This window comes from Mirounga angustirostris, unplaced genomic scaffold (assembly GCF_029215605.1).
Source record: "Mirounga angustirostris isolate CCGP_5_RB_7025 unplaced genomic scaffold, mMirAng1.0.hap1 SCAF_4, whole genome shotgun sequence".
Taxonomy (NCBI): Eukaryota; Metazoa; Chordata; class Mammalia; order Carnivora; family Phocidae; genus Mirounga; species Mirounga angustirostris.
Window position 1 is genome coordinate 34291180 of NW_026991712.1, and position 71593 is coordinate 34362772.

The window sequence follows — 71593 nt, forward strand, 5'->3', positions numbered from 1 at the left end:
AACCAATAGGTGTCCGCTACTTCTGCACTAACACTGGGTTCTGGCCAGGGGTGTCTCCTCCCTAAGTCTCATTCACGATTCATTCCAACTCTTTTCTTTGTAATTCCAGGCCCTCCTCTTCTCTGCGCAGGGTGTCTGTTGTTTAGCCTGCCTAGCCAGCAGTTTGCCTCCCTTGCTTTTCTGCCAAATGGCCCCTCCTCTTTTCCTTTAAGGAACTAGTCCCTTCCAGTGAGCTGCCAATCACAGGCCACGCCTCCTGGGGGTGGGTTCCTAGTCAAGGTAAGCCAACCAGTTCTCTCTGAAAATTCGAGTCCGGGTCCCCAGGGAGAGAGCCAAGCTGCCACCTCCAGAGTGCCCACCCTGCTCCCCAGAGTGTCTGGTCCTATCCTTCCTGAGTGCAGTCATTCCTTCTTGTTTGTGAACTTCCTTCAGGATGTGGTTCTGGATCCCCCAACCAGATGTGGCCCATTCCTGCCTTCTAGCATTTTCTTCAGACGTTCTTTTAGTATATGTCGCTTTCCGACTTGCCTATCGACTTGCCTATCGTTTTTTGACATTTCGTCTCCATTGATTCAACCTTTATTCACACACTGATTATAAGTGCCCAATAAATTCGTCTGTTAGCCCAAGTTAGAATTATATTTTATAGTTTGGAACCCAAACCACCTGAGCTGATAAAGCCGCCCTACACCCAACGAGCGGGGAGGGGTCTGGTGCTGCCCCAGGTGTGGCCACTCACCGCTCCTCCCTCCCAGCAAAGCTGGGTTACGGAGAGCGGGTACTGGGGCCCTGCACCGCTCACCCCCGCCCCTGCTTGCTGTCTTGCCCCTCAGCTCCAGTGTGAGCCGTGGAGTGCGGGCACCATAGCGTTTACTCACAGCACGGGGTGGGGGGTGGGGGTGGGGGGACTGGCCCCATGCCTTGCAATCCATTAATATGGGTGGAACAGTTTCCTTCAGCCTGACTCTGTTTCTCGAGGTGGGCTACCATGACCTTTCCACCCAGAGAATCCTCTACTTTTGTTGGGTAGGACAGAGGGACAGATAGCTGACTGGGATCATTCCTGCCCAGAAGCCAACGCTGAATTCCTGTTGCCTGGCAAGGTCCAAATCCCCAGCTGGCCCTTGGAGGGCCTCCCAAGCTGTATTCGTTTTCTGGGGGCTGCCACAACGAAGTACCACAAACTGGGTGGTTTAAACAACTGGAATTTATTCTCCTGGTTCTAGAGACTAGAAGTCTGAGATCAAGGTGTGGACAGGGTGGTTCATTCTAGCAGCTGTGAGGGAGAATCTGTTCCATGCCTTTTATTTTCTTTCTTTGAACGATTTTATTTATTTATTTGAGAGAGAGAGAGAGACTGAGCACCTGCAACCTGCTCCAGAGCAGGGTGAGGGGCAGAGCGGGAGGAAGGGAGAACCTGGAGCAGAGTCTATACTGAGTGCAGAGCCTACAACTGGGAGATGGTGACCCGAGAGGAAACCAAGGGTCCGATGCTCAACTGACCGAGCCACCCAGGCGCCTGGTGTTCCCTGCCTTTTCGCCTAGCTTCTGGTGGTTTGCTGGCAACCGTTGGTGTTTCTTGGCTTGCAGACACAATACAATCATTCCAATCTCTACCTTCATCCTCACATGTTATTCTTTCGGTGTGCAGGTCTCTCCCCACAGCACCCCAGCATGCTGTTCCATTCCCCTAATCCATAGCTGTTTGCACACTTGGCATTTAAGCTCCGAGGCCTATGCTCTTCCCATGGCTGACGTCCTCCCACACTCCTCCCTATGCTTTGTGCTAAAACCCAGCCAGGCCCAAGGTTCAAACCAGATGCCGCCTCCTCTTTCCTCAGAAAAGCTTTCCTGATTCCCCACCCAGGTGTGACCACTTCGTGCTCCAAACTTCTTGTTTTATTGTTGTTGTCCAGATCCTTCTTCTGGTATTTGCCATAGTCTCTCCATGTATTGTTACTTGCCTATTTATCTTTATTCATTCATTCAACATTTTACTCAATATTAGTCAACATTTCTTATGCTCTGTGTACCAGGCACCCTGCCAGGCCCTGGGCAATATACAGAGATCAAATGGAACACCTACCCTGGAGAAGTTCCTACATAGAGCAAGAGTCATGAGCAGTAGTTACACTGGAATGAGGTATGGACAATAAGGGAACTCTGTTTTGTTTTGTTTTGTTTTAAAGATTTTATTTATTTGATAGAGAAAGACACAGAGAGGGAACACAAGCAGGGGGAGTGGGAGAGGGAGAAGCAGGCTTCCCACTGAGCAGGGAGCCCGATGCGGGGCTCGATCCCAGGACCCTGGGATCACGACCTGAGCCAAAGGCAGACGCTTAACGACTAAGCCACCCAGGCGCCCCTGAGGGAATTCTATTTTTGAGTCCGTTAATTAATTGCATCTTGGGGTGCAGTGAGTCTTTCACTTCCTGGGGGACGTTAGAGACTGTTTGGTCTTGACACAGGTATGGAGTCAAGCAGCCCCGGTTTTGAACCCGGTTTTGGCACCGAGTTTCCTGTGAGTAGGTGTGCCAATTACTTTGTCTTTAGGATGGGTGCTCACAGGGCCAACCGCACGCGGCTGCTCTCAACACTCAAGGAGCAGTGATATAAAACGCTCAGCAGAGTGTCTGGTACTTAGTAAGTCCTCAAGAAACGTGAATTCATTGTGCTGCTTCATCCTGCAGGTTGGATGCCTTCGGAGGTGGGGGCAGAGAGGGAAGAAGAGCCTCTCCGCAGCAGGAATAGCATGTGCCGAGACATCAGGGCAGGGGGCAGTGCAGCCTCCTTGGTGGGGGGGGCGGAGTACACAGAAGATGGGAAGAGGGCAAGGGAAGGTAGAGAGCCTGGTCTTGGTGCAGAGGTGGAGTGTTTCTCACTCTGTATCCTTCCCTGAGCAAGCTTATAATCCTAATCCCTCAATCAGTGTTTTTTTTTGTTTCGTTTTGTTTTTTTAAAGATTTTATTTATTTATTTGACAGAGAGAGAGATAGCGAGAGCAGGAACACAAGCAAGGGGAGTGGGAGAGGGAGAAACAGGCTTCCTGCTGAGCAGGGAGCCGGATGCAGGCTTGATGCAGGGCTCGATCCCGGGATCATGACCTGAGCCGAAGGCAGATGCTTAATGACTGAGCCACCCAGGCGCCCCTCAATCAGTGTTTATTAAAGTGAGTTCAATGGTGGGATTCAGTTTCCTCCAGGGACATACTCTTATGCTGGGAAATATGAACCAGCAAAAAAAAAAAATCTTCAACAAACTTAAGCCAGAGAGATGTGGTACAGGGCATCTCAGGGCTCGTGAGGCCCTAAAACCTTCCAGAAGTGGGCAAGGCTTCAGCCCATCGTCTGGGCCCCCTGGTGGCCTAGACCCTCCTCCTGCCCTCAGGCCCCTATCTTCCTCTCCTGCTCTCGGGGCATGCAAGCAGCTATGCCCAGGATTAGGGCTGCTTTAGGGGCCAACTGTGCTACTGTACCTCTGCTGGCCTTCAGAGCAGCTCTGGCTGGCTCAGCCGAGGACACGCAGTGGCCCGTGCCATCTCCCTGCACTGTCCGAGGGAGGAAAGGCTTCGGGAACTGCCTCTGATATCCTGGGAATCGGTCTCCCGCGTTTCCAGTTCTGCCCTCTTTTCCTTTCTCTCAGGCTTCTTAACAATTCCATTTGACCAAGACAGGGGAGTCAAAAAGTCCCCAGGACTTGTGGCGAGCAGAAGGTATCGCCCGAGTCGTGGGCTGCCCAACACCCGGCCCACCCACCTGTCTCACCCTGGCAAACCCAAACCCAGGCTGCTTTCCAACCACACCCCTTCCAACAGGACAGACTCGACTTGCCAAGGTCACAGGACTTGCCAAAGGTCAGAGAACACATTCCCTGTCAGGCAGGAAGACACTGAGATCATGCTGCTGGGGCCTTGCTCTTTTTTTTTTTTTTTTTCAACTTTTTACTGAAATTCAGTTAGCCAACATACAGTACGTCATTAAGGGGCCCTGCTCTTGGTGGCCCGATGATGACGGCTAGAGAGGGTTGTTTCGAAACTGACAGTTCTCCAATTCAATCTTGATTTCAAAAAAGACTTTTTTCCCCACCATGATTTGAACTTGCCAGATAGCATTTCTTGATTTTTCGTTTGGAAAGGCACACAACACTTTTGTGCAACATAATAATCATAACCCACACTTTTGTAAACACTTGCACATCGGCATTTTTCTAAGTGCTCTATGCCCTTAAAGGACTGCTCTGTCCCAGACCGGGCTAAGCCGGGTGGCCTGCTCTGTCACCAATTATGGTTTAGCAATGCCAGGTGGTCCAACTCTGATTCAAGAATGAGGCAGAAAGAAAAGTGCTGGTCTTAGAGATAGAAGAGCTGGGATTCAAGTCCCCCCTGGGCCAGTTAATTAGCTCAGTGACCTCGGGCAAATTGCTTAGCCTCTCAGAGCTTCAGTTCCATCCACTGTGAAGTGGACTTGATCATTCCTTCAGGCTCACCTCCTGGTGCAGGTGTGAAGACCAAATGGGATAACGCGTGGGAAAACTCTGTAGACGCTTGGAGCTGTGCAAATGGAGCTTTGTCATAAATAGCAAGAACTCTCACTGGTCTCCCTGGCTGAGGAGGGGAGTGTGCCTCTCACAGGAGTGTGGACCGGGGGAATAAGGAAGCCAGGGCCATCCCAGCCAGGGCGCATCCCAAATGGGTGGGCTTTTGTGTGTTGGGTAGAGAAAGCTGGGTTTTGAAGTCAGATCTGAATTCCCATCACACCTCTGCCCCTTAGCAGTGACAACTCTAGAGCGATCTAACTGTTGAGTCCCTTAATGTCCCAGCAGCTCGGTTTGTCACCTGTAGCGTGGGCCTAAGGATACCTTGTGGGGCAGTGGGCAGTGGGCTGCACATGGTAGGGGCTTGAGAAATGTTAGTTTTCTCCTCCTTCCCCCTTAGTGGTAGGTCGGGTCCACAGTGGTTCCCAACATGTATCTTAGAGCCGCCTGGGGGGACTTTTAATAAATTCTGCCCACTGAGGCGCCTGGGTGGCTCAGTCGGTTGAGTGTCTGCCTTCGGCTCAGGTCATGATCCCGGACTCCTGGGATCGAGCCCTGCATCTGGCTCCCTGCTCAGCAGGAAGTCTGCTTCTCCCTCTGTCCCTCACACCACTCGTGCGCTTTCTCTCAAATAAATAAATAAAATCTTAAAAACAAAATAAATTCTGCCCAGGACCCCTCCCAGACCAATGAACGCAGAATGTCTGCGGGTAGGGCCCAAGCTGCAGGTGTTTTCAAAATTCCCCAGGTGATTGCTGAGGGCAGTCAGCTTGGGGAGAGGCCTAGGGCTGCAGGGTAGAATGCATCTGCGCCACAGCTGGGTCTGGCACCCGGGCTGGCCCCCTCCCTCTCTCCCATTTCCTCACCGTGCTTCCCTTGAATGCAGCCCGCATCAGAGCTGAGCAGGGCAAGAGTAAGTAAGCCCACCGTCGAGGCCACATGCACAGTTTCTCCCACCCAGCCTGGTGGTGGCCAAAGAATGGTCCCCTTAGCGATGGGGTTCCTGTCTCGGTCACCTCTGCTTTCCTCTCCTCCCCTCCCCACCTGCACCCACACCCTCTCTTCTGTCATTCATGGCACATCTATCCAGGCACAGGCCCCAGGACAGGCATCAGGAGTTTCAGACCCAGGTGAGAGACCAGGATCCCTGCCACAAAGGCACTCACCTCCACGCCAGTGCAGGCAGCGTGGGGAGGGGTGGGGGTGGGGGCGCGAGCAAGTGCCCTGCAGTCAGGCAGAACTGGCTCCAGGTCTGGATCTACTGCGTAACTTTGTCCATGTAATTGAACCTGAGCTATTCCATCTACGAATGGGGTTAATCATACTTCCGGTTTGTTGTGAAAGTCAAAGTCAATGATGGGAGTGAAGCATGTGCGTATAATAGGTCCTCAGTTATAAGAAAGGCCAGTCAGTGGTGACCGAAGCATGAGCAAAGCTCTGTGGGCTCCCTCCTTCCTCTCACTTGATCTCACCTTATTGCCACTGCATCTCTTCCTCCTCCTTCCTTTTTCTCTCCTGGGAGTCTCTCCTCTCTTTCCTTTAACCAGGTGGGAAAGGACCGCTGCCTCTATCCTGTAGCCCTTGGCCATGCAATTGACAAACCTTTACTGAATAGCTGTTCTATCCCTGCTTTCAATTTTAAAAGCACGTGACTAGAATGTATTACCCTCAACTAAGTTTCCCGTGTGCACCTGCGGGCACGTGCTTGCGTGCTGGGCGTCTCCCCTCTCCCAGGGCTGCTGCCGGCGAGACATCACAGTTTCCTTTCCTGCAGGCCAAGCAGCCACTGGGCAGACCGAGTTGGAGACTCTTCTGACCCTTTTGGCTGCTGGTCCCCTCGTGGGTGGTGTCAGACTGAGAGTTTCCTTGAGTGAAGGAGTCAGATAGGCCTGGTACTGGCTCCTTTCTGAGGGCCCCCCACCAGCCCCTTCTTCCTGACCACAGGGGAGCTGGTCCTCAGGGCTGAAGGTTGGGGCCTGCTTCCAATGACTCTATGGAGTATAGACTGTTCCTTGGAGTGCTCCCACGTGGGCCTCACTCTGTGTCACTCCCGTAGCTGCTGTCCCCTCACTAGCCACCTGACCGCTCCCTCCTGGCCTCACTGAAACCACCCACACCCCGCGTGCCTAACTAAAGGCCTACTTCCATGCCTACTTCTTCCCTCTCCCCACCCGAGGCTCAGATTTCTGTGGAAGAGAAAAGTGGCACCACTGCCCGCCAGGAAACCACAAGGGGAGCCTTACCTGCAGCCCCCCGGCTCCCCGTAACTATCCAGAATGGGCAGAAGCTGATCCCTGTACAGGGATTCAAACTCAAAGGCTGGGCTGACAAAATTGTACTGTAGTAACTTTGTATAGTGACAGAGGGTAACTGCACCTATGGAGGTGAGCATTTCGTAAAGTATAAAAATACTGAATCGCGGTGTTGTACACCTGAGAATAATATAGTGTATGTCAATTATAATTCAGTTTAAAAATTGTTATGCACAAGAAGTCCCCCATAGCTGGCAGCTCGCTCCTGAACTGCTGACTGGTCAGACAGAGTTTTGCTCGTGGAACATTTAAACTGCTAATTCTTCCATAAAATATACCACTACCTTATTTACTCCCTTGTTAAATTGGAGAACTGCAAAAGCAAATACAGTAACTCTGGGAAGTGACAATGTGCAGGCCTTGGGACTTAGCTTATCAGTAGGAGGCTCCCAGACAAATCCATCTCTGAATGATAAAGCCGATCAGTTTCCAGAAACTTCTAAGACCTGCTGTGCTGCATGAAGAGGCACAAAGAGAAAGGGGTCCAGCTCACAGTTCTGATTTAGCCTCTTGGCAAGTGGGCCCTGAGTTGTTCGATCATAAAAAACATACCTTTTTAGTAAGAACATAATGGAGTCTTTTTGTTAATAGCTAAAGTCAGAGCTCTTTCTTTTTAAAACACGTTTTGAAAATAATCATCTTGGAGTAAAACCAAAGAGTTGTGAGGAAGTCCATGTGTCAGATTTTTAGGACACGGGACACAGATTCTTAGGACTGCTCTGGGCATAGTCATGGCATGCGTGGTCAGAGTGGGTCATATTAAACATGCAGATAGCCTCCTTGTGTTGGCAAGACTCTAGCCAATTCCTTCTTGATCTCCCCAAACTCCCAGAAGTCCAGGGCCCATCCCAGCTCCAGAGCTAGCTCCATATCCCCTGTGTCAAACTTGCTAGTGACTTTGGCCAGGCAATCTTTTCCTTCCTTCCTTTCATCTCTCTGGCATTACGTATCAGCTGCATGATTCTCTCTCTGGCTAAGACTTCCCCACACAGGCTGCAAGCTTCAGGAGGGCAGGCGCCAGTTGGCTTGCTTACCTCTGTACCTCTCGTGCGGAGCTCTCGTGTGGCAAACAGTCGGTGCTCCATTGCTGGCTGCTGGATGAATGAGCTGAATGGTAGCAGCTCTGTGTCCCAGCTCTAGATTTTTGGGATATTCTGCTTCCCCAGCCACCCCAATTCCAGTTGCTTTAGATGAGGCTCTTCATTAAGGAGAGGGCGGAATTCAGGGAGAAGCTAGCAAATGGGTAAGCAGCAGTCCTTCCCCGTCTCAAAGGGCGATCGTGAGGATTCCATGTGGTTGTATCTGGCATATTAGTACTGAAAGGACTTTAGAAGATTGTATCTGTTTGTTACTTCTGCACATCTCTCCGACCTTAAATCTCTGCAACAGCCTTACTTACTGTGAGGACAGGATGCTCCAAGAATTTCCTAAGACACCAGGTGCAGAATGGGTGCAGTCGGAGGCCCACTGGGATCTGTTCTCACTGCCCCTCTCAGTAGTAGGATCCAGGCAAATACAGCGGCGTGGACAAGACAAGAGTTTATTTGCCTGCACGTCAGTGGTCCAGAGTTTTTAGGGGAGACCCTACCATTCTCCTTGCATCGACCTCTAGCTCCAAAGTTGCTTTAGTTCTTGTGATCTCCCAGAGCTGACAGAAGGGGGAAAGAGAGACAGGGGAGCCCTCACCTAATCAGGACAACAGAAATCACTTCTGCCTTTATCCCGTTGGCCAGCACTCGGTCACATGACCACATCTTGCTTCAAGGGAGGCTGGGAAATATAGTCCTTAGCTGGGCAACCACGTTCCCCCCCAAAACTCTAGTATTATGAAAGAAAGGGAGAGTGGCTACTGGAGGGCAACTAGGCGGGTTCTGCCACCACTGCATTATGACATCTGGTGAGATCAGGACATCCGTGAGCTAGGCACTGCCCTGCTCGATACATTTCAGGGTTTCCTCATTACCCTCGGGATAAAGCCCACATTCTTTAAAGCCTCCCCTGTGTACAGCTCTCCAGCGGTCCATCATTCTGGAACTCTCTTACCCACCCTAACCTGTCCCCGCTTCATGGAACGACTTTTGGTTTCCCAAGTGTGTCTTGCTTTATCTCAGCCGAGCTGGGCGTGAACATGCCAGCCCTTCTGCCTATCTTTCCCCCCAGAGTCTCCCCCTTATCTTGAGCTTCACAGCCCAGATATTTGCACCCATGTGCTCCCTTAGGCCTGTTCCCCACGTGGTCTCCTGAGCGCCAGACTCTTGTATGTATCTGTCCCCTGGATTGCCTCCACTTGAGGCCCCACAGCACCTTACACTCAGGTCCCACATGAGATCATCATTTCCCTTCTGTCCAAGCCTGCTCTCCTCTTGGATCCCTGAGAATAACCCCACCATCCATCTACCCAGAAGCCCAAGACAGAAGTCTGGGAGTTCTCTTCTCTCCTTGATCCTGCATCCTCTCATCCATGTTGGTTCACCTGCACTTCCAGGTCCTACCCTCATTGCCTTCACCTTGGTTCCAGCCACCGCCACCTGGCACCCAGATTCCTGCAGCAGCCTCCTAATTCTGATTCCAGTCTTGTCCTCCTATCCATTCTTCCTACTGCAGCCAGAGGTTGGTTCCAAAATAATGGTTCAGTCAGGATTCCTCCTTTGTAAAACCCTTCAGTGGTTTCCCATTGACCTGGTTCCTACTCTTCCTCACTGCATCTCTTACTGGCTTGCTCACTGAATTCCTTGCACATCTTTAAAGTGATGCCAAGCTCCCTCTAATAACCTTCTTGCATCATTCTGTGCTTTACCCCAGGGTACTTCCCACGTTTGTCTGGCTGAGCCCTTGGACTTGGCTCAGATGCTACCTCCTTCGAGAAGCCCTCCCTGAGCATCCAGGGGTGGCAGGTCCCCCTCTCATGCAGTCCCACGCGCTCTCTGGACTGTGGGGAGTGGATGGATTTCATGTTTCCTTGGCTGCAGGTCAGGGAGCCAGGCAGCCCATTCTGCGTGAGTCAGCTTGCCCACCTCCCCTGAGCCTTCACCCGTTTCTCAGGATTCATGGCTGCCACACCACGTCCTGACCTTCACTCAGTGATTAAGGTGGCCATGGAGAGGACACTGTGTGCCCAGCACTCTCCTCGGTGTCCCTTTATAACAGAGTCCATCTGACCTCCGTCATCCAGTGCTGCTGGGATGGTGACTGTCCTTCATAGGTGAAGAAACACGCTTCCACACACCTGGGACATGCCGGGTCTGTCTGACCCCACCATGCAGCGCTGCCGATGAGTGCTTCTCTAGCCCCACCCTTCCCCCAGGAACTGGGGCCTCTCACAAAGTCTGGAACCATCTCGTTCCTTGCCTCCTGGAACTCCACAGGCCATTCTCTGTGGCCTTTTGCCAGGGCAAAGGTCCTGTCCAGCTTGTCCTGGGCCAGGACAAGGATGGACAGACTGGCCAGCCCTGGTTGAAGCCCAGGCCGAGGCTACCGGCTCTGTCTCTGTCATCATCCCACGGCTCAGCATGGCTACCGTAGGGTGTCCCCTTCTACCCCAGGACACAGAGCAGTTTCCCTGGAGATTCCAACCTTGCCTTTTTCTGTGAAGCCCATACATTGACCCAGAAGAGCAGGAATGTCTGAAGGGAAGGCTGGTCCTCCTTTTTCCCAGGGAAGAAAGAGGCACTTCATGCTTCGCTCCTGTCCTTATCATTAAGAGGAGGCTTCAACTCTTACTAGTTCACTGGCTCTGTGTCCCTGGACAGGCGCCTCAACCTCTGTGAGCCTCAGTTTGCAGACTTGTAAAGTGAAGTAAATACTGGTGAGGGTTAAAAGGGGCCACTGGCGGAAAGCACCGGAACAGTCCTGACGGTAGGGTAGCTCTCGCCATTATGACTGTTGACTCCGTTCCCTCCGCCCACCTCCTGAGAGCTCTATGCTCCGGGCAGAGGCCTTGGCTCTCTCCTGGGCCTCTCTCTCCCTTCCCTTTTTAAGGGCATTTCTGCTGCTCCAGCTGCTGCGTCAGCTCCAGTTCAGACCTTCTCAGAGTCCTGAGGCCCTGCCAGCAATCACAGCCCCAGCCAACCGGAGTCCTCCACTCACATTCCTGCTCACTGTGGTCAGGGATCTGCCGAGGTCTGTCCGGGTGTGTCTGCGCCTGCCGGGGTGGGGGGGGGGGTGCGGGGAGCGACAACTGCTCTTTTGTCAACCAGTCCCGGCGGGTGAGGCCAGGGCACAGCCTGTCCCGGCCAAGAACAGGAAACAGGTGGACTTTGCAGAGGCCCAGGTGGGGGTGGGATGTGAGGAGGCCCATGTCTGGGCATGAGAGGGTGCGGGGCGGAACAAGAAGGACTCACTTGTGTGTTCCCAGGCCCGGGAGTCTAGAGGCCCTCAGCTGGCTTTCAGGTTGCTTTGGGACAAGGCAAGCAACTGACTCATGCAGCCGTGTACTGAAGATTGCTTAGTCACCGTCCACCTCTGTCTTAGGGTACAGGGTAAGTTGCTATAACAAAAAGACCCCCAAAGACGAACGGATCGATGAGGCAGGACTTTCACTCTGTCTCACGGAGCAGCCAGGCCGCTTCCCCTGGACAGGGTGGCTCTGCCTCATGCAGTCATTCCTGAATGTAGTTTTTTTTTTCCTGGCTCGTGGTTCTGCCATCCCCAAAGACTGATATTCTAAACCTGGGCTCTAAACAGGGTTGGCCAGAATTCACTGGCTCTCTGAACTTGCATGGGAAAACATCACACCTTGATATCCACCAGGGTCTACCTAGAAGTTGGCATTTCCTTCCATTACGACAGCAGGCCACAAACATAGGAGTATTGGCAATACCTGTGACCTCATCTCTGACAGAAATCACAGAGATTTTCATATCCCATTTAGTTGTTGCAGATATTGTGAAATACCACTTATCCTCATTAGCACTACTTTGAAAACAGGGTAGTTATTAATATGAGCTAGGCGATTGTAATCTTTAATATTTCTGTAATATTTCAATATAGTTGTTTTCCTTTGTCATCTTACGATTTTTATTCCGTGAATTTGAGAACATTATTCTGACAAGTATCCATTGGCTCCTCCAGACAGCCCAAGGTGTCCAAGGCCCAAAATCCAAGCAGCCCTGCCTCACGTGTTTCTCCCTCCACTGCTTGAAACTGGGCCCCTGCATGTCAGCATTCCAGAAAGGGAGAAGGGTACAGGTGTGGGGCGAGCAAATTCCTTCTATGCAAGTGATATGGAACTTGCACACTTCACTTCTGTCACCCTCCACCACCAGAACTCAGTCACATGGCTACGCCTAGCTGCAAGGGAGGCTGAGAAATATGCCTTGTCCCTGGGCAGGAGTGTGCACAGTAGGACTCTGTAGTTACAGAAGAAGGGGAAAATGGAATGGGGGCCAACCAGGGGTCTTCCACAATCTCCAGTGATTCTGCTGCCCTCCCAGGACCCAGACCCTCTGAAGCCATCCCCTTCTCACCGTGCCTGCTGCCTGCCTCATGGCCACACCTCACACTCAGCCCTCTTCAGTTACTTCCTACACTCCAACTCCTAGTCCTCCCTCACTTGGTACGAGGGTCAACGGTCCCATCCGTCTTTGTTGCCAGTCTGGGTGCTCCGCTCCGAGGCTCATGCTCACCTGTTGGAGTCTGTCCCTCCTGCACTCTCTGTTCCTCTCCCGTGTCATCTCTTCCCTACTGCATTGTTCCCAGTGACAGGGAAACACACCCTTATTTCCCCATCCTCAGGAAACATCTCTTGACCCCACTTCCCCCACCAGCTTTTGTCCCTTTCTTTGTTCGCCTTCATAGCAAAACTCCTCAGGACAGTGGTCTGTACTTGCTCTCCACACTTCCTCTCTCTGCTTTTCTCTCAGACCACCCCAGTCAGCCTTCCTTCCCCACCACTCTGTGGAAACTTCTACTGACTGGGTCACCAAAATCTTCATGTCATTAATCTGGTGATCATTCCTCTCATCTACCAGACTCAGCAGCAGCACTGGGCCCAGATGATCACTCCCTCCTACTAGAAACACTGTCTTTCCTTGGCTTCTGTGACACTACGCTCTCTGGTTTTCTCTCTGATCTTGGGGTGGCTCCTTCTCCCTGACCTAGCACTGGCAAGCCCCAGAGATCAGACCATGGCCATCTTCTCTGTCTACAGTCCCTTGGTGATCTCATTCAGTCTCATGGCCTTGAATACCAACCATATGTGGATGACTCCCAGTTTTATTTCTTCTCCTGGACATCTCCCCCGATGACAGTCTTGTGCACACAGTTGCCCTCTTGACTTCAAGAAATATCTCAACAGGTGCCTGGGTGGCTCAGTTGGTTAAGCGACTGCCTTCGGCTCAGGTCATGATCCTGGAGTCCCTGGCTCGAGTCCCACGTCGGGCTCCCTGCTCGGCAGGGAGTCTGCTTCTCCCTCTGATCCTCCCCCCCTCTCATGTGCTCTCTCTCTCTCTCTCTCAAATAAATAAATAAAATCTTTAAAAAAAAAAAAAAAAGAAAGAAATATCTCAAGCTTCACATGTCCAAACCTCAAATCGTAATCTTATCCCCAAATGCCTCTTCTCCCCTAGACTTCCCCATCTTTCCAGTGACTCAGGCCAGAGATCTCAGAGTCATCTTTATTCTATCCTTTCCCTCACATCCTACTTCCTGATGGCTTTGTCTTCAAAATACCTGGAAACAGGCCACCTCTTCTCACCCCTCCACAGCCACCAACCCAATCCTCATTGCAACCATCTCCCACCTGAATTCTTGAAATAATCTCTAACTGGTCTCCCTGGTTCAAGTCTGGCTTCCTACAGTTTAATCTCAAGGTGGCAGATGGAGGGATCCTTCTAAGGTAAAAGTCAGGCTCCCATCTCTCTCTGAGTAGAACCCAAATTCTTCATGATTGCCCACAGTACCTCTCTCATCTGGCCCCTGTCCCTTTCCTGATCCTTCTCACACATTTTCCCCTCACTCACAATAGGCCTTGTTACTATTCCTCTCACTCATCAGGCATGCTCCTACCTCGGGGCCTTTGCACTGGCAGTTCCTTCTGCTGGGAAGGCCCTTCCCCAGATAGCCACATGACTCACTCACTGCCTCTTCTTCAGGGCTTTCTCATATGTCACTTTTTGCATGAGATCCTCCTACACACCCCACTTCCCCTAGCAAACCTGATCTCCTTTCCTGCCTTATTTTTCTCCATAGCACTTATCAGCATCTGTCAGGCTATGATATTATTTATTTTGCTATAGTCTATTTCCCCTCAGTAGCATGCAGACTTCTTGGAAGCAGGGATATTTATTTAGAATGGTACCTAATAAACAGTTGTCGAAGGTAGAAATTGATTATCTTCTTCTACAGCCCTGTTAGACCCTATAGGAAGGTTCCTTTCTCCCCTCCCTACCCCCGCCATGCTCCCTAAAAACTCTATCCAAAACATTAAGGTAGGACTGGGAACCCATGAGCATGAAACAGTTTAGTTGGTGGAGACCAAGGGCACAAAACAGACAAGGTGGAGTGTGTGTATTTATTCAACATGCCTTTATTGAGTGCCTTCTATGGCCATCCCCCCCGCAGCCCCTCACCCCCCCACATATGCTGACATTATGGTGGAGAGGAGACAGCTGGGCAACTGGTGTTTACAGCGCCCTATCTTCACAGGGTGAGCCCTGTAATGGAGGGATGAGCCTGATGACAGTCTCTACCCATCAGGGACAGCCGGGAATGCCAATGTAATACAATGGCCGAGGGCACAATCTTAGGCAAATGACTTCTCTCCGAGTCTCGCTGTCTATGTCTGGATGTGGAGATACTTATGGGAACAATACTTACCACTTCGCTTGACTACTATGGGGTTTACAGGAGACCAGAGATGGGTTTACCATGAATCTGACAAAGCTTAAGCATCAAGGCCCTCACTTGCCCAGACTCTTTCCAAGGCCCTACCTATGTGTTCACAAGTTTTTTGTTTTATAAACTTTATAAAACCTTTTTGTTTTATAAACTTTATAAAATCAGGTAGTTTTTCATTCTTTTTTAAAAGAAAGCCTCCTAAACTGTTTAAGTGTCAGGCCCCACAAAACCTGAATCTGTCTCTGCAGGAGACCTATGCAGAGTGCTCAGCATAGATCCTAGCTTAAGGTCGTCACTTAATAATGTAAAAATAATGGGCATGAAATAAATAAATGTATTTATAAAGAGGCATGAAAAGGGGCGCCTTGGTGGCTCAGTCGGTTAAGTGGCCAACTCTTGATTTTAGCTCAGGGCATGATCTCAGGGTTGTGAGATCGAGCCCCACATCAGACTCTGTGCTCAGTGGTGAGTCTGTTCGAGGTTCTCTCTCTCCTTCTCCCTCTGCCCCTCTCCCTGCTCAGTTGGGCTGTCCCTCTCTAAAATAAATAAATAAATCTTAAAAAAAAAAATTGAGCATGAAGAAAGGACCTCACAGAGGAGGGGTCATTTGAACTGGTCTTTACGGACACGCAGAGGTTTAGCAGGTTCCAAACAGGGAAGCGGGAACCCAGGTGACTGCAGGTGTTGTGCAGGGCTATCTCCATGGGCCCGTAGACTGTAGGGGGTGCTTCCGCTCGGATAATAAGAGCCACCATTTTTGGCACTTGGCACGTACCGCTGTGGTGTACTAAGACATCTATTTGCTCTCTGTCCTCGGTACCTAGTACAGAGTTCCTAAAACTCTTCTGCTGTCCCAAGTGATGGGAGTGCTAGAGGCATCTTTTGTTGTAATATTTGGTCTTTGACTCCGGTTCCCGACACGAAGCTCCTAAATCTCTTGTCGTTTCCTGAGTGACAGGGGTTATAGGAGCGTTTGACCCCGAGCTCCGAATCCTTTGGGATTTTCCGGGTTACGGGAATGTCTTTTGCTCTCATGAGGCAACTCTCAGTGGGCTCGTGGGTGGGGGCTGGTCACCAGCAAGACCAAGCATGAATAAAGCTGGGAACTTTCAGTCCCACCCTCCATCCTCTGGGGAGTGGACAGGGGCTGGAGATGGAATGCATAATGATCAAGCCTACGTGATGAAGCCTCCATAAAAATCCCTATAGTACAAGGTTTGGAGAACATCTGGGCGGGTGAACACATGGGGTGCTGGCAAGGTGGTACATCCTGAGAAGGTCTGGAAGCTCCATGCCCCTTCTCTCATACCTCGCCCTATGCACCTCTTCATCGGGCTGTTCATCTGGATCCTTTATTACATAATAAACTGGTAAATGTAAATAAAGAGGTATTTCCCTGAGTTCTGTGCACCAATATAACAGATCATCCAACCCGAGGATGGGTTGTGGGAACCCCCGTTTCTAGGCAGTTGGTCAGAGTCCGGGTGACAACCTGGGACGTATGACTGGCTTCAGAGGTGGGGGTCAATCTTGTGGGACTGCGGCCTCAGCACTAACTCTGAGCAGTTAGGGAATAGGATTAGAGGACACCTAGTTGGTGTCCAAACAGTTGGAAAATCTCCACACGTTTGATGTCAGAAGTATTCCATGAGTTTAGGGGTTTTGTTTTGTTTTGTTTTTCCCTTTTAGCCACTCTAAATGCTTTCCCTGTATTAATTTGTTAATCTTCACAGTAAAGCATGAGGCAGATAGATGCTCAGAGGTACTGAGAGATTTAAGTATCTGCTCAAGTTCTAGCTACCCAAGGGCATAGCTGGGACTCACACCTAGCAGTCTGCCTTCAGAACATGGGCAGAGTCTTCACTTGGGTCTGCCTCCCGTGGGTGGCTCCTGGCTTCCCTCTGTGCCTCCAGGATGGATTGATCCTGCCTCCCTAGGGCCCTAATTCATCCTCATTCGCCTGCCTGCCGTGTCCCAGGCAGCCCCGCAGCTGATTGCAGGGAAGGAGGCAGACGTTGGCCACCACCCCCAGCCTGAGCGCCTGCCACAACCCAGCTCCCAGAGGGCGGGGGCGAGGCAATTACCCGGAAAATGCAGGCAAAACTCCCACGGAGCCACAGGGCCTTTTTTTTTTTTTTTAAAGCTCTGATGTGACAGTGTGGTGGCAGGAATCTTATCCAGCCTCATTTCCCAGCTCCCATAACAGCCCAGCCCCTGAGAACCTGCTGCTGAGCAGCTCAGAGCATCCCTTTGCTCTATGTGAAAATGAGAGTGAGACCCCCGGGAGCCAGCCCCGAACACAGTGTGTGCAAGATGAAGGCCGCCAGCATCCCGGAAGCCTGCAGCGCCTCTCTTTTCCCCTCTTAAATCTACAAAAACACCCAGATTCCAGTGCTGCCACAAAAAACTGAGGTAACTGCCCAATCCCTAGACCCTTCCAGAGTGACTGTTGTTTGAATGAATCAGGCAGTTGCCTTGCCTCGCATTGGTAGGGTCTTGCTTTAGGCATTTAACAGATATTGTCCGTTATGCTACATTTGGGGACAAACATGGCTTCCCTTATTTCTTACATGCTTACCTCACAGGGACCCAGCTGACTAGAGCAGAGAACAAAAAGAAACCAGAACTCCTTGCATGTGGACAGCATCCTGTAACATGGAATGTGCCATTGACCCATTAAACCATTTTGTAGATGAGAGCTTGTAGGCGCTGAGAGAGAGTCACGATTTCTCAAGGTCACCAGGCTGATAAGTGGCAGAGCTAAGACTGAAACTCAGGGCTCCTGGTTCCCATCCAACTCCCTTGGTTGAGCAATTTACATGGAAACAGAGGTCTGGCACTGTCAGCCCCTGGGCTAATGGAGGTAGGGAGGGAAGCAGAACCCATAAGGTGGCATAGTTGACAATTGCTGGTTTGAAGGTGGTAACTTACTATGGATTGGGGCTACTGCCTAGCCCACTTTTAGACCAGAGCTATGGGTTACGTAGGATCCAACAGGCCTCTTATGGAGGACTGTAGACCTGGAGGGTGATGCCCAGGACCCACAAAGAACCGCATCCAGCAGAGATCCCAAATCCAGGGTCTCCACTATGCATCCGGCCAACAGCTGTGTTCTATTTGGCCCCCAAAGTATCCTTTAAAATGTGAATATTTTTGCTAACATTTAAAAATTAGGAGAACTCACATAAAAATTGGTGTTTGCTGTGGTATTTCTTAAAAATGTGAAGAGGGGCAATACTAGGAGCTGAGCAGTATTGCTCGCCCTAGAAGGAGTGTGTGCTCTCCTGGGCACCAAGTCCATGGCCATTCCCTACTGCTTTGTGATGCCACCTGTCTGGCCCCTGCAAGCACTTTTGCTACAGAACAGAAACTCTCAACGTTTTGAAGGTTATGAACAGAATTCAAGGGAGTCCAAGAAGTTGTGTGGGTAAAAATTGTATCTTTATTTTCACTAACCTCTACCTAAAACTGAACATTTCCTTCCATTATGGCTATAGGCAGTGACCACAGTAGTAATGGGATCTGTGACTTTGTGACCAGAAGAAATCACAGACATTTTCCTATCACATTAGAGGGTTTTTTTTTCGCAGATGTCTCCAAATGTCATTTGTGTTTATCACTACTCTTACGTCAGGGCCTATCACTAGATCCTGTTTTTTAATGCATTTGATAAAGAAGAACCAAAATTGTGATATTAGAAGTTTGGTTTTCTTTCTTTTTTTAAATTTTATTTGTTTGACAGAGAGAGAGCACAAGCAGGGGGAGTGGCAGGCAGAGGGAGAGGGAGAAGCAGGCTCCCTGCTCAGCAGGGAGCCTGATGCAGGGCTCAATCCCAGGACCCTGGGATCACGACCTGAGCCAAAGGCAGGCGCCTAACCGACTGAGCCATTCAGGCGCCCCAGAAGTTTGGTTTTCAAAATATAGTGTGATTTTCAATATAATTGGTTTCATTTGTAATCCCATGTGTTTTATTTTATGCATTTTGAGTATTTTGTAATTCAAGTATAATTAACATACAGTGTTATATTAGTTTCAGGTGTACAGTATAATTCAATTCTATGTAGTACTCAGTGCTCACCATGATAAGTGAGCTCTTAATCCCCTTTATCTATTTCACCCATCCCCCCATCCACTTCCCCTCTGGCAACCACTGGTTTGTTCTCTGTATTTAAGAGTCTGTGTTTTTGCTCATCTGTTTTTTCTTTGTTCGTTTGTTTCTTAAATTCCAGTGAGATCATATGGTATTTGTGTTTCTCTGTCTGCTTTCTTTCACTTAGCATTATACCTTCCTAGGTTCATCCTTCTTGTTGTCAATGGCAAAATCTCTCTTTTTTGTGGCTGAGTAATATTCCAGTATATTCCATTATGTGTGTGTATATATATATATATAATATTCCATTATATATATAGATATATCTCATATCTTTATCCATTCATCTATCAATGGACACTTGGGTTGCTTCTATATCTTGGCTATTGTAAATAATGCTGCAGTAAACATAGGGGTGCATATATCTTTTCAAATTAGAGTTTTCATTTTCTTGGGTAGATAGCCAGAATTGGAATTATTAGCATATGGTAATTCTATTTTTAACTTTTTGAGAAAACTCCATACTGTTTTCCACAGTGGTTGCACCGATTTGCATTCCCACCAACAGTGCTCTCAACAACAGTTGGTGAGGTGGATACCCTCACCAACATTTGCCATTTCTTATCTTTTTGATGCTAGCCATTCTGACAGATGTAAAGTGATACTCATTGTGGTTTTGATTTGTATTTCCTTGATGATTAGTGATATCGAGCATCTTTTCATGTGTCTGTTGCCCATTTGTATGTCTTCTTTGGAAAAATGTCTATTCAGGCCCTCAGCCCATTTTCAATAAGATTATTTGGTTTTTTTGGTGTTGAGTTGTATCATTTCTTTGTACATTTTGGAAATTAACCCCTTATGGGATATATCATTTGCATATATCTTCTCCCATTCAACTGGTTGCCTTGTCATTTTGCTGATGGTTTTCCTTGCTGTGCAAAAGCTTTTTATTTTGGTGTAGTCCCAATAGTTTATTTTGCTTGTGTTTCCCTTGCCTGAGGAGCCATATCTAGAAAAATGTTTCTAAGGCCAATGTCAAAGAAATTGCTGCCTGTGTTTTCTTCTAGGATTTTTATGGTTTTAGGTCTCACATTTAGGTCTTTAATCCATTTTGAGTTTATTTTTGTATATGGCATAAGAAAGTGGTCCAGTTTCATTCTTTTGCATGTAGCTGTCCAGTTTTCCCAACACCATTTACTGAAGAGATTACTTTTCCCCATTGTATAGTCTTGCCTTCATTGTCATAGATCAATTGACTGTATAAGCATGGGTTTATTTCTGGGCTTTCTATTCTGTTCCATTGATCTCTGTGTCTAGTTTTGTGCCAGTGCCATACTATTTTGATTACCGTAGTTTTGTAGTATATCTTAAAATCTAGGATTGTGATGCCACCAGCTTTGTTCTTTCTCAGGATTGCTTTGGCTATTCAAGGTCTTTCGTGGTTCCATCCACATTTTAGATTTGTTCTAGTTCTGTGAAAAAGGTTGTTGGTATTTTGATACATTTTATGCATTTATTCTGAGAAAACGTCCATAGGCTTCCCCAACCTGGCAAAGGAATGCCAAGCACAAAACTGGACTCATATCTTCAAAATATGGTTGTCAGATCCCCTGGTGGGGAAGGCAGTTCTAGAACCTTTTGGAGAAGTGGGGCAGGAGAGGCACTCCACACTCCCATCCAGTCTCTCCCACCCCAGGCCATGGGGCCCTTCAAGGTCTCCTAGAGCCTGGGGAGCAGTTGGCCTCTGGGCAGGAGGCTGTGCTGTGCTTCTGCGTTCAGTGGCCTGAGCCCCAGGTCTCAGGTGGGGTGGGGGTGGGGGAGGGTCCTCGCCAAAGCAATCTGAGCGCTCCTTTGAAAGGAGAAAGCTTAGCCCCCCTGCCCCAGGCGCGATGCCCGCGGGAGCTGGGCGGGAGCCCCGAGCTGGTCTGCGGTGCCCGGGCGTCTCCCACCTCACTGACTGCGCGCCGTGGCTGCTGACTCATGCTCGGACTCTCCCTGTCCAGCCGGGTGCACGCCCACGACGTGCCCTCCTTCTGGTTCCTCCACCGCTTCCTCCCAGGCTCTTCCAGGCGCCTGCCAGCCCACACGCGCTCCGGGCCCGCCGCCCCTCCTAGCAACCACCCTGCGCTCCGCCCCCCTCCCGCCCCCCGCCAGATCCGGAAACGGGCGGGCTGGTCTGCAGCCTCCCGGGCCCTGGAAGCCTCCGCCTCGTCCTCCAAGTCCTTGGCACGCTGCTGAAACCACCCTGCGGAAGGTCGACAGAGCCGGCCTTCCCAGCAAGGACAGGTGGCCCTGGGCCTCCCACTCCCGCTCCCGCCCTGCGCCGATGCTCCGACAGCCGCCTCTTCCCGGATGGACCTGCTCGCTTCCCTGGTTTCCATGACACTGCACTTTCCCACGCCGCCTCCGAGTTTCTGACAGCTCGTTTCCTCGCTGCCATCGCCCCCTCCCAGCCTCTCCCCGTGGGCCTGCCCGAGGCGCTGCCCTTGGCTCTCTCTGCCTCCCGCGTGCCCCCCCCGGCCCCCCTGGAGCGCTCCTCCGCCCCTGCCTCTCGCTGCCTCCCACCACTGCCGCCTCTCCAGCCTCTGCCATCCACTGTCCCCAGTCCCGCGTAGCTGGGGTTTACAGTACTCTCCCCCCACCCCCACCCCCACCCCACGTCCGAGATCACTGGATGTCAGACTGGTGCCCCTGCAGGTGTTCAGGCGCCCTCTGGCCAGCCCCCTACATAACCCGGTGGGACGTCCCGGAGCTTAAACAGTAGGGGCTCAGTGCGCCTGAGCACGTCAGGTCTGCGAGAGGCAATCCAGTGTAAGGCCTAGAGCCTGGGATTCTGTAAACCCACTGCCCGCGTGGAAATCCTGCCTCTGCTACTTGCCCCAGGCAAGGTCCTTTATTTGTTCATCCATTTATTTAGCAAATGTTAATTGCGCCTCTACCCTGTGCCAGGCTCTGTTGAAAACACAAATGGAAAAACGAAGTGGCTCCCCATACTCCTGAAGTTAAGAGGCAGGGCATTAATCAAATAATGTCCAAACAGATGCTCAACTATGACTGTGACAAGCCATGTGAGGGACAGACACAGGCTGCTGTGAGACCCCATACCCAGAAGGTCTTATCTGGTTGGTCAGGGAAGGCTTCCTTGAGGACATGATCTCTAAGCTCAGATGTGAAGAATGAGTGTGCGGTTATGAGGTGTGACAGGTTGAATAATGCCCCCCCCAAAGATGTCTACGTACTAATCCCCAGAACCTAGGAATAGGTTACCTTGGTGGCAAGACAGCTGTGATTCGGCTAAGGATTTGAGATGTGAGAGTCTCCCGTATTGTCTGGGTGGCACAATGTAATCACAGGAGTCCTTATAAGAGGAAGGCAGGAGGGTCAGAGTCAGAGAAGATGGGAAGATGGAAGCAAAGGTCGAGTGAAGACTTTGCTGGAAGGGGGCCATGTGCCAGGGAAGCTTCTAGAAGCTGGAAAAGGCAAGGAAATGGATTCTTCCTTGGAGTCTCCAAAAAGAACAAAGGCCAGCTAGCCCATTTTAGACTTCTTTTTTTTTTTTTTTAAGATTTATTTATTTATTTGAGAGAGCGAGAATGAGAGAGAGTACATGAGAGGGGGGAGGGTCAGAGGGAGAAGCAGGCTCCTCGCTGAGCAGGGAGCCCGATGCGGGACTCGATCCTGGGACTCCAGGATCATGACCTGAGCCGAAGGCAGTTGCCCAACCAACTGAGCCACCCAGGCGCCCCCATTTTAGACTTCTGATCCCAGAAGTATAAGATAATAAATGTGTGGTGCTTTAAGCCACTGTTATCATTTGTTACAGCAACAATAAGGGACTAACACACCAGTTGAAGAGTGGAAAAGCATGTGCCAAGGCCAGGGATGCGGGATGGGTACCCTGATTTAAAGAGAAAAGGTATGGTTGGGGTGTTTGTGTGTGTATGGGTGTGTGTGAGGGGGTGTGAGCGAGGAGGCTGCACAGCTGGACAGACGCCAGACTATGATCGGCAAACAGCTATTTCAAGCAGCTGTTGATTGATTGATGTTATTAACCCCTTTGAGGCTCAGATTCCTCATAAAATGATGACTTCACAGGGTCATTGAGAAAACTAAATGAGCTAGCATGCATAATGAGCATAGCTGTTAGTAAGTGCTCATTTAATGTTAAGTCCTATTATGATCCCATAGTGTTCCTACTGGGAATTCTGTGAAGCTCCTCTGGGGCTGTTGAGAACAGGAATGGAAAGGAGGACTGGGCCGGGGGGAGTTGTGCCCTCAGCCAGAGTAGCTGAGCTTGCACTGGTTTGCACATTGGATTGGCCTCTGCTTAAGATCAGATTTTAATAAAAGGTTCCTCAGCTAAAAGAGTTTGAAACCCACTGCTTAGTCTGTCTCTGCTTCTTCCTGTAAAGAGACCCTGGTGTGGAGGTGCCACCATGAGTAGTATTGCTTCAGAGTCAGCTGGAGAACCGAGGTCCCCGACCCTAATGCCTGGATCCTTTGTGGTCCAGTGGCCTGGGCTTTGGGGTCAGACTGGGGGCTTCACCACGTGGAGTCCATTTTCCTTCATGGCACTTCCTGTGTAATGTTTTCTTGCATCTTTCTTCTACGTCCGGCTCCCTCACAGGACTCTAAGGTCCACGGGGGCAGGAATCTCATGTTTTGTTAACCACAGTATCTCCAGGGCCTGACTCTGTGTCTGACGATGATAATAACAGGAAACACTCGGAAAATGCTCGCTCAGTCCCAGGCACTGTTCTGTGTCCTCTACACACATTCATGTACTTCATGCTTAACCCTAACTCACATAGTCCGTGTTGAAGGTTTGTGCTGACTGAATGGCTTCACGTCACCCAGGCACCTGGGCGAGCTGCTTAGGCTCTTTGGCCCACAGTGGCCTCGTCTGTGAAGTGGGGAATGACACCATGGGTGGAGGCGGTGGTGAGGGCGAAATGACGTCATGACGCCTGCACGCCTCCCAGGCTGCGGGTCTGGCCACAGCCCGCACTCAGGAGAGGGTTGCCGTTACTGTGACTTCCTTCTGCGGGGTGCCCAATGCTCTGGGTCTGGCCGCACGGTCCGGACAGGGCTACTGTTGTCATCTCGTGCCCGGAGCCACAGGGGAACCGTTCCCTCCGTCGGCCCAGTCACTTCCTGCAAAGTTTCTCCTCCTCACTCCTCCTCCTCTTTCTCCCCTGGGCCCAGACCAGCACACCTGCCTTTCTGGGCTCCAGCTCCCCCCAATCCCGATTCCAATGAACCCTGCCGACAGCTGCTTCCCCCTGCTCTCCGTTTCCACTCCCTCCTTCCCTCTCAGGACCCCAGAAAGGCCCCTAGAGCCCAGACCATCAGGTGTGACCCAGCTGGGATCCCAAGGGCCAGGGGAAGACCACTCCATGCCCAGTGGCTCCCAGGCCACCACTCCCACCTCCCTCTGGCAGGAGCCTCGACCTGTGACCTGGGCCCGGCTGACAGCCTTTGGTGAGCCCTCCCTGTGCCCTCCCTCCGCCATGTCTATCTCCATCACTGGGAATACAATAGGGAATGTTGCCTGTTTGTCCCTCCTTGCCTGTCAGTTCTTTAAGGGCAGGGCCCCTGTCCCCATCACCCGGGAGCCTAAGTGAGCTTCTGGAGTAATATGTACCAGGCATTGTGCTTGGCTCCCGGGTGATGGGGACAGGGGCCCTGCCCTTAAAGAACTGACAGGCAAGTAGGGACAAACAGGCAACATTCCCTATTGTATTCCCTACAATAAAGCAGGAAGGGTATGGGGTCTGTAGGTTTACAGAGGAGGTCATGGGGCCAAGGCTACAGGTAGCCAGAGAGCCCTTTCCCAGGATGGTGTGCATCTCAGCTGAGATCTGGGTTTGAGCAGGAATTAGCCAGCGGGTAGGGGAGGGCTGGACGGGAGAAGAAAGGGAGAGTCTTGAGCAGCAGGAAGAACATTTCAATCATCTGGAAAGTTCAGTCCATTCAAGCCACTACAAGTCAATTCAGTGTGTCTCCATCCAGTTAGATGGGAGAGAGTGAAACTGGTCATGAGGGCTCTGTCTGAGGCCAGTGGAGACTCTAAAAGGGACGGCCACAAACTCATTTGTGCCTTCAAAGGATCACCCTAATGCCCAATGCGAGGGGACAAGGCCAGAGGGGACAAGGCCAGAGGAGACAGGCCATGATATTTTGTGATCATCCAGGTGAGGAACTGGGTCCTCAACTAGGGGGTGGGCATGGTGACAAGGGGACACACTCCAGAATCCCTTAAGAGCAAAAGTGATGGCAGTTCTTTCTGCCCACAGGTCGTGTTCCTGTGCTTTAATAAAAACCACCTTTTCTGGGCGCCTGAGTGGCTCAGTCGTTAAGCATCTGCCTTTGGCTCAGGTCATGATCCCAGGGTCCTGGGATCGAGTCCCATATCAGGCTCCCTCCTCGGGGGGAAGCCTGCTTCTCCCTCTCCCACTCCTGCTGCTTGTGTTCCTGCTCTCGCTATCTCTGTCTCTGTCAAATAAATAAATAAAATCTTTAAAACAAACAAACAAACAAACAAAAAAACCACCTTTTCTGCACTGAAAAAAAAAAAGAAAAGAAAAGAAAAAAAGTGACAGGAGCAAGTCCTTGTCCCCGGGATTCTCACACTTCCACCACACTTGCATCAGGCATGGGAACGACAGACACAGAGCCAAGCACAATGCCTGGTACATACTAGGTGTTTAGTAAACATCCGTCCAGTTGAACTGAACTACTCCAGAAGCTCGCTTAGGCTTCGCAATCTCTATCCCTCTCCAAATCCCACTCACTCTTCCTTATAACAAAAGCAGTGGCTGGTATTTATTTATTTATGTATTTGTTTATTTGTTTATTTATTTATTTTTAAAGATTTTATTTATTTATTTGACAGAGAGAGACATAGTGAGAGTAGGAACACAAGCAGGGGGAGTGGGAGAGGGAGAAGCAGGCTTCCCACGGAGCAGGGAGCCCGATGCGGGACTCGATCCCAGGACCCTGGGATCATGACCTGAGCCGAAGGCAGACACTTAACGACTGAGCCACCCAGGCGCCCCGGTGGCTGGTATTTATTGAGTGCTAATTGTGTGCCTGGCACCGTGTTAAGCGCCTTATGCATACTGTTTACTCCTCAACAACCCCATGAGGTAGGAACTATTTTATAGAAGCTAAGTCTTAGAGAGGTGACATAACTAGCTTAAGGTCACACAGCTAGACAGGGTAGAGCTGGATGGGAACCCAGCTAGTTGACTTCCTTCTCAACCTCAAGGCGATACTGTCCTCCATGCTCACTTGTTCCCCACGTTCTTCGCAAAGCTCTCTCCTTCCTCTGGCCTCCAGGGTCTCTGTCTCGCTAGATCCTGCTGGCCACTTCTTCTACGCTACTGCTTCCTGATGGCACACTGCCCTGAACACCTCTGCAGTGCAGTGGTATTTGCACTGTTAATCTCTCTCACTGTGACAAACTCCCCAAGGGCAAGGACCAAGATCTGTTTATCTAGAACCTCCAGGATACCCAGCACGGTGCCAGACACATGGTTGGCGCCCAGTTAATATCCCCCAGTTCACCAGTAAAACAAAGGCTATGATCTCCAGGCTCCTGTCCACCTAAGGAGGTGGCTCGGGTGGTTCTGATCTCTCGTCTACTCCCAGTTCCATTTAAATAATGAGGAGAAGTGTCAGAGCTCAAGGGCGTTCATGGATGGAGAACTCTGCCATCTTTCTAACCTTGATGTTTCTGAAAATAATGAATTGCAGGGACCCAGAGAATTTGGGGGAAGGGAGTACCAAGGGTCGTTGATGCCAAATTTGTGAGCAGCATCTCTGACTTCATTTTTCTGTCCAGGGAGTCCCATTTTTAACCATAATATGTTCCTGGAAACCATGTCATAAATCAGATTATCGAAAAGGAGGTGATATTTAGTCAGCAAAAATTTCATGCCCTGAGCACTTACTATATGCCAGGCAGTGAGCCAAGTGATGGGAATAAAGTTAAATATGACATGACCTCAGGTGTCTCACTGTCTGGCGAGAGTCATAGAGCAAGTCCTCACAGTAAAAGGCACCTAAGCTTTGCATATTCTTGCTCCCATCTGCTTCTGCAAGTTCGCTCCAAGTGTTTCTAGAAGTTTCCACCTGGGCTCATGCCTAAGTCTGGGCATTGTCGCTAACACATAATTTCCATGATTGCTTTCCCCTCTTCCCTGCTCGGTTCCGGTGCCCTGTGTACCACACCCCTGCTGGGCTGCTACAGCTGATGAAGCAGGTCCTAGACCTGGCGTGATGTCACAGAGCACACCTCTCTCCTGCCAGTGTCATACTCTGCCAGGGAGTTGTAAAGCTGGGCTGTCCGAGCCCCAGTGTCTTACAGCGCTTTTAGGGAAACAGCTCTGCGGTGTCTGACATCGATGCCCAGGAGTTCCCCACCACCACCCACCCCCCGACTGAGATCGATTCCATGGGTTCTGAGCTCAGAGCTGAGCTGGGTTATATCCAGAGGCACTCCTTTAATAATGAAGGCTTACTCATTGAGGCAAAGGCATCTGCCTGACCTTCTCTCCCCATGGGATGAGCGCTCACCTAGAAGGTTCCTCACTCCTGTATCATCAGCCCCTGGCAGCTGCCCCACCATTTCCCTACACAAGCCCAGACACTCCCGGTTTGGCCACAGACACAGCTCTCTACTCCCACCTGTTCCTCTTACATATGCACTGCTGATTTATGCTCGGATTGAGAAAAAAGACAAGAAGGAAATATTCTAAGAGGTTTTGATCCCGGGAAATGTTACTTTCTTTTTTATACTCTGCTGTCTTTTCCAAAATTTAAAAAATAAGCATGGATCACACTTATAACCGCCCCCCATAAAAGCTTTTAGTTGTGGTAGATGTTGTTAAAATACAAAAATAACAACACAAACTGTAGAAGCAAAGAAGAAGAAAAGATAAACTTTAAGGTGTCAAGGAGGAGGAGAAAAGCTTCCAAAAGGAATAATGTTACAATTGCAGGTTCCTGAACAAATAAATGAATCATAGATAGAGCCAAGAATATACCATAAAACCAATGCCATAGTAACTACAAATCTCCACACTTACTCAAAAAAGTAAAACTATTTTCCAGGCCCTACAAAATACACATATCACATTGATTATCTAAAGACCTGCAAGGAACTTTTAAGTGTACGCATCACATGCTAAACAACACACACGACTTCACAACTTTTCGAACACCCCGAGGCGTGGGAGGTCCGCTACAGTAAACAGTACACATTTAATGGACAATAGTTTCGTTCACTTTCCACTTTCAAAGTGGGGCACTGCTTCATCTCATGCCTTCCCTTTCTCTGAAGCAAGGAGGGATGTTCAAGATCACGCTGAGCATGAGGGGTGTGATTTAGTGTCTGCTTTTTTTTTTTTTAATTTTATTTATTTATTTGACAGACAGAGACACAGCGAGAGAGGGAACACAAGCGGAGGGGGAGGGAGAGGGAGAAGCAGGCTTCCCGCCGAGCAGGGAGCCCGATGCGGGGCTCGATCCCAGGACCCTGGGATCATGACCTGAGCCGAAGGCAGATGCTTAATGCCTGAGCCACCCAGGCGCCCCATAAGTGTCTGCTTTTGACAATGATGCTGCCTCTTTGACCGAAAGTTATTTTATTTTATTCGTTTTTGAAAGTCATTTTAAATATCTGGAAGGGCTGACCTGGCCTCCTCTCCGTTCTCTCTGTCTGTGTATTGAGAGCCACAAGGCAGGGATCAGCATCAGGGTTAACCCAGGCTCCAGGAGGGCTGCGGCAGGCCTTCCTGCCTCCCCTTCCTGCGGACCGCCCGGCAGCCCTAAGTAACTAAGTGCCGCGCTCGGTGCACAGAGCACGCTGCTCCTGGGTGGCTCTCTTCATCCGGGATGGTGGTGAGAAAGGGATGGCTGGGAAATGAGGGGCAGGAAAAGATCTTTGCTATGAGCTGCTCCAACTTCCAAGAGCCACCACCACGGACATGGAGGGCACACCCTGTGCCTGGAATTACTGCAGAGATGGATTAATTGTATGTGATTGTTGCAACTGTGAGAGGTAATTTCATGCCCATTCTATAGACCAGAAAGCAGAGAATCAGAATCAGTGAGCCTCCGAAACTTAACAGTGTATTAGTTTGTGGGGGCCGCCATAACGAAGTGTCGCAAACTCGGTGCCTTAACCAGTTGATTGTCTCATGATTCTGGGGGCTGGAGATCTGAGAATACGGTGTCCACAAGGTTGGTGCTGGGGGCTGTGGGGGGGATCTGTTCCATGCATGCCTTTCTCCTAGATTTTGATGTTTGCCAACATCACCCCAATCTCTCCCTTCATCTTTGATGGCATTCTCCTAGGTGTGTGCCTCTGTGTCCAAATTCCCCCTTTTCATAAGGACAGTAGTCATATCGGATTAGGGCCCCCTCTAATGACCTCATTTTAACTCTATTTCATCTGTAAAGACCCTATTTCCAAGTCAGACTACATTCTCTGGTACTGGGGGTTAAGACCTCTCTTGGGGCGGGGGAGGTGGACCGGAAAATCTCACCTCCGAAGAGTTACGGAGCCAATATTCAAAACCTAGACAATCTGACACCAGCTCTTCGCCAAACCCTACGCTGCCTGCTACCTGGCTCTGCCTGGCCACTAGGCTGTCTCCTGGGGGCCACATCTATCATGTGGAGATCAGCAACTAGAGAAGATGGAGCCCACTTACCACTTCTGTGGATTTCCTAAGTATAATCTCGCATTTTCTGTGCTTTCCCCTCGAGGAACATGCTGAGAGCGCAAGTCTTTTTTTTCCATGTAGACACTGATGGACGTTTGCTCTAATAAAGGACTATCCCCCTTTCCACCATCCACCTCTGCAGGAAGCACAGTTCCCGCTGGTGCCCCTCCGACCCATCCAGCCCTTCCTCTGGAGAAGAGAAAGGGCACTGCTGTTTGCATGCTAATGAGCCCGACACACCGCATTTTCCAGTTCTCACAATGACAGCCTACACCTGTCACTCTGTGTGCCAAGCAGGGAAGGCTGCGGATGCCACAGACACAGGGGAGGAGGTGCAGGAGGAAGGAAGGTAGGCAAAGTGCTCAACAATTCATCATGATTTGAGTACCTGCACCTTCCTATTTTTTTTTTTCATTTTAATTTAAAAAGCACCATTAGTATAACTCTCAATTAGACTTTGTCTTGGTTCTCTCACCAGAAGATCATCAACTCTGAACAGCAGTGCGTCAAACCTGACTTGGGTAATATTGGGATCCAGTTCACCCTTTTCCGGGGTCTCGACCCCTCAAGGTGGATGAAGCTGTCACTAGCAGAAACAGCAAGTGCAAAGGCCCTGAGGCAGGAGCTTGCTGTCTGTGTTGAAGGACAAGCAAGGAGGCTGGTATAACAGTGAGAACAGTGAGAACAGTGAGACGTGAAGTCAGAGATCGTGTGTGGGGGGATAATGGGACTGCAGGTATGGAGGCCCTTCTGGGCCACCGTGGGGATTTTGGCTTTGACTCTGAGTGAGACATGAGCCATTGGAAGGCTCTGAGCAGAGGAGAGACGTGATCAAAGAAAACAGCTTAAAGAACCACTCTGGCTGCTCTGTGGAGAATGACCAGGGAGGGTGAAGGCAGAGCAAGAGACCCTTTAGATGGGGATCTCAGTGAATCCAGGTGGGAGGCAGAGGTGGCTCAGCCGCGGGCTGTGCTATAGGTGGTCACATTCTGGAGTGTTTGGAAGGGAGAGCCAATGGGATTTGTTGTTGATCCTTCCAGGGAAGCCAGATGTGTGGCAGGCAGGGTCGCTCGTGTGGGCCCAGCCAGCAGCATCTCTCAATGTGACAAGCACCGTGTCGTGGCTTTGGGATGGACATGCCTGTGTGTGGCTCCTCACTCCATCCACACTAATAGCTCGTCTTGAGTGGGTCACATTGATTCTCTAAGTCTCCCATTTTTTCATTGGCAAACTGGGGACTCCTTATATCACGGGATTATTGTGAAGATTAAGTGAGATACTGTAACATGAAAAGGGCAGCCACAAGGGTAATATGATCATTTAAAATAATGCAGCTTCCCCTGCGCCCTGGAAATTGAGCAGAGGCCCATGGATGGGAAAGCAGACTGTGAGGGCAGAGGGAATGCGCAGGAGGGGCTTGGGCAGAGCCGGGGGAGGTGGGGGGCAGCCCAGACAGCGCTGAGCGCCTGGCTGGGGGGTGAGCAGGTATCCAGAGCACACACTTGCCTTCCCAACTGAGGCTAGGGGAGTCCAGAGCCTGGGCAATTTGGGGTGGGGGCGGCTTTTAGAGAAAAGATGGCTAGAGGGAACTCCTTGGATGAAGGTGGAGCAGTGGAAAATGGGAACACCCCCAGATTCTGGAGAGGATGAGGTCATCCAGCTGAAGCCAATCAAAACTCTCCCCTGGGCAGGCAAAAAAGGGTTTTACTAGGCCAAAAACTGTGGAGATGCCTAGCAGCTGCCAAGAAAGGAGGCGAGGCGAGTTCTGGGCCCAAGGCCATGAGCCCCAGAGGCCCCACCCTGGCTAGAAAAAGAGACTAGGGGAGTGTTGGGGGGCAGCCCAGAAGCCAGGGGAGGGAGGCCTGTCTGAATTGTCTGGTGATGATGGGGTATTCTCCTGGAAAAACCGTTAGCTCCTGGTCAGAGGCTGATAGAGCTCTGTGCACCAGGGCTCTGCAATTTTTTTTTTTCCTTAGGAAAGACAAAAAACAAGATTAGCGTTCTTTCCATCAGAGATGTTCTACTGATTTATACATATGTTTTTTTCCCAGTAAACCAGGACATAGCCAGAGGTTAAACTGGAGATCCCTGCACATCCCTCCTAATTAGAGAAAGCCTTGGTGTTGAACAGAATGTGGGTTCAGATCCTGGTGTGGCTGTTGACCTTGGGCAGGATGCCTGACCTCTGAGACTTGTAAAATGGAGATCACAGTTACTGGTAGGTGTTTGCTGGCGAATCTTCTCCCGTCCCCCACCCCAGAGGTGAGGAGAATGCAGAGACCTAATGAATATGAAGGTAGATGCTCTCAAGTGTACATACAGCTAGGTATTTCCTGTGTCATGAAAGCCATGGGGGCTGGTTTCTAGGGGCCAGAGTGAAGAGGTGGGGTCTGGGACCTCAGGGAGCTGGGTGCACCCCCCCCCCAGTGTCTCTGGAGCAGCACCCCAGTCCCAGGGTGGGGATGTCCTTATTCAATGTCCCCCAGTTCAGATGCCTACTCCCTACACACCACCATCTGTTCCCACTTCCGCAGGGCCCCAGAGAAATGGGACAGAGCACTTGGGAGAGGGACATCCTTTTCCCAGTCGTCCTTTGAGGTAGAAATCCCTCAAACCCAACATCTTCCAGGGGCACTGACGTCAGCCAGAAGCAGGGCTGTGGAGCTTTTCTGGTAATCTTCTCGAAGTGTCCACCTCCGGGAAGGACACCGCTGGGATGAGGCCAAGTCCCACAGCTGTTCAGCACCTGCCTGGCCTGGGGAGGCTTCCTGTGTGCCCACTCTGAATGTCACAATCCTGGGGCCCTGGGGGCAGGTGTGGTGGCTGGCCAATCCCCTCCCTGTCGCCACCCTCTGCAAGAAGCCAAATCAGCCCACCACCAGCTGACTCCTAGAGTCTCTTTCTTCCGGCACGAATGGAAACAGAAGTATCTGTCCTTCCCACTCCCTGTCCCTTGCCTGCCTTCCTCCCTGCCCCCATCCCCTTTAACGCTTCTTTCTTTGGTCATGTCACAGGCTTTGAAAGCCATTTGAATCTTGCGTAACTTGGTAGAAGATGGAAACTCTGACCCCTGGTCCCCAACCAGAGTTTTTCAGGCCAATGTGTCCCAGGATTTTAGTACAGACACAAGGATCTCCCCCACCAGCCCAGAGCCCTTTTAATGAGTGGTTTCTGTGTGCCGGGCACTGCGCCCAGTGCTTCATGGGCATTATTTACTTCTGACAACAATTTTGTGAGGGAGACACAAGGAGCTCTAGTTTACAGATGGGAAAATGGACATAGGCACTTGCCTAAGGTCACACGCAGCACGGCCTGTGCTGGGAGCCAGGTCTTAGGACTTCAAAGCTGAGCTCTTTGCCACCACGTTACACTTCTCAAAGCATGTTCCATGAATCATTCATTCCCCTAGGTCTGCCAGGAATGAAAGAGACCTGGGTCAAGCCTCCTAGGGAGATGCTAGCATCTCCACTTCTGGGAGAGACTCAGACCGTGTTGACAGATGAAAGGCTCTGAGAAGTCCTGCAGGGAGTAAATCTGTTTAACTCTCTCTAACCTAATGTGTCCCGAACTTATTTGCACTTGGATCCCACCCCCTTTTTAAAAGGGACACTGTTACCATCCCAGAGAATGCTTTGGGAAATGCCATACAAGATCATATTACCTGTCATGTTTAGATACTGCCTGGTACATATTGGAGCTCGAAAAATATTGGTTGGCTAAAACGAACATGTTTCTCCCATTTTCAGTCATCCTAAACAAATCCCCACTGTTCCTTGCCCTGAAAAGTCCCTCAGCTGTGGAAGATACCAGATCTACAGATAACCCACTCCTGATGTCACTCCTTGGTGGCTCTTCCAGGGCTGTGTTGGTCGTACGGGAAGAAAATCCCATTCAGGCAGCTCCTGAGGCCTGCCCTCGTTCAGCGCCTCGGAGCTCTCTGCTCTGAGGATGAAGGGAAAGGCCAGAGACAATTCTATTCAGTTTTGGCCACAAGAATATGGGTGTGGAAGACGGTGTGGAACCTCTCCCAGCCCTCCTAGCCCTCCAAGCAGGACAATTCTGACCTTGAGGTGTCCTCCTCCCCCCCCCCCCCCCCATTTCCACCTTCCTTCACTCCCTTCCTCTGCCTTGTACACCTCTTACTCCCTACCCTCCCGGACTCAGCCTGCACTCCGTGCTGGATTGGAATCAGAGCCCCCATTGGGGACTGCGACTAAGCAGAGCTGCACCCCAGTTCCGGAGACTCTGGTGTAATTGCTGTGGGGTGGAGCTCAGCCCTCCCGTGCCTTCAAAGGCACCACCGACTCTCACCAATAGCCACGGCCCTTTCCCTCACCCTTTGGCGGCACCCCCTTGGCAAGCCTCCTACCCTGGTTGGGGGGCCAGTGCGCCCTCTCCTCCCCTCCCCGGAGAAACACAACCCCCACAGCGTTGGCATCACTACAAACTCAGACTCCCAATTCAGCCTCACTTGGCAGCCTGGGGAGCAGCCCTGAGGCTCCTTGACTTCAAGCTGCTCCTCTGCCGGCCCGAGCTCCCTCCCGACCCCAGGTATAGCGCTTAGCTCCTTGTCTGCGACCGCAAAACAAAATTGAGGCCACTGGGAACACATGATCACCATCAAATTCTTGCCCCCTACCGAGTCTGCTACCACCATCCCTCCTGCTTTCCTGTTAATTTTAGAAGCAGGCCAAAATCCAGGTCAGATCCCCCCAGCCTATGAAGTCAGGTCACCAGGGTCCAAATCCCATTTATATCACTTCCTGGCTGTGTGATCTTGACTAGGTCTCCTCATCTCCTCGATGCCTCAGCTTCCCCATCAGTGACATGGGATAGTACTTGCCTTTACCTCATAGAGCTGATGGAAGGATTCAGTGAGATAAACCCCACAGATGGCTCGGCACAGTCTTGGCCCGGAGCAAATGCTAATGACAAGGGCTAGCTCTTGGTCCTTCCCCCTCGGCCCCCTCCAGACCTTGTTCCGTCATTATGAGCCTCTCCCCGCTTCTAGCTCATTGCTCTTGGCCTGTAAAGCTGCACAAGTCCCTCCATCCTAGAAACCTCTTCTTGATCCTATGTTCCAGATTTCTCTTGTTTCTTCTCATCCAAACTTCTCAGAAGCTTGCTTTATCGGCTCACTCATTTCTTTATCTCCCGTTTGTTCCTCAGTCCACCCCGATGTGGCGTCTGGCCCTACCATGATTCTGACATTTATTGCCATCACCAAGGAGCTGGCCGAGGTCAGTGGGCACTTCTCAGTCCCTGACTTCTGCCTACTGCACTTGACTTTGTTGATCCTTTCCTCTTTTGTGGAATAGCTTTACTTCAGTGCCTCCTTAACATACGCTTGCTTCTCCTCGTACTTCCTCTACCTTCCCTGCTCCGTCCCCTCAGGGGTCCCTCATCCTCTGCTGGCCCCAGGAGTGCTGTGGGTACCCTGAGTTTGTCCTTAGTTTATGAGTCTCCTCTGCACTCTCATGCTACCTTCAAGTGATCTTGGCAGTTCTTAGGGTCCCTGCTTCTGCTTGGTGATTGATACCTTTTATGGACTGAATTGTGTGCCCCCCAAATTCATATGTCGAAGCCCAACCTCCAGTGTGACTGTATATGGAGGTGGGGCTGCTAGGAGGTAATTAAGGGTGAATACGGTTATGCGTGCAGGGCCCTAATCTGATAGGACTGATGTCCTTGTAAGAAGAGGGAGAGTCACCAGAGATCTCTGTCCTTTTTGTGGGCTTGCACAGAGTAAACAGCATGTGAAGCCACAGCAAGTCAGGAACACAGGTCTCACCACAAACCAACTCTGCTGGTACCTTGCTCTTGGACTTCTGGCATATTGAGCCATGAGAAAACAAATTTTGGTTGTTTAAGCCGCCCAGCCTGGGGCATCTTGTTACAGCAGCTGAAACTCCTGTATCTAAGTGTATCAGTTAGCTTTCCCTGTATAACAAGCAATTCCAAAACGTAGTGGCTGAAGATAACAGCTTTTTACTTAGCTTACCTTTCTGTAGGTCCGCAGCTTGCTCTGGGCTCGGCTGGGTGGTTCTTCCGGTGTGGGCCAGGTCCACTCACGTGTCGGTGGCCGGCTGCTAGCTTGGCTGGACGCTGTTGGGTTAGGGTGGCCTCTGCTGGGCTGCCTCTTCCCTGCTCCATGCATTCTTGTCCCCCAGCACGTGGGGCTGAACTCGTTTTTACGGCAATGCAGCAAGGTTCCAAGAAAGCGAGCAGAAGAGAGGTTTGGAAGGAAAAGCCTCAAACTAGAGGCAGAGATCTGGGTCTTTCCATTCACAACTGGTACCCTGGTCATTGATTTCTCAATATCAAGACACATTGGACAATGAACTAGGAATATAGAATAATAATTAAATAAGTAAATTCTGGGAAAGCACAGAGCACTTTAAAATGTAGGTGACAGGACTTGATAGGCATAGCATGAGGAAGCATGAGGAAAAAAGGCCTCCTCCTGGGCAGATGGTTTGGCGGACTGGATAGAGGGTGGAAACAATTTGCTGAGCACTTATTTTTTTTTTTTTTTAAGATTTTATTTATTTATTTGAGAGAGAGAGCACAAGTGTGTAGGGTGGGAGGGCAGAGGGAGAGGGAGTAACAGGCTCCCCGCTGAGCAGGGAGCCTGATGCGGGGCTCCATCCCAGGACCCTGGGATCATGACCTGAGCCGAAGGCAGACACTCAACCGACTGAGCCACCCAGGCACCCCCTTCTGGGCACTTATTATATACTGGATACTGTGCTAAGCACTTTGCACACAGAGAACATGAAGGAGTCACCATAAGGACACTTACCCCAGTGCCTGGCTGCCTTAGTCGGTAGAGCATGTGACTCTTGATCTTGGGGTCATGAGTTCAAACCCCACATGGGCCTGGAGCTTATAATAATAAATAATGGCACTTACCTCACTAGGCTGTTGTGCAGATTCAATGAAATAATACATGGGAGCTACACAGAAGTGCCCAGCTCATGTGGTGCCCCCATAAATATCTGCCGTTGGCATTACTGTCTCATTGAATCCCCACAACCAACTTATGAGGTAGATGCCTTTATCTCCATTTTACAGGTAAGGAAACTGAGGCCTGGAAAGGTTAAATAATGGCTCTCGCATCATGGCTGGGATGTGGCTTTGGACCCAGGCAGCCATAACTCTAGAACCTATGCTCTTAACCACCCCTTCCTCCATGCTCCCCCACTTACCATTCATCAACAGCAAGAGAACATGTGTGAGGTTGAAGATAATGAATTTGGTTTGAGATGTCGATGCAGTGTTTCCTCGAGGACATCTAGGTAAGAGACTTCTGGTCCACAGTTGGGTTTGTACATGGAGTATAGGAATCAAGACACTGTAGACAGATGGGGATTGAGTCGTGGGTGATAAGGTCACACAGGGAGTGGGGTAGCATGACAACAGAGGAGGGTCCGGGACACATTTAAAGAGTAGATGGAGGAGAAGGAGTCTGAGGACAGGCCGCCAAGAGAAGGGAAAGGGAGGTCTTGGAAGGAGGGAGACCATACGTCTGAGTTTGCCTGGGAGATTCTTGGTTTATGACAGTTAGCCTGGCATAATAATTCATTAGTGCCCTTTGTCACTTTAAGCAATGGCCCAGTTTGGAAGACAAATGATATATTCACCCTCCTTAGAGGGTCAAGGAGGTGAAAGTATCAGGGAGGAGGAAATGCAGGTGTAAAATATCGCAGAGAGAACAATAACATGTTTGCTAAGTGGTACATTGGAGTTGGATTTGGCAAACTGATGACCTTGAGAGAGGTTTCTGAGGAAAGAGGTGGTGAATAGATTCATGCTGACATCTGAAGAAGCAGTAAGTAGAGATAACACATATGCACAAGTCACTGTTTTTGACCAGGGAGGCAGAGGTAACAAATAGACAACTCTGTCCTGATGGAATTTATTGTGTATGTGTGTGGTTTTGGAAGAATAAAGCAGAGTGACATGATAGAATCACTGGAATTTATTTGAGGCCCATGGTGGGGAGGTGGGAAGCCCTCTCAGAAGCTGTAACACTTGACCTAAGAATTCTGTGAAAAGAGCAAGCCTGCCTGTGAAGCTTGAGGGATGGAAACTTCCAGAGAGAGGCAAGAGTTCATGCAAAGGCACTGAGGTCGGAGTTTGAAAAACAGAAAGAAGGTCATTGAGGGTGGCAGTGGGCACCAGAGGGGAGAAGATGGATTCCAGAGGTAGGAGGAGTGAATTGACAGCCCTTGGTGACAGACTGGCTATGAGGGAGAAAACAGAGGATGGTCTAGGAAGGCTTCCCATGTCAACTTTGGAAATGCGGGTACCTGCTCCTCCCTACCCTCAGACAGATCCGGCAGAAGAAACTGGTTTTGATGGAATGCAATGAATTATGTAGTGAGTTGAATAGTGGGTTATCCACTTGGACATATCCTTTGTCCAACCATAACCTGTGAACCTGTGAATGTAAACTTACTTGGAAGAAGGGTCTTTGCAGATGTAATTAAGGATCTTGAGATAAGATTATCCTAGATTTAGAATGGGCCTTAAATCCAATGGCAGGTGTTCTTATAAGAGAAAGGCAGAGGGAAATCTGAGACATACAGGGGAGGAGAGAAGGCCATGTGAAGATGGAGGCAGAGATTGGATTCCTTATAGTCACAAGCCAAGGAATGCCCGGAGCTACCAGAAGCTGGAAGAGGCAAGGAAGGATCCTCCCCTAGAGCCTTCAGAGTGAGCATGGCCCAGCTGACACCTTGACTTCAGACTTCTGGCCTCCACAGCTGTGAGAGACTAAATTCCTTTGTTTTAAGCCACTAGGTATGCGCTAATCTGTTTTAACAGCCACAGGATACTAATACAAACTATTCCATGTCGAGGGTGGGGAGCTAGACAGAGGTGTTGGCTGGGCGAGTGGCTACATGGAGCACCCCTCAGGAGAGAAGCCAGGCCTGGAGATAAAGCTTTCAAAGGCGGTTGAGCAGGTGGTAGTTTAAATCAGTGTTTTTTTTTTTTTCTTAAGTAGGCTCCATGCTCAGTGTGGAGCCCAACGCGGGGCTTGAACTCATGATCCTGAGATCAAGACTTGAGCTGAGGTCAAGAGTCAGACGCTTAACCAACGGAGCCACCCAGGTATCCCTAAACCAGTGTTGTTTTTGAGGGGAAGCTGGAACACGGCTCCAGAAGCTCTTTCTCAGAAGCACAAAACAAAAAGCTTCCCAGATTTTTAAAACCAGACTTCCCTCAGCAATATAACCAAACACCCACACTATATATATCAATGAAATGTAATGTTCATATCAAAGAATCTGTTTGTATGCATTTTAACATCTCCCAATAAATGAAAGAATATTTTTGTCAGATTATTTTAAGTCAGGAATGCTCGCATTTCCTTGAACTTCTGGGTCTGCTGTGAGGCTAGCCCATTTTACAGCAGGCACTACTGAGAACATGTAAGGAGAAGGGTTTATAGGTTAGAAGGAAGCACCAGAAACAGTAGTTATTAGCTGGTGAAACTGCAGAGCATAAATTCCTCCCGATGCCCCCTGAGGGGTCAGACCAAGTGTTTCCGGGCACACACTGCATTTGTACATCCTCTTTATTGCTCCCCTCAGAACGCTTCCCCTCACAAAGACTGCAGAAGGGACATTCCACTCTCAGTCCCTGGTGTACCTTTAACGTTTGCAGGGCTTGGGCCAAGAGTACAAATGGAGGCCCAGATTGTGCATATGCAAGAATCTACCAACTATTAAACCCATAAACCATTCATTAGTGTATAGTTTGTCTCTCTACACTGACAATTCACTTTCCAGTGGAAAGTCCAGGATTGAAGTCAGAATGGTCAGGTTTTTTGGCGTTTGCACTGGAGTGTGGAACGTGGGCAGGGCTCCCTCCTGGCCCCTTCTCCTCCCACGACCTGCTCAGCACACACCTGGAGGGGCCTTTCAGGATAGAGACTGACACCAGGGCGCAGGGCCAAGCTTCGGCCACATGCACCTGCAATCAGTGCCCCAGGTCACCCTCAGGCCTGAGCACTGCAGTGGCTCCAGAGGATGGCCCAGAAGAGAGGCCCTGCATAGGCCCTAGAGTTGGTTTGGGCCATTTGGAGCAGGAAATTCTGGGATCTGGGGGAAGGGCATGGACTCTGGATAGGTTGGTCCCTTGGCCCTGTGGATTCCTTGGCCAGTGAGAAGGGGCACAGAGAACAGGACCCAGGACAGGGGCTCCTCTTGCCTGGGTAGATCTAAGGGTTCTGGTCAGTAGTCACCCTAGCAAGAGACTCAGAGAAGTAGACCAAGACCTGGCCATGGTCATGCGTGGACTTTCTTGTGTACTTTTTAGGTTCGAGAAAATGCCAGATTAAGAAATGAAATACCATAGCTATTTTGAGCCCTGATTAATAAGCACTATTATCATACCAATATTACCTTGAGTTTTAGAAATCAAAGGTCAAATCCCTAAAAAGTTTTGAATATAGTAAAATAAGACCTTAATGAAGCAGTATCTTGGGTGGTAGTGCTTTCCAGAAGTTTTTTCCCACTTCTTTCTTTCTTCCTGCCTTCCTCCCCTCCCTCCTTTCAATTGCTCTCCCTTTTTCCAAAGCAGGAAGAGCCAAAATGAAAATCATAGGCTTCGATGGAGTCAACTAGGGAAAGTGCAGCTAAAGTACAAAACGAGAGGGCCATGGCAGAATTCCAGGAAATGTCAATATCCAATAATCAAGCCAAGGAAGAGCTTCTACCAAGGAGAGTTCTGGAGTGGGATGGGAGGGAGAGGAGAGACTAGGTCTCCATAGACTGGGGAGGAAAGAGTTCCACAGGAGGGAGTTGTCCAGAAGAGCAAATGCCTCCAGGGGCCACCATCTTCCTGAGACCAAGTGAAGCAAGCCTGGTCCATGCCTCTTCCGCCACAGTCCCTCAGCCTCTCTGGAGAGCACCAGATTTTCCTCATCCCGCATCTGGGCCTGCTCTAGTCCTGCCCTTTCTTTTCTCACCCTACCTTTCCCTGTTTTATCAAGGCTGCCCACATCATTCACTTCCCAACCTCCATCTCCCTGCTCGGTCTCTTCCTTGAACCTCCAGCAGAACAATGGATCCCAAGCATGTACTTTGCTCAGGGGAGATGCTCACCTGATAATGGTTCAGTGAAGTTGTCCAAAATGGAAATGTTCACGAGTATTCCTGATTCCCAAAGCAAGGACAATCTATTTCATCTCTGGAGAGAGAAGTGTGCACACTCAGCCCTTTACCCTGTGGTCCTCCTGTCCCCTCAACACTGGAATAGTCTTGTCCTTTTCCCTCTCCTCAGAAATGCTCTTTCCTTGGCCTAGAATGTTCTCCCCACATCCTATTCTCCCAGATCAAATGTCACCTCTTGGTGACTCCTCAGGTAGGAAGACTTTTCCCAATATTGTGTGTGAGTTAACCTCTTATATTTTTCATTTTATATTTTCATTGTGTCCTCTCCCCCACCAAACTGTAAGGCTGGTAGGGAAAGTTTACTTTACCTAGTTTTATAAACCAAATCTAAGTGCCCCAAATTTGTAGAACATAGTACTACTCTCTCATAGAAGTTTATTTAAAAGGTCAAATTTAATGAAGCAATCAGAGAAGATTTTGTTCAAGAATTCTCCAATCTTTGTTAATCTGCTTTTTTTTTTTTTTTTTTTAAATCCCCAGTCTTCCAGGGGTCAGCCGCACTGGATAGATCCAGGTTTTAAAAGGGCAACCTACTATTTCCTACTCTGGATGGAATATGAGCCTACATATCTGTTGTACATATTTTGACTTCATTATAGGAGATAAGCTCTCGGACGTTCTGCAAGTATCTGGAATTTAAAATTTTTTAAACTGAGCCCCTTCCTCAATGTCTGTGGGCTTGTTCCCTCATCTCTAAATTTCATTCAAATGTAACCTTCTCAGGAAAGCCTTCCTTAGTCATTCTATTGAAATCTGCAGCCACCTCCTCCCTGGTCATGTCATAACCATTTTTCTCCATAGCACATATCACTGCCTGATATATTACATATTTATTAATATTCTGTTAATTACCTATCAGCCCCCAATAAAAGATAAGTTCCATGAGGGTGGGGCTTGTTCACTGCTGCAGATATTGCCTAGAGCACTATCTAGCACATAGTAGGTCTTTATTTATTGAATGGCAAATGAGTGGCTTATCGGATACCTACTCTCGGCTCCCACCTCAAACTCACCCTTTCTAGAAACAAATTCTGACACCTTTTTATACCAACACCCAGGTTAAAAAAATTGGCATCATTTTTCTTCCGCCTTTCTTCAGTCTCAGCTACCAGTTTCCCAAGTCCTGGCAGCTCTTGTGTTATGTCTCTCGCTGATGCTATGCCCTTAATAGATGCTCAATAGAATGCTGTAGCAAGGTTACTTCTGGCAGTTGGCATGGAGGAAAGAGAGGAAGATTTATTTTTCCTCCTTACCCTCTGAACTATTTGGTATTTAAAAAAATCAGGAGAGTTGTAGTAGACAGCGTTGGCTTCCTATCACCCATTTCCACCCCCACTTCCTTACTTAAGGTGTCCATCAGCCTCCATGGCCCACTACATGTTCAGGAGATGCTGACTCAAACTGTTCAACTTAGCTGTCAGGGAAAGGATGGGTTCGGATTAGTTTAAGCCATTGTCTGCATGTGTGTCATCACCCCCCACTGGGAGCACAGGACCCACTTAAATGTTTTCTCTATCCTCATAGATGTGGACAAGATAATGCTGACTGACTCTGGCAGCCATCTTGTGACCACAAAGGGAACCAGCCAAGGACAAAGCTGTCATTGAGCATGGCAGGGCTGAGAGATAGTTTGGGTCTTTGATGCTCGTGGGAGCCCACCCTCTGTCTGCACTGCTGGTCCATTCGTCCCCTTATTCTACAAATACTACAAATACTGACTGAGTATCTACTATGTAGCAAGCACTGTTTTAGCTGGGGAGACAGCTGTAAATCAAAACAGACAAAAATCCCTATGTCATGGAGCTTCCATTCCTGGGGGGAGGGGAGACAGTAGTGACAGATCATAAAAATAACTACAATACACAAGTAAATAATATATTAGAAAGTTATAAGTGCTATGTTAAATAAAAAAAAACCAGAGCAATTTGCTAGAATAGATTCTCCAACACTGAACTCCTGTATGTGTTGTGTGTTCTTTTCAGTAATAAATCAAAACACCCCTTTTGGAAGCTGACAGTTTTTTTAGTTTGCAATAGGTAAGAATACATCATTGTGCACTGGAGTTGGGATTCTGATCTGATTTTTTTCTAATCCAATTGAACCCATTGTGCATCAGTGGTTGAAGACAGGTGGAAATTATGAAGGACATGGGAGCATTCCTGGGTATTGGGATTTAAAAAGGCATTTGTCTTTGGGCAAGGGTAATTCGCACATGAATAAATCTCAGAACTGCCTATTAGTGTTGCAAAGGTATCAGATGCAAACAAAGCAAATGACAACAAAACAATAAAATACATACAAATGTGGTGGTTATTATTTGAAATCTGGATTACCGATGGACTGGCAATGAAAGTGAACCAATGCCATCATGCACCACATATTTTAGAGATGCTCCTAAATTCTGGCATAAACTTACCCAACATCAGGCATCATTTTGAAATGTACATAGAATACCATCTTAAAAACTGTCAAAGTAACTTAATGTTATGACTAGAACACAGTGTATCAGGAGATAAAATTGTAAACTCTGTGGAAGCCAAATGTGTAGGATTGTATTTAATTGCAATGCCTAGAACTGCTAAGTTTATTGACAAATTTTCAGTCCTGACACCAAAAAAGAAAAAAAAAAAAAGGGTAGAGAATGATGATCAAAGAAAACACAATGATTGACAAGATATCTCTGTCCCACAGAGTAAATTACAGAATGGCGGCCGATAGAAGGCAGCCATTTTTATTAGCACAACCAAGTGAAATGAGTTATTGCAAACTGGCAAACCCACTGATATTCTGAATCCTAATGTTCTTTTAGGGTTGTCAGTATGACAACCTATGAACTAGGTAAAGAAGCCCATGAAAATATTTTTAGGCTGCCAACCTTAACCGACTTGCACAGACAACTGACGAATGCCTCGTGATACAGCCCGGAAGTGAGAATCTGGGATAGGCACGCACAGGCTGAAGGTCTGGTTGGCAACACCAGAAGACCATCTCCACCTTCACGCTGTTACAAAGAAACAGTTGCCCTTCAGAATATGTATGAAGACTTAAGACAGGTACTTAATGAAGCTAATAAAATTGTCAACCACGTCCCAAGCAGGCCGTTAAATAAATACCTGGCCTTTTTTCTTGGCTGTATGAAGAGACGGGTCATGACTGCAAAGCACCATTTCAAACGAAAGCTCATTGTCTTTTGATTAGAAAAGTTTTTGTTCTTTCAAGTTGTAAAAGGAACTTTATTTTTTTCATTGAAAACTCTCCCTGGGGGAGATATTGTGCGTGGATGGGCCTGGCTTTACAAGTTAATCTCTGCGTTCATGTCAACTCCGGTGCGTGCTGTTACCAGGCAAGTGTAGGAGTGAGTGGTCCACCATGGAGACCCAGGAGTCGCAGCGCTGGAAACCTGGCCCCATCTGGCAGAGACCTTGGTCTGGGGAGTTGAGATTTTTGCCCTTGCCTGAAAGATCTGGTTAGTAACCCACCTGAAAATAGGAAGAGACACTTAGACGACTTAATAAAAGGGCTCTATAAGTCAAACTGGAAGTGGCTTGGTGGACAAGGAAACTCTTACGGCACCACTTTAGGACATCACCAAATAACTTTGGACCTTTTTAAGAAGAGCGGGTTCTAGAGATAGCTTCAGATGGTTTCTTGAAACTGCTTTTTTTGGGTTCGTTTGGGTTTTTTTTGTTTTTGAATACAGTCATTTATATCGTTTTGTTCCACTTATGTCATTTTAAGTGGGAATTATTTCTCAGCATCTGATCCAGTCAGAGAAGACCATTAAACAGAGGAGTAGTCAACATTTACTAGCACTTTCCTTGTGCAAGGTGCCGTTGGAAGTGCACATACTCCTTTAATCCTCTCGATGACGCTGGGAGGCAGATATTATCCTGTAAATAAGCGACTGTTACTATCTCTGTTTTATAGATGATGAAACAGGCACAAAAGGTTAAGCATCTTGGGGCACCTGGGTGACTCAGTCGTTAAGCGTCTGCCTTCGGCTCAGGTCAGGATCCCAGGGTCCTGGGATCGAGCCCAACATCAGGCTCCCTGCTCCACGGGAGGCCTGCTTCTCCCTCTCCCACTCCCCCTGCTTGTGTTCCTGCTCTTCCTCCCCCCCCCCCTCTCTCTGTGTCAAAAAAAAAAAAAAAAAAAAACATCTTGCCCTGGGTTGCACAGGCAGAGAAGCCAGGATTAAAACCCAGACAATTCTGGCTTCTCAAGCCAAACTTTCAACCATTATGTTATATATTTTAAGTATACAAATATGTGTGTGTATATATTTAAAATAAGTGATACTTTATTGCTGCTGGAACAAATGACCACAAGCCTATTGGCTCAAAACAACATGATTTTATTACCTTCGCATCATGGAGGTCAGTAGTCTGAAGTGGGTCTCACTGAGCTAAAATCGAGGTGTATTCAGGGCTGTGTTCCTTCTGGAGGCTCTAGGGAAAATCTGTGTCCTTGCTTTTTTCATCTTCTAGAGGTTACCTGCATTTCTTGGCTCTTAGCCCCCTTCTTCCGTTTTCAAAGACAGAAGCCTAAAACCTTCAGTTCTCTCTCTCTGACTCTGACGATGGTTCTCTTGTCTCCCTCTTTGGCTCTAAGGACTCTCGTGATTACATCTGGATAATCCAGGATAATCTCTTTATTTTAAGGTCATTGACTAGCAACCCTAATTCCATCTGCAACCCTAATTACTCCTTTCGACAACACAACATATTCACAGGTTCCAGGGATTGGGACGTGGACGTCTTAGCAAGGTCATCATTCTGCCTACCACAACTTTCTTACTTCAAAATTCAAAACTTAAAACACAAAAAGGTGTACAGTGGAAAATCTCCCTTCTGTGTCTGTGCCCTGGTCACAGATAGGAAGCTCCCTTCTCCAGAAGCAACTGATGTTATCCTGTGTCCTAGATTTATTTTATGCATATAAAGGCAAATATGTATATTTGGGTTTTTAAAAAAATTTTACCTTCACTATAAACACTGTCCTACATATTGCTTTTTTTTTTTTCCATTTAAAAAATATGTCCTGGAGTTCATTCAGGTTGATATATAAAGATCTGTGTCGTTCTTTTTGTGTCTGCATAGTCTTTGATTACATGGGATGGATCTCATGTTGTACTGATTTTTACTTATCCCCCAGGACATTTAGGGGTCTCCAGTCTTTGAGTTGTTTTGGATCTTTTGTGATGCAAACAATGCTGTAACAGCTTTGTACTGTTACCTGGCAAGTGTTTCGTGTGTCTATAAGATTAACCCTTAGAAGGAGAATGACAGGGTCAAGGAGTATGTGCATTTGCCATTTCAAAAGCTAGTGCTAACTGCTTTCTTTTACCCTTTCTGGGTAGGAATTAAAAAAAAAACAACACAAAACACATAAAGAACTTATGTTTATCTAATAAATGTAATATATATCTCTTGATGTCTAGGTATGTGTTTTAAATTTTTCAGTAGTTGTGTTATTTGGTCTTTTCGTTCTTTCTTTTTTTTTTTTAAATAGGCTCCATGCCTGGCATGGAGCCCAATGCGGGGCTTGAACTCACGACCCTGAGATCAAGACCTGAGCTGAGATTAAGAGTTGGACACTTAACCCACTGAGCCACCCAGGTGCCCTGTATTATTTTCTTTTAATCCTTTTACCATTTCAAGTTTAACAAACTATTTTATTTTTATTGTAATTTTAAAATTTCCTTCTTTATGGTGAGTGATTCTGGCTTTCTGTTTATACAGTACAATAAACTTCCATTTTTTTTTAAGGTTTTATTTATTTATTTGAGAAAGAGAGAGAGAAAGAGGGAGAGAGAGCATGAGCAGGGGGAGGGGCAGAGGGAGAAGCAGGCTCTCCACTGAGCAGGGAGCCCGAGGTGGGGCTCGATCCCAGGACCCTGGGATCATCACCTGAGCCGAAGGCAGGCACCCAACCGACCGAGCCACCCAGGTGCCCCGAAACTTCCATTTAAATATATTTCTTTACATTAAAAAGGTGAGATGATTTAAAGTATGTCAATACTAATACAGATGGTACCCTGATATGGCCAAAAATTATGAGGGAGGTATCCTAATGACTGTTCCCTCCCACCAAATCATTATCACCTGTTTAGTTTTCGTTGATTTTTTTCCATCATAGAAAATCGTAGTCAATAGCAAGATCCTTAATAGAAAGAGTGGGGTGAGTGGCAGAGCAGTCTTTGTGATATTCTCAAATGTTTTTAGCTCATATCTCATGGATGGAAGCCAGAAACTCAGGCGCCCCACAGAGAGAAAGTCAAAATCAAATAGATAAATTGAAATAATTAAAACCAGACAGTCCTAGAACATTAGGCTTCCTGTTACTAGTAAGGCAACAGCTTTTAGGGAAGTTGAGCCTTGATTCATGTGCTATAAACATGCTCATCTTTTTCATCCTTTGCTATGAAAACTCAGCCTGTCTCTCTCACCCACTTTGTAGATGGCGGGTGGCAAACTTTAATCAGGGCTCTCTCCAAGGGCCTACCCTTCTTGTGACTGAGCATATCACATTCCTTAGTTGAGAAATGAGGGGATGCAAACTCTCTTTAATATTTGCTCTGCCAACATTCCCCAAGGGTGACCTACAGAAAATAGTTTTGGAGGACTTCAATGAGTATTCCTTGGAAAAGGAATTCTATGATAAGATGTTTGGGCAACTTTGAGTTAAAAGCTTCCTTTAGTGCAGGCCGGCTCAGGGCATTTATTCTCTCTGGCGAGAACCATGAACTCAGATCACCTCAAAGGACCAACGTTCCATGGTGTTCGATGGTACTAGCCCAGACAAAACATAAGTAGGAAAGTGAAACCTTACCTGAATCAAATAATGCACTCCCAAGGCTGAGTTTGGGATAATTGGGATTATCTGCTTTTTTGGATTATCCACATGGTGAGACTTCCCAGGGACCAAGCACTTATTTTGTGTCAGCTACTGTGCTGGTATCTCAATGAATCTTAAAACAACCCTGCAAAAGTCTTCTTGAATCTCTACTTACAAAAATAAACTAAGGATTTTTCTAGATCCTTATCTAGATCCTAGATCTAGTCTTTCTAGACTAACTTGGTTCATTCATTTAACACATTTTTATTATGAAGCTCCTGCTAAATACTGGGCCTATTGTCTCCTCAGCTCTGATGACCTGCAGGTTGGGCCCTGTAATCAAGAGCGGACATTCTTCCAGGCAAACAGGCAAACAAACCTCACAGAGCTCCCTGCATATGTTTGGGAGATACCGTGACGCGGTGGCTTGGAGCAAGGGCCCTAGATTCTAAGTCTGTTGGAATCTCAGCTTTTCCATCTGAAAAATGCGTCTTGAAAGAATACCTTGCATCAGAAGGAGGTTGTGGGGATCCAGTAAAGTCATACATGGGATATATTTTGCACACAGCAGTTACACGGACGTGCTCAACAAATAACTTGATCTGTGGGGCAAGATGTGAGGAACTTGAGTATTCAGACTTTCTGTGAACACACTCCTTGTCTCCTCTATCCAAAATCACCAAGAGAGGGAGGAAGGGAGTGGAAAAGGAAAGAAATGGAAATAAAAAATGTTGATTTTTCTGGTTGAATCAATTTGGAATTGGTAGTGGAGTTCTAGAATTGGCTTCTGTGTAAAGTAAAACTCTCCACCCGGAGATCTCAGCTCACCAGGAACAGAGCACAGGAGGTTAGAGTAGCTCTCCTGGAGGGAAGCATTTCTGGATAAGAGGGCAGAGTCTTGGGGCGCCTGGGTGGCTCAGTTGGTTAAGCGACTGCCTTCGGCTCAGGTCATGATCCTGGAGTCCCGGGATCGAGTCCCACATCGGGCTCCCTGCTCGGTAGGGAGTCTGCTTCTCCCTCTGACCCTCCTCCCTCTCATTCTCTCTCTCAAATAAATAAAAAAAAAAAAAAAAGAGGGCAAAGTCTTCAGAATGGCACACAGAATGATAAAGCAAAAGAATTCTGATGCTAGACTTGAAAAATCACCACTAATGGGAACTGAGCTGATCTCTTTTCAAGCCTCTGGTAAGTCTAGTTGAGTGGGCAGCTCTTAATTAAAGAATAGACCTGGACATGATGGGGACTTTGTGACGGGTGGATCAGGCCAAACTTCCCTGAAGTCCCTGACCAATCTGAATCCCACTAAGGTTGAGTCTACCAGGCATTATGGACCTCTAGAGATCACATCATAGGAAGATCTCAGAACTGCCTATGAAGAATTCTTGCAAAAAGGTAAAAATAAAAAATTGAGCCTGACTCCAATCAAGTCTCTAGACTTGATTTGATAGGAAACCCAGGGGAAAGAGAACATGTAAAATGACACCATAAAGATGCAACCAGCCAACCCAGAGTCAGGGAAACTATAGGACAAATGAACAAATAAAGTTTGTTCAAATAAATGGTTTTTCAACAAATAAAAGGCATAAAACGGGGGTAGGGTGGGGAGGGAATTGTTAGAGATTTGATGGGATTTAAGAAATGCAAAGTGTGGAGCTTATTTGGAGTCCATTCAAAGAAACCAACTGCAAAATGGCATTTTTGGAGACAACTGGGGGAAATTGAGCCAATTGGACAATAATTGAATCCCAGGATATTGTTATTATATCTTAGCAGCAGAGTATTAGATGATGTTGAAAAGTTCTTGGTAATGTTAGGTGTGATAACAGGATCATGTTATGTTTTTATTAAAGTACTTAGTGGTTAGAGATAATTCCTGACGTATTTACAAGTGAAACGATATGTCGTCTGGAACTCACTTTGAAATAATCCAGCAAAAGCGAACAGACAATTCAACGAAATCGTTTGTTTGTGGAAGACTGGATGAATCAGCAGGACGAAGCTTGAGGCTGGGTGTTGAGTATAGGGGGCCTCATTACCCTTCTTGCCTCATTTGTGTATGTTCTAAAAATTCCATAAAAAGTGAAATGAATGAACGCGATTAATTTTTAAGATCTTGAGAGCTGCACTGAAGCGTTTTCCAGGCTCAAATCAAAGGGAAAACAGGTCCGTGGTGAGATTCCAGGAGGTGGCAGGCCTGGAGAGCCCCACTGGTGGCAGCTGCTCGGCAGCACGAGGCAGCTGCTCCCCACGGACGTGGTGGAGGAAGGCTCCCCGCGCGGCCATGGTAAAACTGTCTATTTGACGTGCTGCCCTGACTTCCATAATGTCTAGCTATCTACGGAGCTAATTAAATTATTAGATTCAGAGCTGTGAGATGGCCCAGTTTACATGCAAAGAATACCTCTTCCAGCGCTGTGACCACTGGGCGAATTCCCCTTGAAGTCATAGTCAGCCCGAGTGGTTCCCAGTCAAGTTGTGTCTCTGATAAAGAATTCCCAATTTGCTCCTAGCACTTCCCTAGTGGTGAAGTCGTTTATTGGATTTCAGCCCCAACAGCTGGAGGCAGGGCGGACCAGGACAAAGCCTTCTGGGTCTGGCCTGGAAGGGCCAGTTCTTGAGTTAGGCTGCCCAGTTAGCGGGGCCTCTATTGAACTACCAGGGACTGCGCTTACTGCTCTTCAAAGGCTCAGACAAGGCCTGCTGACGGTGGGTCAGAAACACGAGTGTCTGTGATGAGAGCACTGTGCCCCAGTCTTCTCCGCCGGCATTTGTCAAGGCCAGAGAAGGGGCCTACCCCCTTTGAAGAGAAGCGACATGGATGCGCAGCGTGGTGGGTGAAAGAGCCCCGGGCTCAGGGCAAGTCCCCACACTCCCCTCAGGTCGCAGGGTCCTCATCTGTAAGGTGGGGGCTGAACAAAGAGACTTCAAAGATTCCTTTCCAGCCACAAAATGAGTTTAAGTGGCTGGAGTTCTTTTGAGAAATGGCCCACAACCTCAGCGTGAGAGGTTTGCAGTTCGCAGCCTCAGCAGACATGGAGTATAGCTTAGTGGTCAGGAAGGGACTCTGAAGCCGGAGCGCCTTGGACCTGGCGCTGCTCCCACACTCACCAGCGCTGTGGCCGTGGGCGTGTCACTTAACCTCTTGAGCCTCAGTTTCCCCTCTGGCAAATGAAGGTAACAGCAGGACCTTCCTCATAGTTTTTATGAAGGAAATGAACCCACATGAGACATGCAGAACTTAAGAATAAGCACCATCTAGGTGGACACTGGGGAGGGTATGTGCTCTGGGAAGCGCTGTGAATTGGGCAAGACTGTTGAATCTCAGATCTGTACCTCTGAAACAAATAATGCAATATATGTTAAGAAAAAAAAAAAGAAGAAGAAGAAGAAGGTAGCAGGAGGGGAAGAATGAAGGGGGGGAAATCGGAGGGGGAGACGAACCATGAGAGACGATGGACTCTGAGAAACAAACTGAGGGTTCTAGAGGGGAGGGGGGTGGGGGGATGGGTTGGCTTGGTGGTGGGTATTGAGGAGGGCACGTTCTGCATGGAGCACTGGGTGTTATGCACAAACAATGAATCATGGAACACTACATCTAAAACTAATGATGTAATGTATGGGGATTAACATAACAATAAAAAATTAAAAAAAAAACAAAAAAAAATAAAAATAAAAGAATAAGCACCATCTAACTATTGCTGTTATGCTTATCAAGAAAAGTAACACTTCACACACCTGTAAGCCCTAGGAATCAGGCAGGATGCTGTTGATGTTTCGTGATTTGGTTAGACCCTCTGCACTGATTTTAGAGTCTGGAAGCCTTGGCCTTGACAATGGTAACTATTATGATAGGAAGTAGCATTTATTGCGCACTCTATTTCCTGAACTTGCTTTTTAAGTCAACAGGTTGGAAGACCATGAGGTTGGAAAGGATCCCTAGGGTTTTCCAGCTTAAGCCTCAATCAGAAGTTCAAGTCCCTGGGGTCACCTGGGTGGCTCAGTCAGTTAAGCAGCTGCCTTCGGCTCAGGTGATGATCTCAGGGTCCTGGATTTCAGAGCCCCACATCCTGCATCCCGAATCCCGCATCCCGCATCCCGCATCCTGCATCCTGCATCGGGTTCCCTGCTCAGTGGGGAGCCTGCTTCTCCTTCTGCCCCTCCCCACTGCTCACTCACGCTCTCTCAAATAAATAAATAATCTTTAAAAATAGAAAAAGTTCAAGTCCCTGTACAGCATCACTGCTGAGTGTCCCTTCATGTTCTGCTTGAATTCCTCCAGGGACATGGGACTCTCTCCCCTCTCACAGAGCTGTTGTTTGAATCTTGCCCCCAGGAGAAAATGTTAAAAGAACTGAGGATCTTTAAGCTGGAAAAGAGTTTAGTGGAAACATAACTGACTTTAAATATTTGAAGAACTGTTATCAATCTTACAAAGACAACAAAGTTGTCATGACGGTGATCAGTTATTCACCTTGCACCATAGGTCACATATTGCACAAAATGCTTTGCACACCTTCTAATTTAATCCTTCAACAACCCCCTAAGACAGTATTAGCCTTCTGATTTTACAGTTGAGGAAACTGAGGTAGAGTACCGTTAGGTAAAACTCTGCCCGAGGATATACAGTTGGTGAGGGGCAGAAACAGGACTCAGGTCTCGATTGGCCTGAGTTCGGGAGGTAGATTTAGAGAACAGTTGTGTGGAAGTTACTGTGACCCCAAGATACCAACTGCCTGGGAAGCAGGTTTGGCATCAACATGATGAGAACTTTCACATGAGACAAAACTCATTTCAGGCAATGAAGTGTTGCAGGGCTTTTGTGAAATACACACACACACACACACACAACCTGATCAGCCTGGAACAGCTTCCTGAAGAGGCAGTGGGTTGAAGGGAAGGGCTGGGACCTGGGGAGGCCAGATGGGGGAATCAGGCTGGTCATGGGGGTTGCCCCGGCCCGTCTCACGGCTGGAGAGAGCAGCCAGGCGGCATGATGGGCATGTCTGCACATGCGTGGCCTCCAGTGCGGTTGGGCCTCCCCAGGGGACCCCACCCTGGACCAGTCTTCCTGAGCAGACGGCGCTCTGCCTACTCCACGGGCAAAGTGGAGGTCGCAGGGCATGACTGATCTCAACTCTCAGCCTCTGTGCGGGTGAACAGGCTGCACTCCCTTCAGTCCCTCCTTCCCTGCCCCAGGAACGGGGCTCCTGGCTTCCACACTCTCCACCCTCTTTCCTGAGCCTTTATCTGCCCTGCGCTGGCTTCTTTCCATCTGCCTGTCACCTCGTCAAAAACTCAGGGAACAATAACTCTCATGATCCTGCATCCAGCTCCCAGCAAGTGTCCTGGCCCCCTTTGCAAAGCAAAGGCCCTCACTCTCTCCAGTGCTTTGTGCGTCTGCGTCAGCCCATTCCGTCTGGTTTCCCGCCACACCAGCGTAGGGACTGAGGACACCACTGGCCTCCCAGTTTCTACCAGCCAGCAGACACTCACGGCTGTTGGCTTACCAGCCCTGTTACTCACTCCCTCTTTATTAAACTCTCATCTCTCCTGATTGCTATAAAACTCTTTCTTGGTTTGCCCCTCACCTCTCTGGCTCTTTCTGGACCCTCTTTCTCTCGGGCCTCTTATTTGCTTACCAGGGGCCATCTGAGCCCCGGTGCCCAGTCTAGACCCACCGAGGACCATTCACGCCCAGATGGCTTTCCCACCATCTCCACGTTGCCCACCCTCCCTAGACAGGTCTCGGCTCCTACAGACAGCTGCCCGTGAAGCGGGCTCTGGACCCTCCTTCCAGAAAATCAAAAATTGCACCCCCCCCCCCACAAATCTGCCGGCAGCTTTAAGGGATTCTTGCGAGATGCTGAACTATACCCACCACCCTACACGATCATAAGTTTTAGGGCTTCTGATGGCCCCAGGCTAGAGAAAAGGCCAGTGGGATCCTCTGACCCAATTCCCTCTGCTCTCCTCTAACCTCAGGGATGCATCTTAAGACGCCCTGGCTTTGACATTGCCTTGGCCCTCCAAGGCTGAACTGGGGCCACGTGATCTTTCCTCCACTGTTGGCTTCACTTTGGTCCCTTCTCTCAACCCCCTGTTTTCCCACTTCCCCAACACCGGCATTCCCACACGTTACGTTTTCTGTTCCAGCCCTCTTCCCTTTCCTCTCATACGCTATTTATAGAGGCCAAACAAATGACTGCGTGTCAGTGGTCTTTGCAGCTCACTTGCATTTTTGGGGAGGATAGAAACAGCTCATACAGGAACAGTGACACATGCTATGTCCAAGTTGTGGATGAAGACCACACCCAGGGGCTTCTCAGCCCTCTGCTTGGGCTCCAGACCATGGAGAGGCCGCATCCGCTGGGCCTTAAGGCACAGGATGTCTGGAGAAGATAAGAGGGGCCTTTCCCAAGGAGGCCTCCCAGGGGACACAAAGCACCCCGGATCTCCTAAAAACAAGAGGTGACCTGGCGTCGGGACAGTGCTGAGGGTGGGTGAGAGGCAGGACAGGAGGAAGAACATGCTGGCTGTGCGGCCGGCAGACATTCTGCTGTGGATCTGCAGCCCCCGGGGCATCTCAACCAGACCTCCCTTGGCCTCCTCTGTGCTCCTTGACCTTTTCCTTCACCAGAACCAGTGCTCTTTCTTTGTCGGGAGCAGTTTTCATACTGCAGATTCTTCTCCTTTTTCTCCCTCTGAGGCCAGAATCCATGTGTGCCTCATCCCTGCCCTTTTCATTGGGTCCTGCACTGGGCTGGCCCTTGGTGGGGGTGGGAGGTCATATCTTCCTCCTTCTCCCTTCCCTCATTCTTCTCTCTGGCCTCCGTCCTCCCTCTTACCTCCCTCCTCCCACTGGCCTCACCTCCATCAGCGTGGACTCAACCCCTCATTCCTGGCCCACCAACTTTGCTTTCTGTGCTTGGTGCATTCCCACCACGGAGCAGCAGACCTGACCATCCCATAGCAGGATGCACAGGAAGGGCGTGGCTCTGAATTCAGGAACAGGTGGTCGCTAGAAATCGGGTAGGTTGGCAGTTGGCATCAGGTTTCAGGATTTTTTCATACAGGTCAGTATTTGCTTGACAACAATGCCAATTTACTTCCTCTCAAGTCTTTTACACAAAGTACATTCTTAGTATGTCTGTTAAAGGTCATGGTTTGAAGACTCTGAGTGGCAGAAAAATGCTCATGACAATGAAAAGAGCAGGCTAAAAAACTATGAACACCATTGGGGCATCTACAGTGGCAAGAGACATGATGGAATGAAGGCAGTGGGATTGTGGGTGATGCTTTCTCCTCTTTCTAAATTTCCTAAAATGTAACTTCCAACACACCTTTGCAATTTAGAAAGTAAAATGTCAGATGGCGTCCCCAGACATGGGTTCCCCACCCCACGAAACCCCCTCTCCAGGTCGTGTCCCCAGAACAGTAGTGACCCCACGCCATACAATTACAACCTGGACTCCCCGAATTACCACCTAGATCCACAGTTTGACCTCAGACAACGTCATCTGTATGGCCTGCGCTGTTTCTAAATTGCACTTAATACATTCAGATGATGAAGTTTATTAAAACTCAAAAATGACCACATTATTTTTAAGAAAAAATGGTTTATTCTTCTGTGGCCTGTCCCATTCGTGAATCTGAAACCAACAGGTGCCTCGGACGGCCCTGGAGGCTCCTGCACAGCTCCAGGGATCCCATCTCTTCTGAGGCCGCCCAGATCCAGGCGGGACCCTCCCCCGCAGTCACGTGTGTGCGGTAGGCCCCGCCCCTACCCTGAGCTGGGCCAATTAGGTTCTCTTTCTCAAAATAAGGAATTTTGAAGCAAGAGAGCTAGCCCTTCCTGTTACATAAGCGGCAGTTCTCTAGAAATAATAAATGCCTGCTACTTGGATCCCCAATTTCTGTTCCTTCTGAAATGCAGTTGGTCAATTTTGCCTGGAATTCTCCCCTTCCAAAAATAATGAGTGTGTTAGTTTGTTTGTTTGTTTCAGCTGGCTCTAATCGAATCTTGCTTCTTGCAGCTAAAGGAATCTTAACTCCTAGGTGTCATACTTGAGATTCCTTTATTATTCACACAAATATCAGGCCATAAGTATTCTGATCCTCTTCCCAGTGGTGACCTCTTTTGCGGTCACATCTTAAGAGCAGGAATATTGGCTTCAGTCAGACTGACTTCCTTCTCAGCTCTGCCCCGTGAAGTCCTGAGTTTCTGTCTAGGGGTAAGTGGACCCTTACTGCAGTTGCAGGGGATGGAGGGCTTTAAATGAGGGGCGTGCACAGGGCTGTTTGAGCACGCACCACCCCCTTTCCTCCTTGCATTCTGTCTCAAGCCAGAAAATACTGATTCTCCTTTATTAACTCATGGTCCCCGAAACCTAAGTCCCATTTTGCAAAATGTATTTCTCCAAGCGCTTCTCACATTTTCTTTCTCTCCCCAGATCCCAACACTTGATTTGAAGCATGTCTTCAAGGCCTTCGGTTTCCTATCCAGGATTTCCTGGACCTTAGAGATGTGTGTTAGGTTTCTTCTGACATAGAACTTGTGTCTCACATGAGTCCCTAATAATAAGTAGTGGTTAATGGGCTTGGAACATCTTTGGAGGTGCTTTACCAGCATGCCATACATTTGATCCGGAAATAGTAAAAATTACTGAGTGCTTACTATGTGCTTTGCTTGAGTTATCTCATTTAATCCTCATGCAACTCTATGAGGTAGGTGACGCCATTCTGCCCATTTTACAGAAGAAGAAATCAAGGCTCAGAGTGGTTAAATAATCTGCCCGATGTCACATAACTCGTAACTAGTAGAGCTGAGTCCAGACCATGTGTGCTTAACTGCTAAGTGTGCTAAATTTACTGCCTTCACATTACTTAGGACTTCCTGGCCTGCCCCCAGTGAAGGATGAGTCCAGCGCCATGACGCTCCTGTTCATCGTGGGCCCAGAGCAAAGTTCTCCTTATCCAGAGGCCTAAGGGTCCTTACTTCCAGTGCCCGGGAGCACACGATGCTTCTCCTCCCCAGGAAGTCCCGCCTTGTGCTGCCCCACCCTTTCAGTTAGAGTTCCTGCTCCTTCTTCTCCTTCTCTCGTCATCTACATGCCATCTACACCCTCAGCTTCTTTCACTTCTGTTTATTGAGCACTTGCTGTGGACCGCGTGAATATGCGGAACATCATTCACAACACATAGCAGCTCTTACTTTCCTCATTAGGATTCACTCACACCGGGCTCCCAACAGCCCGCAGGGCACTGTGTGATCCAGCCGAGCCGCCGTAACCCCCTCCTACCCCCGCCTCCCTCCCTCACAGGTTCCAGCCCCACTCCTTTCCTTGCTGCTGTGGGAATACTCTCGAGCATGCCGCTGCATCAGATGCTTTGCATTTACCATTCCTTCTGCCTGGCTTGCTTACCCACTTGCCTCAGTTCTCCACTCAAATAGTCCTCAAAAACTGTGCTATGCTCTCTTCCATAAATGATCTCCTTTCATCATCAGCAACCCTATGAGGTAGGGACCATATTGGGTTAAGCCCATATGAAGTCACCAGTATTTGACCTTTTGACTTAAAGGAAAGCAATTTCATGTTGTTCAACCTAATATCTTATTTTCCCTATTTTACAGAGGAAGGAAGTGGAGCCTAAATAATTTGGCAAAGGTCACACTGTTACCAAGTGGCAGAGCCAGGATTTAGTCTTAACCCTCTCCGTATCCTAAAGTCCACATTCTTAATGTCTAACCATTTGCCTCCCAGACCTTCCCTGTTTCCTTCTTGGATTTTTGTCCTTCCCTGTTGTCCAGGAGCATGACACACCCTCTGTTAAGCTGGGGTACCAAGAAACTGGAACACTAAGATTCCTACTTTAAAAGCCCTGAGCCTTTCAGTCAACACAGAGGTTGCCTGCCTGGGTGTCTCATGTCTCTGCTACCAGCCCGCTCCAAACCCCTGGTAAGGGAGCCCGGGCAACCAAGGATGTGCCCTACAGACCAGATGTGTGCTTCCTGAAAAGTGCAGAGGAACCACAAGCCATGAGGCATTGGGCACCTTGCCTGAAAAGAGAAAAATGGCTCAGAAAATGCGGAAGAGCAAAGAAACCTGAGAACTCACGAACACTAAGAAGGCAAAGAACTGTAACTCTCTTCTGCTATGAAGCCTCCCTAGGTAGTCAGCCCACAGCCAGGGGCCTGGGGAAGTGTGGGAGTCAACATCAGGGGAGTGTGCAGTGTTAATAAGCACAAGTGGAGGGCCTTTGGGGAGTACCAGCTACCATCACCCCTTGCCCCCGGCGCACAGGCAATCCGAAGGCCAGATCTGGCCCAGGCTTGGTTTTGTTGATGCCATTTTGAGTATCGCTGCCAGATGCTAGTGTGTGTTACAGACTTTGCCAATTACAGCAAATCTCCTCGGAAGAAAAGTGACTCCCACCCTCTGTTTAGCGCTCTGGCTTTCCAGTTTTACCCAGATTTGGGCCTACCTCACAACTCATTATCCCACCAGGGTCTTTGATACTTTGAGGATTCTTAGAGAATGTACCATGGAGGGTCATTCCAGAGCCTAGCTCACTCCATCACCGAACATGGAAGTCCATTAAATGTTCTTAAGCAGAGGAGTCTCATAGTATCAGGCCTTTTGCTTTGTTGTTTTTCAAAGATGACTGACAGCTGTGTGAAGGATGGTTGAACTGGGGGCAGAATCTGAACAATGGAGACCATTTCAGAGGCCATTGCATTAGTCCCGGTAAGAGATGGTGTTCACTTGGCCTGGCCTGGAGAGGTGGCAGTGGAGGGAGATGGAAAAGAACTAATTCAACAGGTATTGTTGAGGTATCTGTACCTGCTGGCAAGCTGCCCCTGTGGGTGAGCTGAGCAGGTACTCGAGAGGTCTATCCTATAATCTCAACCACATAGCCAGTGGACCAAATCACCCCCAAATTCTTCCCAACTTGATGATTCTCTGGCTTGATGTGGAATAACGATGACATGGCTATGGATAGCAATATGCAGCGTTTAGTAGGTGTGACCTGTTCCCATGTACGTGCTCTGATTTGATCTTCACAGCAACCCTGGGAAGTACATGTTATTTTTCCTATTTTAAAAATTAGAAAATCCAGGCTCAGAGAGTTTAAATGATGGATTCAAATACTAATCAAATCCAATGGCTTTTGGGTTCAAATGCAAGGCTTCTAACTCCAGAACCTACCTGTTTCTTCTATCATGAGAGTAGATAAATCTTCTGAGCAAAAGTGCCAAGGAGCCTATAAAGTTGAGACTAATAAAATCAATGCTTTACTTACCAATGTAAGGAAATATCCATGTTATTAAATTGATACAAGTATAATGATAACAACATCCCACATCTGAGTGCTTGCTATGTGTTAAGAACTGATTGAAACACCAAGTATATAGGGCGCCTGGGTGGCTCAGTCATTTAAGCATCTGCCTTCGGCTTGGGTCATGATCCCAGAGTCCTGGGATCATGGGAGTCCACTTCTCCCTCTGACCCTCCCCCCTCTCATGCTCTCTCTCTGTAATAAATAAATAAAATCTTAAAAAAAAAAAAAAAGAAACACCAAGTATATAATCATAATTTGGTCCTCACAAGAACCCAGAGAGATAGGTACAAATATGATCTCCATATTATATATGGAGAAACTGTAGCACAGTTGTTAAATATATCGCCCAAGTTCACATAGCTAGTCAGCTGTGGAATTGGGATTAAAACCCAGGTTACTTAGATACCTGAGTCCTTTGGGGTAGATGGACTCCCAAGAGAGCATATATACACAGGTGCTATTCTATGCATAGGAAGCTTCTGAAACTCCCTGTAGGAAGGAAGACCAGAAGCTAGAATGGGAGAGGAGGATACTAATTCTCACTGTCTGCATTTTCCTGTCACTTGAATTTTTTACACTTTAGCTGGCCACCAATACCCATTCTCCCCTCTTCCTTTAATTACAGAAATCCTGAGTGTTAGCTGGGCATATGGGAGCCCACCTAGACAGTGTACTTCCCAGCCTCCTTGGTAATGGGTATGACTGTGTGACTAAGTTCTAGCCAGCAGAATGAGGGCAGAAAGGATATGTGCAAATTCTGGGCCATGTCCTTAAAAAGAATGGATAAAGTTTACCCTAACACTTTTCCCTCTGGATTGCTGGGATGTAGACATGATGGCAGGAGCTCAAGTAGCCACCTTGGACCTAGAGACAAAAGCAATATATTGAGGATAAGAGAGTTATCTTATCAAATCTGGGGAGCCTATTTCTCGACCTTTACTGAGGAAAAAAAATCAAATTTCTATCTTATTTATTTATTTATTTTTAAACATTTTATTTATTTGACAGAGAAAGAGAGAGCACAAGCAAGGGGAGTGGCAGACAGAGGGAAAGGGAGAAGCAGGCTCCCTGCTGAGCAGGGAGCCAGATGCAGGACTCGATCCCAGGACCTTGGGATCATGACCTGAGCCGAAGGTGGATGCTAAAGTGACTGAGCCACCCAGGCACCCCAAATTTCTATCATATTTAAACCACTATACTGGTAGATCTATTTTTAACAAGCTTCTACTGTATCTAACACACATGCATATATTGCCTTTTTCAATGAGAAAACCAATTTAAAAAATCATGACATAGGGAACATACCACAGTTACATATTTGAGACAAGTATTCAGTGAAATAGTAGTAAATATTTGTTTGTTTATTTTAGAGAGAGAGAGAGTGAGAGCTGGGGGAGGGGCTGAAGAGAAGGAGAGAAAGAAACCCAAGCAGACTCCTCACTGAGCACGGAGCCCTACTCAGGGCTCACTCTCACACCCCGAGATCATGACCTGAGCCAAAACCAAGAGTTGGACGCTTAACTGACTGAGCCACCCAGGCACCCCAGTAGTAAATGTTTAAAAAACAGCTCTCCCGGGGAGGGGGGGAGCCCTGATTTGTAGAATTTTCCAATTTTCCTTGTGTAAATACTCCTCCAGAGCTGATTTCAAGCTACCAATGTAAGGTCACTGGGCACAAAGTTGAGAAGAGATGGTACAGAGTTGGGTCCCAAGAGTTAATATGGGCTACCTCTAGCATACCACTGCAATTATCCCTGTAACCTTTGGAGAAAATGCTTTAAATACTAATTGCAACAAACTCTGGACATGATCAAATAGGATTCTCAGGAGCCTCTAGTATAGATTAATTAGAAAGATTTTTTTTTTTAAATATTTCCTTAACTGTAAGACATTGCTTAAGTCAGAAAACTTCACAAAACATGAAAGATAATTTTACTTATCAAACTGTGGGTTTGAAATCTCTAAAAGTTTCAGACTGACTGTAACAGTAGTGTAAAAAAATGAAAGCTAGAAATGATATTGGGAACACATAGTCCTTTAACAAACGTTTATCATACTGGCTAGAATGGGAGGGCAAGTGGGAAATCAAATATGGCCCCTGCCCTTGAAACACTGGTGGCTCTTTTTTTTTTTTTTAAGATTTATTTATTCATTTTAGAGAGGGGGTACAGAGGGAGAGAGAGAATTCTGAAGCAGACTCCCCCTGAGTGCGGAGACTGACACAGGGCTCAATCCCAGGACCCCGAGATCATGACCTGAGCCTAAATCAAGAGTTTGCTGCTCAACTGACTGAGCCACACAGGTGCCCTGAATCATTGGTGGCTTTAACACGCAGTGTCTAGAAATGAAGCTCCATTTATCAGTTGGTAAGATTTCTGATGGTTATACCAAAGAAGAGTATTTCTGTCTGTCCAAAAACACAAATTAAAATGAAATCTTCCTTATTGGTATTTTAATTTAATTTTACATAAACTTCCCCTCATCATAAGGAAGCAGTGGCACGTTCTACCAAGAGCATACTCCACAGGAGGAAGTAGAAAGTGGGTACCTTTGGGGCGCCTGGGTGGCTCAGTCGGTGGGGTGTCTGACTCTTGGTTTCAGCTCATATCATGATCTCAGGGTCATGAGATCGAGCCCCGTGTTGGGCTCCGTGCTGGGCGTGAAGTCGGCTTAAGATTCTCTCTCTCCCTCTCCCTAGGCCCCTCCCCCCCACTCGAGCTCCCTCTCTTTCTCGATCTCTCTCAAATAAATAAATCTTTAAAAAAAAAAAAAAGAAAGTGGGTACCTTTGGGAAAGGCTGACACCACAGTGACAGCATTTTTAAATCTGAAGGACAGTGAGATATATGAGATAACAAATGCTGGAAACTTACGGGGTTTCAAAAGTTTCCCTAAGGAAATGGTGGAAGCCCTCTTGCCTCACCAAGTCTCACAGATCAATTTCAAAGAGTCCGAGCTCATGAACATCAGCTTACCAAATTTCCACAGATCCTTTTCCCATGAACCAGTGTTAAAACAAAAGATATACCTAGGTGAAAAGAGCTAAAGAAAGGTTATCTCACGGTCTGAATTCTTCTTTAATTAAAATAATCCTCTGCCCCTAGAACTTGCTTTATTTAATCTAGAATCAAGTGTTTTATTCCATGGCTCTGACTACAATGTCTGATTGGGGTGGGATTCAAACATCAACTGAGATCCACATGAACAAATGTCCTTGGGGCTACTGCTGCATTTGAAAGGGTAGGAGCCATCTCTACTCTCTAGGAGTTGCATCGAAAGGAAAGCAGAAGCATGTTGGATCCCAGGCTGTCTTGCTACTGGTGTCTGGTGTCTTTGCAGAGGTCACTAGTGGCCCAGAGTCAGTCCAGCTGGCAGATGGTTGGATAGCCTACCGGGCTACCCTGGGCTTATCTTCTTGGCTGCGAGCCTCTGAGCTGTGGGGCCGTGTCTGAGCTGCCAGGTTCCACACAAGCAGAGACTGTACTCCCCTGGCGACATCCAGCCAGTAAGCAGTGAGCTTCTGGGCAATTCTTTCAAAAGACTGGATGGATACCTGGAGCCGGACTTTAGCAGGCTTACTGAAGTTTGACCCTTATAAACAGTTGAGTTTTCCAGAGTTTTCTGGCTTGCATGTGGTTGAAAGTGGGACCGTGCCAAGTTCTGAGTCCAGCTTTGAAATGTTTATCTTCCACCACCTGCTCCAGAACACGAGGTAAGTGGCCAAGGCTCATGGGCTGGGTATGTGCAGGGCTGCCCGACTCGCCAGGTCACATGTCCATACAGATGGCCACCAGCCATGCTTCTGGGATTTTAGCTCCTGACAGTTTCCATTTTGGCTCCTCTGACAGGCTGTGGTTCAGGATGACATGGGGGACTATGTTTTCTTGTGCCCACTCCCATCAGGAAAACTGCATACTTTTTGCTTATGAACACTGTTCTTTCAGGCTGCCTGCGTGGCTCAGTCGTTAAGCGTCTGCCTTTGGCTCAGGTCATGATCCCAGGGTCCTGGGATCGAGCCCCGCCTCAGGCTCCCAGCTCCGCGGGAAGCCTGCTTCTCCCTCTCCCACTCCCCCTGCTTGTGTTCCTGCTCTCGCTGTCTCTCACTCTGTCAAATAAATAAATAAACTCTTAAAAACAAAACAAAACAAAACACTGTTCTTTAGAGTTCCCTGGGGCTCAAGTGCAATGATAGTGATAAACCAACTTGAAAGACAAATAGTTTACCTGAACCTTAGTCAACAAAAAATTACTAGTGCCTTCTAAATACAAGGTACTCTCGGGGCACCTGGGTTCCTCAGTCAGTTAAGCGTCTGCCTTCAGCTCACATCATGATCTCAGGGTCCTGGGATCGAGCCCCGCATCGGGCTCCCTGCTCAGTGGGAAGCCTGCTTCTCCCTCTGCCTCTGCCTGCCGCTCCCTCTGTGTTCTCTTTCTCTCTGTCAAATAAATTTTAAAAATTTAAATACATACATACATACATACATACAAGGTACTCTCCTGGGAAGTATGATGTAGGGGGAGACACTACAAAAAAGTAAAACTGGGTACAAATACAAACTAAAAAATTTGGTCCTTGCTTTTATGCAACAGAGGAGGCAAGACCTGAAATAAGGATTTCCTGTGTCTCTCCTCCTTGGTGAAGTCTGATCACCACCCCCAGCTCAGTCCAAAGTATTTAGGTTAAACCACACCTGCGGATGCACCCTACAAAATTGCTGTTTTCCCAGGCAAAAAGGTAGAATGTCGGCAACTTCATTTGGTTCAACCTAATAATCAGTTCTCCCAAAGCACTTTGCTTATTCCTGTGTGTGTGTGCGCGCGCGTGTGTTCCAAGCAGTGTGCGCGTGATGGTGCTGCAGATGAGAGGCTAAATCAACAAGGTCGATGTCCACGGTGAGCTTGAGTCTCGGTGAGACACACAGAGAAAATTTCACACCATCAAGCAGGGTTCAAGAGTGGTGCTATTGGCGTTTTCGATCAGGTAATTCCTTGTTGTGGGGCTGGCGGAGCTGTGCCTCGCATGATGCACGGGCAGCATCCCTGGCCTCTACCCAGTAGATGCCATTGGTATACCGTCCGCCCTTGACCCAGTTGTGACAATCAAAAATGTCTCTAGACATTGTCAAGTGTCCCCTCAGGAACAAAATCACCCTTGATTGAGAACCACTGTGATCGATGTGCTAAGGTGGCAGGATACCAACTGGTGATTCAGAGGAACTTCCTGGAAAGGATGACACCCGGGGTAGGTCTTGAATGACATGTAGGAACTAGCAAGGTGAAGCAAGACAGGCCACTGCACAAGCAAAGACATGACATCTTACCTGCACTTAACCTTCACTCGGCACAGGTGTGACGCACATGTGAATGAGAGCCAGCTTTCAACAGTGAACTCAAAAGAGAGTATTAGCCCACATACGCACTCTTTAAAAAGTAGATCTCGCCAAGTCTTGGTTTCTGATATAAACTTCTTTCTACAGATTCCTCTACCTTCAACAATGCTTGACTCAAACATAGGACCTTGATGAATTAAGGGAGGTCATGCCGAACGGTTTTAATGCTCGTGCAGAAGCAACGTCAAGATTTATAATAATACTGTCTTCTTTTGGCAAGGTGCTTTACAGGACTTTTCTCTCTCTACTGTTTTCTTTTTGCATTAATGTTTTAAGTACTTAATGAGATGTTGAATACATACAAAAAATATTTTTTTGATTTTTATTTTAATTCCAGTATAGTTAACATACATAGTGTTATATTAGTTTCAGGTGTACAATATAGTGATTCAACAATTCTATACATTATTCAGTGCTCATCACAAGTGAAATCCTTAGTCCCCATCACCTATTTAACTCATCCCTCCCCTACCTCCCCTCTGGTCACCATCAATTTGTTCTCTATAGTTAAGAATCTTTTTCTTGTTTTGTTTCTCTCTCTCTTTTATTTTGTCCTTTGTTCATTTGTTTTGTTTCTTAAATTCCACATACAAGTGAAAGCATATGGTATTTGTCTTTCTCTGACTGACTTATTTCAATTAGCATAATACCCTCTAGCTCCATCCATGTTGTTGCAAATGGCGAGATTTCATTCTTTTTTATGGCTGAGTAAGAGTCCATGGTGTGTGTGAGTTTGTGTGTGTGTGTGTGTATCACTTCTTCTTCACCCATTCATCTATTGATGGACACTTGGGCTGCTTCCATAATTTGGCTATTATAAATAATGCAGCGATAAACATAGGGGTGCCTGTATCCTTTCAAATTAATGTTTTTGTATTCTTTGGATAAATACCCAGTAGTGTGATTACAGATCATAGGTTAGATCTATTTTTAATTTTTTGATGAAACTCCATACTGCCTTCTATAGTGGCTGCATCAGTTTGCACTCCCACCAACAGTGCACAAGGGTTCCTTTTTCTCCAGATTCTTGCCAAAACTTGGCTCTTGTGTTTTTGATTTTAGCTATTCTGACAGATGTGAGGTGATATGTCATCGTAGTTTTGATTTGTATTTCCCTGAGGATGAGTGATGTTGAGCATCTTTTCATGTGTCTGTTGGCCATCTGGATATCTTCTTTGGAGAAATGTCCATGTCTTCTGCCCATTTTTAAATTAGATTATTTGTTTTTTAGGTGTTGTGTAAGTTCTTTATAGATTTTGGATACTAACGCTTTATCATTAGATATGTCATTTGCAAATATCTTCTCCCATTTAGTAGGTTGGCTTTTAGTTTTGTTGATTGTTTCCTTTGCTGTGCAGAAGCTTTTTATTTTGATGTAGTCTCAAAAGTTTATTTTTACTTTTGTTTCCCTCACCTCTGGAGACATATCTAGACAAATATTGCTATAGCAATATGTCAGAGAAATTACTGCCTGTGCTCTCTTCAAGGATTTTTATGGTTTCAGGTCTCACATTTAGGTCTTTAGTCCATTTTGAGTTTAATTTTGCATACGAAAGAATGTTTAACATGCAAACACACAGAGTACTAATGAAGCATGTAACTTCCAGATAGCCATAGACATAGAATGTCACCTCCAGCTTTGAAGTCTCCGTGTGCTCCTTCCTGATCCCATTCCTCCCTCTACCTCCGGGGGAGAAAGATTTTTTGTTCACAGACATTTTCCTGAACACCGCACTAGCTATGGGTCAGGCTCTGTGCTCTAAAGCCGTGGAAAAAACAAAGCCTTCCCCTCCCTAACTTAGAACACTTTCATGTCAGCCATTTCAATTTGACGTCATGGTCTTAATATTCCAATGAGATACATATAAGCAACTAATAATTACTCTTTCCCTGGCCTGAGGCTCAAACTATTGACTTGTCCCAGGTCATGTGGTTTCCAAGTGGCAGAACTGGAGCAAGAAGGCAAGTGGTTGCGCCCTTCCTGCCCACCTCCTTCCATTGCACCACGTCTTTCCTCCTCCTCTCCTGGCTTCACCTGATAGCACCCTGGGGGCTCCACCGCTGCCAAATGCCAAGCTTGGCAGCTAATGTGAGGCAACTGCAGAGCAGGGAGATGGGCGGGGTCCGGAGACCCCTAACAGCTGTGCTGGATTCAAGACAAACCAGCCTGCATGTTGGGAGGAGAGAGTCCTCTGCAGTGAAACAGCCCTGAGCGGGGCCACACTTGTGCCCAGGCACTTGAGTCCATATCCAACCTCCATCTTAAAGTAGCACCACATCTTACTCACAAAGCCATCTTTTTGCCTTTTCCAGTTGACTGGGGGGGAAATGGTTTCTCTGTGTCCATTTATTGGTCACTTAAGTTGGATGAACTTGGGGCCATTTATGTACGACTCAATTTCTGCTTCACTTGTTGGTGTTCTTTGGTGAAGACGTCCCAGTAAACAAAACAACTAAAGACTTGGATGGCCCAGATGACAGGAAAACAGCTCTTGGAGGCTGCCCAAGGGTGAAGAATGGCTTCTATCTAGTGTAGGAACTCTGAACCATAGGCAGTAACTACCTGGGGTGTTTGTTGTCCTGAGGTTTGAGGGCCATAAGAGATTAGCAATCATGGGCTCTGGAGAATTGAGTGGGGCGGGGTGGGGCTCTTATATCACATATTCATCAACCCTGATGTGGCCTGTGATTAGTCAAGATTAACCAAGCACCAACAAAGACCTCAGACCAGAGAAGACTGCGGCGCCCAGTAATTGGCTTGTCTCTCTGTGTGTGAATCACATACTCAAAGGGAGGCAAAGATCTGGTTCCTGGTTCCAGACCCTTTCAAAAGAGGACATAGCATGATAAGAAAGTCCCAGCTCTAGAACCAGATTTGACCTCTCGTGACATAATAAAAAATATATATATTTGGCCTCTGTCTGTAATTCCTGACACAGAGCTCCCAAAATCCTTATAATCTCCTGAGTGATAAAGATGCTAGGACATCTTTTGTTCTAATATTTGGTCTTTGACCCTAGTTCCTGACAGAGCTCCTAAATCTCTAGGAGTTTCCTGGGTGACAGGGGCATCTTTTGTTCTAATGAGGTGACTGTTGGTGAGCTTCTAGATAGCTTCAGGATGGGGGCTGGTGACCAGAAAGACCACACCATGATTAGAAGCGTGGAACTTTTAGCCCCACCCCAATCCTCTAGGGAGGGGAAAGGGACTGGAGATGAGTTAATAATCCATCATGCCTATGTCGTGATGAGCCTCCATAAAAATCCCTCAACTATGGGGTTTGGAGAGCTTCTGCGTTGGTGAACACTTCCATGTGCTGGCCACCCTATGGAGGTGCCCCAACTCCATAGGAGTAGAGTGTCCTGCACTAGGGATCCTTCCAGACTTTGCCCTATGTACTTGTTTATCTGGCTGCTCATCTATATTCTTTATATCCTTCACAATAAACCAATTAATGTAAGTGTTTCCCTGAGTTCTGTGAGAAAGTCTCAAACCTGAGGAGAGGGTCATGGGAACCCCTGATTTATGGCCAGCAGGTCAGATATATAAGTGACAACCTGGGACTTTTGATTGGTCTCCAAAGGGAGTAGAGGAAGACAAGAGTTTTCTTTTAGCTCTGTTCGACTCATTAACTCAGTCCACAAATATTCATTACATGCTCTTCTGTGCCAGGTCCTCCACTGGACGCTGGGGATCCAAAGATGACCAAATCAGAGACCCTGTCCGCAGGGTGCTTGCTTACCGTCAAGTGGGTAAGACAGATATCAAATAAATAGTCACATTGCAGTATAGTGAGGGCTATGATAGGGGATCATATGCAGGACCCTATCAGAACCTGGTCACGTGGGTGGTCAGGAAAGGATGGCCGCCCTCGACCCTGGTGGCAGAGAAAACCGTACACTTGTACAAAGAATCCCTATCCTTCCGTGAAGCATGTTGGTGAGGTTGTTTTGTGACCGGTCTGTGCTTGATGATACTAGGAAAGCAGTTAGAGGCTGGATTCTTTGCACTAAAGGGCAGAATAGGTACCGAGGGCCACTATCAACAGTCATGCAGGTTGTGGCTTGCATAGGGGAACTGGCTAAAGGGAAAAGCAGGAGGAAGGAAAGGGTGACTTTTACGAATTCTCCCCAAAGAGGTCACCTTCTTCTAACCTGCCCAAAGTCCTATATTTGCCGGCAGAGAACCTAGGGGAACTATATTTTTCAATTGCCCTATAATCCTGGAAGGTAGGACTGATTGGATTACCTCTTAGCAGCTTTCATGGTGTCTACACATCTTAAAATCCTTTGGATGTCAGTGGACATTTACATACTTCTTTGGATCTACATGGAAGACTAATTCCCAAGTGTTTCTTGACTGGTCAGTCAGGGTTTATTCAGAGAAGCAGAAGCTGTGGGTTCTGGTGTAAGGGATTTATGACAGGCATTAGCTTCACTCAACAGAAGGAGAAGCTGGAGAGGTGAAGGCTCTGGAGGGCCTGAGGGTCAGAGAAACAGCCACCAAACAGTCGATCAGACAAACGAAGTCGACCTACCACTGTGGAGGGAACACATGGAGAAGCCTGGGGGAGGTCTTTGGGGGACTGTGCCTTGTGTGGGTCCCTCCTCCTCTGTGGCTCTGTCACCGAGCATCCGAGGAAGTGTCTGGGGCTTCTGTCAGTTCTAGAGTCAGCAGTCAGTAAGAGAAGCCAGCTGTGGAGTGAAGGAGAGTGAGGACAAGTGAGAACCTGGCACCTTGGCGTCTGCCTGTCATCACATCTAACCCTGGTGACCTTCCAAGAGTAATGGCCACTGCTTCCGTTTTACCTTCCAGATCCTGTGCAAATTCCTCCATCAGCCATCTCTAACTCAGAACCATATGGGCAAGGGGGTCTGGGAAACGTAGTTCCGTTGTAGCCAAGTTGCCAGAGCACAAACCACCACGCTTGAAGAAAAGGCCGTGGGTGAGGGCAGCTCCCAGCCTGCTTCAATAAAGAAACAATTTAATAAATGTAATAAAGATCCCAGCTTTAATACGCTGCAGAAGTTCCTACTTCAAAGCACCGGAGGTTCTGAGACTCACGTGTGGAGCTGAATTGCTTGGGGAGCTGTTAAAAAAGACCAATTCCCAAGCCTTATCACTCCAGATTCCAAGGTGCAGCTGGGCGCGTTTCAACAAGCTCGATAGGTGATCCTGATGGGCACGAAAGCTTGAAAACCACCATCCTCAACCTTACAAGAAAATAAATAGGTTATTAATCAATTCAACTCAAATGGCCTGCTGTTGGAAGCCCTCAATCAATAACCTGACATTTCGGGACACTGGGATGGTGATCCAGATGTCAACACTACCCGAAATTCCCTCCTGAGCTGGACTTGACAGGTCTTCCATCTCCCTGCTTGAACCCTTTCAAAATCAGAGTCAAGATTCACTCAGGAATTCTTCTTGGAGGAAGCTGGGTGTGGCCGGACAGCAAGAGGAATCTCACACCGATACTGCCAAGGGGCTAATGGATTGGGAAAGCCAAAGGTATGCCCCACCCTGCAAACTGGGTTTACTGGTAATCACACAATTGACTTATTTCATTCAGGTGATCACCATTAAACAGTATGCATCTGGGGGTGCCTGGGTGGCTCAGTCGGTTAAGTGTCTGCCTTTGGCTCAGGTCATGATCCCAGGGTCCTGGGATCGAGCCCCGCATCGAGCTCCCTGCTCAGTGGGGAATCTGCTTCTCCCTCTCCCTCCATCTCTGCCCCCCACTTGTGTGCTCTCTCTCTCTCTGTCTCCCTCTCAAATAAATAAATAAAATCTTAAAAAAGAGGAAAACAGTATGCATCTGATACCTTGAAGTGCATGGGCATCCCTGCAGGGTACTATGTGAAGCAAGTAAAAATGATAGGTACCTGCCTTGGAGGTCAGGGATGACCAGACTTACAGACCCGCCCACGTTCCTTGTTGGCCCTGTGGCTCTCAGATCCTCACTCAGGCACATACCTACTCAACTTGCTGCTACCCAGCACCACTGAAACTTTTGACCCAGCTTCCAAAGCTACTGGCAGTGCCAAGCTCTCGCTCCTTAGGGAGGTAAGGGAGGCAACTCGAGAATCTCAAAGGAGGATGGGGCAGGGCCTGGAGTGGTGCAGCCAAGTGCAAGACAGAGCTGAGAGAAGATCTTCCCGTTGAGTTCCACAGGGCCAGAGTCAAGGCCAGCATGCACCCCTCAGATTGCCCCCTTCCCATGCCTGCTTTTCCTGCCTTTGCAAACAGAATCACAGAGGAATGGAAGCACATTAGAATGCCCTTCTCCCCCTGTCTTCTCCTACTCTTGGTCAGTTTCAGCATTGCTGACTGAACAAATTGGCGAGGGGGCTCAGATCCTCACCCCGTAAAGTGCCTTGACCCCCCAGGGAGCTTGTCAGTGATGCAGATTCCTGAGTTCCACCCTCGATGGGTGAGCCTGGGAAGCTGCATTTTAAATAGGTGTCACCAGGGATTCCTGCTGAGGTGGTCAGGGACAAGATTTTGGAGAACACTGTCCTGGGCAGACTGCCTTTGGAGGTGGGGTGAGCAGAGGAGGACGGGGCAGAATATGACTTCAGTCGAGGTGGGAAGGCAGGTGGCACACAAATGTAAAAGACTTAAGGATGACAACATGCACAGCCTCACAGAGAGCCTGGGAAGGGAGAGTTCACCTGGATCCATTCATCTCGGTCTGCTTTGTTCACGGCTGTATCTCCAGCAGCTAGTAGGGTCCAGACAAGGGGGAGGCAAGCGAGGCACCCAGGGCACAACAGTTAAGGAGGCTCTCAACCCAGTTCCCCTCCCTGCGCTTGTGCAACCCCAGAGAGGGCACCTGCTAAACGTTGCCCCCTGGCGTAGCCGCGGCCCCTGCAGCCATGCCTGGCACGTAGTAGGCACTCTGTAAATATTTGTTGAGTGAGTGACTGAATCCATTTAACAGACATTTCCTGAGCGCAAGGCTTTACACTAGGTGTGGGCAGTTGGGGGTGGGGTGGGTGCAGGAGAAAATGACAGCCTCAAAATGAGGAGGACACAGATCTAGCTCTGAAAGAAGTTTATGATCTGGTAAGTTTGGCAGGCCCGGAAATGAAAAATGAAGGGAACAAAGGCTGGTGGAAATGGAAGTCTGGGGGCAGCAGAGAGGGGGTCTAATAGATCTCTGCCAGCCAGCGCACTCCATGAGAGCAGCGTCCCTGCCTCCTCTGACAGTCTCTGCTCCTGGCACATTTGTCAAGTGACTGAATGCTAAGCGCCAGCCCCAGAGTTCTGGAGATATACCATGGTGTGCTATGCAGCTTTATAACTGAGTCTAAGTCCAGAAAAGCAGGTGCCTGGAA

General features: G+C 48.2%; 1 long non-coding RNA gene across 3 annotated transcripts; it reads left to right on the plus strand.

Moving 5' to 3' along the window:
• Positions 1-10846: 10846 nt before the first annotated feature.
• On the plus strand, positions 10847-46347 carry LOC123858828 (uncharacterized). Of its 3 annotated transcripts, XR_010410565.1 has the most exons (7): positions 10850-10964; positions 11200-11323; positions 29647-29853; positions 29983-30025; positions 31556-31722; positions 36579-38621; positions 41168-46347. It is a non-coding gene; the product is annotated as an uncharacterized LOC123858828 (long non-coding RNA). The 3 variants fall into 3 exon arrangements; XR_006794244.2 differs by lacking the exons at positions 11200-11323; positions 36579-38621 and having other exon boundaries at positions 10847-10964; XR_010410566.1 differs by lacking the exons at positions 10850-10964; positions 11200-11323; positions 36579-38621 and adding an exon at positions 16596-17093.
• The last annotated feature ends 25246 nt before the right edge of the window (positions 46348-71593 follow it).